We start from the raw sequence: 58,293 nt of genomic DNA on the forward strand, positions 1-58,293 counted from the left end.
TCCAGCAGCCTTGATGAGGTCCATGATCTCCTTGCAATCCAAGGCATCTCTTCCCAGTTCTCTTTCTAAGGCAAGTCTGCGTTGATATACAAATTTCCACCTTTCAACATTGCCAATGGAGTGGAATGAGATGTTGTCCAATGGTGCATCAGGGACATTTCCAGGCACCTTTTTCCCTGATTTCTTGGCCCTCTTGATGTCGGGAACATCTAGTTCGACATCATCATCAGAATCAGATGAGGAAATTTCTTTCCTCTTCTTGGAAGAGATTGCAACTTTGCTCCATCTGGATGTGGTCGGTGTGATTGGAGTGCTCTTCTTCTGTGCCATAGTTTTAATTCGTCCAGACCTAGTAATGGGGGTTTTTCCCTTTCTGCTTTGTAATCTTTCTGCAATGCCAGGTGCCAACTTGTTGGCAATGGGTTCCTCATCAGATTCTACTTCTTCTAGGTCAATGAGGTCACCTGGAGCAGGTTCTGGTGCCCTTGGTGCAGGGGTCTCCTCTGTGGCTTGATCCTCTTCCTCTGTTGAGTCCTCTTTACTGGATGAAGAGAGGACTTCAGCATTTGGGGTGGAAGATGTTGGAACATCTTTATCAGCATCAGGGACAGAAGCATTTTTCAAAATGCTACTCACAATACTGCGGATCTTCTTATCCATCTCCGGGTCTACTTCCCTAGGACTTGTTGCAAGGCTAGGGTTTTCGGAAATCTTCACTCCCTGTTGTCTTTTGGGGACCAGTTTCTCAGGAACAGGGGCTTGACCAGGAATCATTTGTATGGGTTGGATATGGAATTCAGGTTGTTCCTGGTTTGATGGTGCTTTGGTGGATGATGGAGATGATGGTACAGAGGGTGAACCAGGAGCTGAAGTTTCTTTTGGTGAGGTAGCCATGGAGAAGCAGAGCTTTTGGAGTGGTTTCGTGAATATCTGAGAGGTGTTGAGGAATGCTGATGAAAACGAGATTGCTACTAAAATATGAGTTTGAATGAGGAATGTAGAGGGACGTGTGAAGCAACGGTCGAATTTGTTTTGGCCCAGTAGAGAACGCGCTATTAACGTTTGAGCACGTTCAGATAACAGTAATTGCTATAAATCCTCTAGCAGACAAATGCCCAGCTTGCCCCTCAGTTTTTCAAACTGATTTGCATCCAATGCCTTTGTGAAAATATCTGCTATTTGTTCCTCAGTGTCAACATGCTCCAGTGTGATAACTTTATCATCAACAAGATCTCTAATATAGTGATGTCTAATGTCAATGTGCTTGGTTCTGCTGTGTTGAACAAGATTTTTAGAAATATTAATAGCACTCAAGTTGTCACAGTACAATGTCATGACATCTTGTTCGACATTGTACTCCTTGAGCATCTGCTTCATCCAAACTAGTTGTGAACAGCTGCTTCCTGCTGCAATATACTCTGCTTCTGCAGTAGATAGGGACACACAGTTCTGCTTCTTGCTGAACCATGAAATAAGATTGGTTCCCAAATAGAAACATCCACCAGAAGTGCTTTTTCTGTCATCTGCACTTCCAGCCCAATCAGCATCACAATACCCAACCAGCATTGAATCTGAACAATGACAGTACATAATCCCATAGTCACTGGTGCCATTTACATATTTCAGAATTCTCTTTACTTGATTCAAGTGACTTATCTTAGGATTGGCTTGATATCTTGCACAAACACCTACTGCATAGGTGATGTCAGGTCTGCTAGCTGTTAAATATAGTAAGCTCCCAATCATGCTTCTGTACAGACTTTGATCAACACTGGTGCCAGCTTCATCTTTTGACAGCTTCAAGTGAGTAGGTGCAGGTGTTCTTTTATGGCTGGCATTTTCCATCCCAAACTTCTTGACAATGTTCTTTGCATACTTGCTTTGTGAGAGGAATATGGAGTCTTCCATCTGCTTCACTTGGAGTCCCAGAAAATAAGTCAGCTCTCCAACAAGACTCATCTCAAATTCAGATTGCATCTGTTGGACAAAATGTCGAAGCATCTCATTCGACATCCCTCCAAACACAATGTCATCAACATATATCTGTGCTATCATCAAGTTTTCAGCATCTTGTTTGACAAAGAGAGTCTCGTCAATTCCTCCCTTCCTATACCCTTGCTGGGTAAGGAAATCTGTTATCATCAGACCGACATACAGAAAGTCCTTTCCTCTGCTTCTTGAGATAAGTGGGACATTCGGCTTTGATGTGTCCATAGCCTTCACACCCATGGCATTGAATTCCTTTGCTGTGACTGGGCTTTTCATCTGACCTTTTCTGGTATTCACTACCTTTCCTGATGTCGAAAGGGATGTTCCGGACATGTGGTTTCTGCCTCCTGTCCATTCTGTTCAGCACTTTGTTGAACTGTTTTCCAAGGAGCACAACTGCGTTAGTCAGTCCTTCATCAGTATCCAGGTCATACTCATCTTCTTCTCCTTCATCATTGGACACGAACGCCAGATTCTTGCTCTTCTTTTCAGTCCTATCCGAGAGTCCTAGCTCAAAGGTTTGAAGGGAACCAATGAGTTCATCTACTCTCATGTTGCAAATGTCTTGGGCCTCCTCTATTGCAGTGACTTTCATGTCAAATCTCTTAGGCAAGGATCTGAGGATCTTTCTCACCAGCTTTTCATCTGTCATCCTTTCTCCCAAGGCAGTGCAAGCATTGGCAATTTCAAGAATGTTCATGTGGAAGTCATGAATACATTCTTCCTCCTTCATCTTCAGATTTTCGAATTTTGTAGCCAATAGTTGCAATCTGGACATCTTCACTTTGGAGGTTCCTTCATGAGTGGTTTTCAGGATCTCCCATGCATCCTTGGCCACTGTGCATGTGTTGATCAGTCTGAAGATATTCTTGTCAACTCCATTGAATAGGGCATTCAAGGCTTTGGAGTTTCCAAGTGCCAATTCGTCTTCTTCTTTTGTCCAGTCTTCTTCTGGCTTCAATCCATCAGTGGGCTTTCCTTCTGTGTCTAGCATCTTGGGATGTTCCCAGCCTTTGATGACAGCTTTCCAGGTTCTGCTATCCAGTGATTTGAGGAAGGCCACCATCCTTGCTTTCCAGTATTCATAGTTGGTTCCATCCAGAATTGGTGGTCTGTTCACTGGTCCTCCTTCTTTCTCCATGTTCATCAGAATTTATCTCCCTAGATCTCACTCAGTGATTTCGAGTGCCTGCTCTGATACCAATTGAAATTCTGATACCGATGACAGATGTCGTACCGGATGTCACGACATCACGCTTCAGAACATGCAGATTATATTTGAGAGTATGAACAGATTAAACAAGTAAATAACACAAGAGAATTGTTAACCCAGTTCGGTACAACGTCACCTACATTTGGGGGCTACCAAGCCAGGGAGGAAATCCACTAAAATAGTGTTAGTTCGAAGATCTAACAGCCACTGTTTACAACCTTCTCACCTAACCACTACCCGTGCAACCTCTACCTAAGAGCCACTCTTAGATATGAGAACCCCTCTCACTCCCTCTCAACCACTCTCTCGTGTTTACAATTAAATCAAATACACACCAGAGATTGCTCTCTGAACAATAGAGATCAACTCTACACACTCAGGTCCAACACTTGATGTTAGGGTAACACCAAGGTGGCTCACAAAACACTCAAGTCCCAAAACTCACAAAATAACTCTTCAATCTCGGACTTGGTCAAGAAAACTCGTGCAGCCTTCATGTTTATATAGCAGTGTGCGTATCTGGGCTGTAACAACTTGTGCTGGATGAGATCTATCATTCTCCTGAAAAATCTGCACTTAAAGATCTAAAAGATAAAGTTTGATCTTTTAGTTTTTATCTTTAATCTCTAATCCCTGAACGAACTATTCAAGTTTGTAATTCGAACTTTAATTATCTTTTAATTCGTTCCCAAAGATAGATCGTCTAATCTGTTGCTAACTGCACAATAATCTGTTAAAGATATAACAGATTTATGTGTCCAGTATTTTCGGGCAGGATGTCCTGGACATTGTATCCGACATCGTGGATCCTGCAGCTTCAATTCTTCATTTGACCTTTTATCTTGCCTTGTGCCTTGTGGAGCCCAATCTGATTCCTTGACATAACGTTGGACATCATGTGCAGCAACTCCAGCTTTCCTTCATTGTCTAAGTGCTTATGTTTTAACAAAATCTTAGCCAATCTTTTAAAACTCAGTAGAGCTAAGCACTAACAGGGACTTTTAACATTTTGCGAATATTTTGTGAGAGCTTCTCTCTGGGTTCCTTGTTGAATCAATCTCAGACTTATCAAAGTAATTCTTGTGGCATCTACCCTGACTTATCTTCCCTCTCTAGAAGTGGCATCATCCAAAGCCTGTGACCTGTATCAAGCAATCCGCTCCTAGTAAGGATCACATCATTACTTCATCTTCACTTCCACTAGTGGAAGGGGAAAAGTAGTCTCCTCTTGACTACAATAAATGTCTTGACCCCTCATAATCATGGTTTTCTTTGTAGGGCATTAAGAGGGAATGTGACCTTTCCCAGGACATTTGAAGCATTTAATATTGCTAGTCTTTGCTTGGAAACTAGTCTTAGGGGTGGATTTCTCTATGGTCTTACTTCCTGGGTTTTGAAGGTGCAGCCCCCAAAATTCATTGGGCTTGGTCTTTCCTTGGATAAAAGTGAAAGCCATAAGATTTTGTGGAAGGCTTTCTTTTAAGTTGTTGCTCCACTCTTAGACAAAGTTGGACTAGCTCATTTAGGTCCCTATATGGAAGGAGTTCAACATTGTCCCTCACTTTCATATTAAGCCCACTAAGGAACCTAGATATGCTTGTTCTTTCCTCCTCCCTTAGTCCAGCTATTAAATAGAGTAGTTCTATTTGTTGTCTATATTCTTCAACACTCATACTCCCTTGTCTAAGCCTTTGGAGCTTGTCCATAAGCTCCCTTTTATAGTAAGAGGGAATGTGCCTCTTCTTAAGGGCACTCTTAAGATCATTCCAATACTCTACTGGAGGATCCCCATGAATCCTTCATTCCCTAACAAGGGAAGTCCACCTATAGAAGGCATAACCTTGAAATCTAAGGGTAGCCAATGGAACTTTTCTCTCTTCGCTAATATGATGGCAAGCAAAGAGTTGTTCAACCTTCGTTTCCCAATCTAAGTATGTCTCAACATTATCTTTTCCATGGAAATATGGGAGGCTAATGTTAACCTCTTGAGGCCTTCTATCCTTTTCTCTTATTTGGGAATGATGTTTAGTATGTGACCTATGGCACCCTCTATAATAGTCACTAAGTTCTTCACTTAAACTCTTACAAGAGTCATGACTACAATACGAGGCATGTTTTTCTCTTTTCATTTCTTTCATTATTTTTCTTCTTTCTTCCTCTCTCATTTTCTCTCTTTCATCTTGACTTATTTCTTCCACTCTTTTTTATATTTTTTCTTTTCTCTCTTGTTTTTCTTTCCTCAATTTAAGGGATCACAACTCATCTAATATCTTATACAAGGGTTCCTTAAAAGTAAAACCTTCACCATTAACACTAGATGAAGAATGAAGACTCATGTTGGTTCCTAAGTTGTGGTTCTTTCTTATTGGGGGTTTGAAAACAAAAGGTAAAAGAAACTATGGTTGAAACTAGCCAAAATAAAAACTAAAATAGGTGTGAAAGATAAGGTAAAAACTAATTGGTAAAAAGCAAGCTATCTAGGCAGTTTGACAATGGAAGGTAAAGGAAATTTAAAGCAAGCTAGACAATTTCCTATCTGAAGGCTTGGATGACCTTTTGGAGGTCCCAACTAGCTCTTCACTTAGTCTACACGGTTTACACTAAGCTATTACACACAAATAGAGGTTTGGGTGGTCTCTTGGAGACTCCCAATACACCCCTAGAGAATGTCCAAATACAAGGAATTGCAATAGAAAAAAAAAATCAGCACTCAATAGTTCTATTACAACAAATTTAACAAAGCAATTCAGGTCTTCAAATTTTTCTTCAATGCTTGTTTTTTTTCTCAAGTGTTTCACTCAAAATTTGGTGAGGCTTTGGTTGCTTCAAATCCAATGGTGCTCATAGGATGGTTAACCTCCAAGACTAAAAAATATTCCTTCAAGCAACACACCAATTTCCTCTTCCAATCCTTATTGTAGGCAACATTTAAACAAAAAAAAAGACAAGCAAGAAACCAAAAGATGAAATGAAAGCTAAACCAAAAGGAAATTTAAAGTGACATTAATTCAATGTGATTCAAGAAAAAACAAAGCAAAAGGACAGCACCACAAGCCAAGGTGGAACACAAACGAAGTCCTAGAATGACACTAGATTAGATTGACAAATTAAAAACAAGACTCAAAGCAAAATTCTAGTTATGTCAATTTAGCAACACATCTAAAATATTAAAAAAACTCCAAGGAGTCAAATAGGCTTGTAATACAACTCAAAATAATGAACAATTTTCAAGCTAATCAAGTATACACATTTTTCGTTGTGATTCTGGACGTGTATTTTGATGTTAATCTTTATCACCTTTTCTTGCTCATTTCTTTTTCTTTTTTGTTCATTCTTTTTCCATTGTTTTCTCCCAGATGTCAATTTTATCCATTTAAAATTTCATCTAAAAAATCAAAGTATTCAAGCCATGGTGGAGTTAAGAATACAGTGTGCCAAAACTGACACCAACCAGAATTTCAACCTAGAAATGTGAAGAGTAGTGTTTATGTTGCTTAAAGCTTGGATAGTTACAATTTGTATTTGCTTATGCTCAATTGTCATGAATAACACAATTCAAGAGAGCTTAAGACTTATTTTGATTCAAAAATCCAGCCACAACTCAGCACCACAACTTAATTTCTTCATAGGCATCATATAGGAAACTTAGAAAACAAAAAAAAGTTCAACAAGACTACTTCTAGGAATTGATTTAGAACATGCTATGAACTAAATAACATGCATGAATTAGACTCAAAATTCAAATGATAGGTGAAGAATTTGAAGAATACATGAACAAATGTATCTAGAATTCAATCAACAAAATCAAAATTGAACACAAACTTAGAACATAATGTGACAATTATTATGACTAAACATGACTCCAAGACAACATGAATGAAGTTATTTACACTTAGATTTTTGTGTTTTCTTTTCTAATCAATATTTTGCAATAAAATTGAGATCTAAAGGTTCAGCACAAGATTATGAATGAAAAATGATAGAATCTAGAATCAACACAAAAACATGATTCATGAGTAGATTAATAAAATTTGAACCATAGAAATGCAAGAACAAGTGTAGATCTAAAATTTAATCGGTTTATTTTTTTGAATCTACTCTAACCAGCACCAAACCACAAGACAATGGAAGAGATACATGCAGAAGAAGATGAAGAACAAGGAATTAAAGTGAATTGACCAAACAAAAAGATAGAGGAAGTAAAAGGACATCACCAAGATGAAGATGCTCTGATACCACATGATGTAGCTCCATGTGGAGCTTGTAGGCCTCAGATCTTCTTTATCAATAGAGCTCTTTGCTTCTTGAAGATCAACATCAGCGGAATGGAGAAGAAGGAAAAGTGATTGGAGATTCCACTTCTAGGAGAAAATGAGTCAAGAACAAGCTCACCACCATAGGAAGCCATGGATAAGAGCTTAAAGGTAGGAGAAGATGAGTGAAGGGAGAGGGAGAGAAGGGGCACAAAATTTATGCCTCAAATGAGGTCTGAACATTGAAGTGTAATTTCTTAAATGATCAAAGTTGAAAAAATGCACACTCAAGGCCTCTATTTATAGTCTAAGTGTTACACAAAATTGGAGGGAAATTTGAATTTCTATTCAAATTTCACTAGAATTTAAATTTGAATTTGTGGAGCCAAATTTGGAGTCAAAATTTCACTAATTAATTAGTGAATTTCAGCTATGGTTCAGCCCACTAATCCAAGATCAAGTCCAAGATTCTCCACTAAGTGTGCTTCGGTGTCACGAGGCATGTAAAACATGAAAGACATACACAAAGTGTGACTATATGATGTGACAATGGGGTATAGCAAGCAAATGCTCACCTCCCCCTTAGGCTGGACCAAAATTTAATTGGATTGGGCTTCTCCCAATTCAATTAAATTTCTCTCCCAACACACACATCAAATAATGCACTTAACGCATGTGAAATTACAAAACTACCCCTAATACAAAAACTAGTCTAGGTGCCCTAAAATACAAGGGCTAAAAAATCGTACAATACTTGGGTACCCTCCCTACACTATGGAGCCCTAAATACAAGGCCCTAAAATAATGAAATCCTAATCTAATATGTACAAAGATAAGTGGGCTCATATTTAGCCCATGGGCCCAAAATCTACCCTAAGGCTCATGAGAACCCTAGGGCCTTCTCCTACATCTCTGGTCCAATCTTCTTGGAGTCTTCTATTCAATACCCTTGGGGGGTAGGATTGCATCACCAGTGGATTCACGGTTCTTCCTCAACTGCAACCTCTTTATTCATTAATAGGACTTTTGTAACTCTTCAGATGGGGAGAAGAGAAACTATATGTGACGGCTCAGTGACCATAGTCTTCTTATAGTGTGTTAACCTAATAGGGTTCCCATTATCCCCTACTGGGCCAAAACTAACATATGCTCATTTAAGTCCATATCATCTGATTTAGTTGCCTAACGGGCTCACTTAATTTTATCACATAAAATAAAATCCACTAATGATAAATAACTAATATAATTGTCTTACAATATTAACCCACATTAATTATTAGAATAGAAAATTCCAACAATCTGCCACTTAAGTTTTATAGCTCAATTTGAATTGCCCAAAGCATGCAGGAAGTGAGATCAAAACTAAATGCACGAGCAGGTCTTCACCAAGCTTTAGCTTTAGTGCTTTCAGGTTTGATGCCAAGTTAGACATTTTCATTATGTACTCCTTTATATAATTTCCCTTCCCTTTTTTTAACCAAAAATAAATAAATAAATAAACAAAAATTGCATGTGCAAAAACTTCCTTATATATATTATGAACAGTAGCCATGAAGAGAAGTTGTTCACAAAACCAAATAATGATGCCAAAAAACAAAATACACTCGGATTTAAATCAAATATCCAATATTACAATATCTGAAATTACCGACAATTAATATGTGTTGTTACAAAAAAAAATTGGGTTCATATAACCAAAGCAATCCAGGTAAAATTAGAATCAAATAACTTTAAATCCCAATAATCTAACAGTAATGGTGGCTCTGATACTACTTGTTGAAATTTTAAGGGATCCTTTAAAATACCAATAACCACCAGAAACACATTACGTTAGATTATCAAGACGAGATTTAGGAATACCTGGATAACATAATTATTGATCAAACAAATGTAGTGGAATATGAATCCGTAGGTGATTTATGATCTATGCGCTCTTTTTAGGATCTGTTACGGAATGTTGTAGAGACAACGGATAACCGGCTAACAGCATAACCAGTGGTTTCATGGTTCTTCCTCAACCACAACGTCTTTATTCCTTAATAGGACCTTCGTAACTCTTCAGATGGGGAGAAGAGAAACTACATGTGGTGGCTCAGTATATTGGGAGACCATAGTCTTCTTATAGTGTGTAAACCTAATAGGGTTCCCATTATCCCCTACTGGGCCATCATTGACATCTACTCATTTAAGTTTATATCATCTGATTTAGTTGTCTAAGAGGCTCACTTAATTTGATCACATAAAATAAAACCCACTAATGATAAATAACTAATATAATTATCTTATAATATTAGCCCACATTAATAATTAGTGGAATAGAAAATTCCAATAGCTCACCCAACAAGTTATGAATTTCATTTATTACTAGATTTTATACACTTTATGTGGTCAATGAATTTTTGGCGATAAAAATTTGAGAGTGAATAGTGCCAAAGGTACAAAAAATTAAATATTATTTTATGATAATATTTGAAATGTCTATTATAACAGAAAGAGAAACTTGCTTCTTTTTCGAAACCTTTTGGAACCACCGTTGCAAGAAAGAGAAATAAGGTAAGGTTACAAATGTTTTTTCATGTATATATATATATATATATATATATATATATATATATATAGAGAGAGAGAGAGAGAGAGAGAGAGAGAAGGATCCACTTACCCTAAGTTAGACTTACAGCTTATTCTCACTATTTATTTTTTTGAAATCTAATGATTAGTAACTCCTTTAAAGTTACTCTATGACTTTGGCTTCCAAGGCATTTTTTGGAAGGTTACCTCTAGTAAGGTAATGATGTAAGCTCCATTGGAGCTTGTAGGCCTAGGATCTTCTTCATCAATGGATTCCTTTTCTTCTTGGAAGATGAATGGCAGTGGAATGGAGAAAGGAAGAGAGAGAGGAGACACCACTTCAAGGAAAAGATGAGTCTAGAAGAAGCTCACAACCATAGGAGGCCATGGATAAGAGCTTGGAGGAAGAAGGAGATGAATGAGGAGAGAGGGAGAGAAGAGCACGAAATTTTGTGCTCTAAATGAGCTTTGAAATCTGAAGTTTAATATTCAAATTATCAAAGTTGAAAAAAATGCACACACATGACCTCTATTTATAGCCTAAGAGTCACACAAAATTGGAGGGCAATTTGAATTTCAATTCAAATTTCACTTGAATTTGAAATTGAAGTTGTGGAGCCAAAATTTCACTAATTATGATTAGTGAATTTTAGTTATGGTTCAGCCCACTAATCCAAGATCAATTCCAAGATTCTCCACTAAGTATGCTTAGGTGTCATGAGGCATGTAAAGCATGAAGGACATGCACAAAGTGTGACTATATGATGTGACAATGGGGTGTAGTAAGCAAATGCTCACCTCCCCCTCTAAAATTTAATTGGATTGGGCTTCTACCAATTCAATTAAATTTATTTCCAACCACACACATCAAATATTCACTTAGTGCATGTGAAATTACAAAACTACCCCTAATACAAAAACTAGTCTCGGTGCCCAAAAATACAAGGGATGAAAAATCCTATATTTCTAGGGTACCCTACCTACAATATGGAGCCCTAAATACAAGGACCAAATATAATGACATCCTAGTCTAATATGTACAAAGATAAGTGGGCTCATACTTAGCCCATGGGCCCGAAATCTACCCTAAGGCTCATGAGAACCCTAGGACCTTCTCTTACATCTTTGGCCCAATCTTCATGGAGTCTTCTATCCAATGCCCTTGGAGGGTAGGATTGCATCATTCCCTCCCCCTTGAAAAGGATTTGACCTCAAATCCCGAGGTTCGTGAAACTCATTAATTCTTTCCTTAACACCTGTAAAAAGAATAATAACATATGTATTAGTGATGTTGGGTATGTTAGAGTACGGTAAGGACTGAAAACCCCTTTCCTGGCCATCTTCTCATAAGAGAATATAGTTCCTCACCAACTCAATGAGTGGTGCTACAAGTATAGAAAAATATGGGAAAAACCTTTTGTAAAAGTTTGTTAAGATATTGAAGCCCCAAATTTCCCTTATACTTGGTGGAGTAGGCCACTCAGGAATGACCTTTATTCTCTTAGGGTCCATGGGAAGCCCTTGATCACTATTTAAAAAGTTAAGGAAAGTAATGGAATAAAACATACATTTTTTTGTGTTTTCATATTGACTATTCCTACCAAAAAGTATGACAAACCTAAGGTGTCCCATATGAGTACCTAAGTTTGTATTGAAACTAAAAATAAGAACAAACCTACCTAATGGATCCCTATGTACACACACCATGAAGATGTTGGGTGCACGAGTGATTTTACAAAAGAAGGTTGCACCATTCAAAACATTCATCGTACCACCTATTTTATGGACTTGGTTCCTAATAATACCTATTTTGGGCACCAACAAAGCACAAGGATTCAAGCTCTTGCAAACCAAACCCTCATCCAACAACTTCTTTACTTGAGGAATAAACTCAAGCCCAAGAGGTGTGGCAATGCTAGCAAGTGTCTTTTTACAAAAGAGAAAATGTGGAGGTTGTCTAAGAGGGAAAGTTTCTTTAATGTTTGTCTTTATTGTAAAATAAGTTTCCTTCTTAGCTAAACTCTTGGAGGAGACACTTACCGCCTTAGACTTCTCTTTAACCACTAATGGTTGTCCTTCTTCTTGGGGGTAGATTTCGTCACTAGATTTTTCCCCTTTTGCTTCTTCACTTTCACTAGAGGAAGGTGAAGTAGTAGCCTCATCTTGGCTACTAAAAATGTCTTGGCCCCTTATAATCATGGTTTTTGTGGTGGGGCATTGAGAAGTAATGTGTCCTATTCCAAGACTTTTAAAGCACTTTATAGAGCTAGTTTTCTCTTGCATACTAGCCTTAGGGGCTTGCTTTTCTATTGTCTTCCCCTTATCATCTTTGGGCTTAAAAGGTGTCACCCCTAAGATGCTTTGACCTTGGTCTTTCTTTGGGCAAGAGTGAGAGCCATAAGATTTTGAAGTAGACTTCTTTTTAAGTTGTTGCTTTACCCTTATTTCCCAATCGAAGTTAGCCTCTACATTGTCCTTCCCATGGAAGTATGGGAGGTTAATGTTAGCCTCTTGAGGCTTTCTTTCCTTTTCTCTTCTATGGGAGTGAGGTCTAAGATGTGACCTATGCCTTTCTTCATAATAGTCACGAAGTTCTTCACTTAGGCTCTTGCAAGTGTTATGACTACTATAGGAGGCATGTTTTTCTCTTTTCATTTCTTTCATTATTTTTCTTCTTTCTTCCTCTCTTATTTTCTTTCTTTCATCTTGACTTATTTCTTCCACTCTTTTTTTTTCCTTTTTCTTTTCTCTCTTATTTTTCTTTCCACAACTTAAGGGATCTCAACTCATCTAATATCTTATACAAGGGGTCCTTAGGAGTAGAACCCTCACCATTAACACTAGATGAAGAATGAAGACTCATGTTGGTTCCTTAGTTATGGTTCTTTCTTGTTGGGGGTTTGAAAACAAAAGGTAAAAGAAACTATGGTTGAAACTAGCCAAAAATAAACACTAAAAGAGGTGTGATAGATAAGGTAAAAATTAATCGGTAAAAGGCTATCTATCTAGGCGGTTTGACAATGGAGGGTAAAGGAAATAAGCTATGAAAGTAAACAAGAAATTAAAGTGCAAGAAATGCAAACTAGGCGGATCCTAAGAGTGTTTGGATGACCTCATTTAAGGTTCCCAACAAAGCACTCACTATCCTAAGGGAAAATTGCCTAAAATTATTACACACAAATGGAAGTAGGGTGACCTAGCGAAGGCTCCCAACTTACTTCCAATGAAAGGCCTTTTTGTTACAAAATTTGAAAGCAAAGCAAATTGCCAATTACAAAATTACAAAGAAAAAAAGTCCTCAATTGTGGTGGCTATTATCTCTTTAGTGTTTCACTCAATTTGGAGTGCTTCTTATTCCAATAGCTCTTAAGGTGGTTGGCCCCTTGCTTCTTGACTCAAATTCTTCAAGATATGGCACCCATCATCCTTCCCAATTCCCTATATGGCAACTCACAAGCAAAGAAATAAAGAGACAAGCAATAACCAAAGAAAAAAATGAAATGAAAGCTAAACCAAGTAGAAACGGATTTTAGCGACCACCCATGCTGAATTATTTGAGATTTTTTGTTTTAGTAGATAGAGTTGTTATTTTTGGCTGAATTTTTTTGTGGAAACTTCTTTTAATCTATATTTTGTGGGAAAAATAGCTAGAGCCTTTAGTTTTTTCAGATTTGAAAGTTCCAAAAAAGTAGCAAATTTTGTGTTTGTCGAAACTTCAAACGACCATAACTTTTGCTCCGGTTATCAGAATCGCAATTATTATATATGTATTTGGGGTAGAAAAAAATTTCCTATGCCGTGACATCCTACAGTAGGCCGGCTGAGGTCTCCATCGTCCAAAAATAGTGATTCTGTCAAAAGTTTTTTATTTTTCAAGTTTTATTCACTTATTTTTCTTAACCTACCATTTTTAGCTTCCATAGTTAGACTTTGAATTTTTTCCTGAAATTTTTTGTGCTATCTTCTCATCATTTTATAAGGTTGCTCACAAAATTTCAAGTCATTTGGATATCATTTGAGGGTAGCTGTAGTTCAAACCTGCACCTTTATTTACATGACAAAGCAACTAGTTGTGCATGCTGAATGTAGTGTATGACTAGAGGAAATCCATCTGACTTACAACCCTTTGATCCTGAGATAGATAGGACATTTCATAGATTAGTTAGGCATCATTTTATACCTTTTGATCATTATGAGCATTCCATTACTGGTGAATCTGTGCATTCTGTTATTGGTGATTTTGAACATCCTGATTTTGAGCATTATAATTTTGAGCATTCTGATTCTGAGCATTATGATTTTGAACATTCTGAGAACATGGCACAACCTCCACCCCGTGAGAGGACTCTAAGGGAAATGGCTGCACTTGATTTCACCTACGAAAGCTTGTGCATCCAATACCCTGATGAGGATGTCCCATATGTTCTTAAAACTGGACTAATCCATTTGCTTCCAAAGTTTCATGGCCTTGCAGGTGAAGACCCGCACAAACATTTGAAGGAATTTCATATTGTCTGCTCCACCATGAAACCCCCAGATGTCCAAGAGGATCACATATTTCTGAAGGCTTTTCCTCATTCATTAGAGGGAGTGGCAAAGGACTGGCTGTATTACCTTGCTCCAAGGTCCATCACGAGCTGGGATGACCTGAAGAGAGTATTCTTAGAAAAAATTTTCCCTGCTTCCAGGACCACAGCCATCAGGAAGGATATCTCAGGTATTAGACAACTCAGTGGAGAGAGCCTGTATGAATACTGGGAGAGATTTAAAAAACTATGTGCCAGTTGCCCTCACCATCAGATTTCAGAGCAGCTGCTTCTCCAATATTTTTATGAAGGACTCAGTAATATGAAGAGAAGTATGATAGATGCTGCCAGTGGTGGAGCCCTTGGAGACATGACTCCTGCTGAAGCCAGAAATTTAATTGAGAAGATGGCTTCCAACTCCCAGCAGTTTAGTGCCAGAAATGATACGATAGTCATTAGAGGAGTGCATGAGGTAGCTACAAACTCAGCTGCATCATCTGAAACTAAGAAGCTTGAAGGCAAATTGGATGCATTGGTTAACTTGGTAACCCAGATGGCCTTGAACCAAAAATCTGTACCTGTTGCAAAGGTCTGTGGTTTGTGCTCCTCTGCTGACCACCATATAGACCTTTGCCCTTCCATGCAGCAACCTGGAGCAATTGAGCAGCCTGAACCTTATGCTGCGAATATTTACAATAGACCTCCTCAACCTCAGCAGCAAAATCAACCACAGCAGAACAATTATGACCTCTCCAGTAACAGATACAACCCTGGATGGAGGAATCACCCTAATCTCAGATGGTCTAGCCCTCAGCAACAACAACAGCAGCATGCTCCTTCCTTCTAAAATGCTGCTGGCCCAAGCAGACCATACATTCCTCCACCAATCCAACAACAGCAACAGCCCTAGAAACAGCCAACAGTTGAGACCCCTCCACAACCTTCCCTCAAAGAACTTGTGAGGCAAATGACTATGCAGAACATGCAGTTTCAACAAGAGACCAGAGCCTTCATTCAAAGCTTAACCAATCAGATGGGACAATTGGCTACACAATTGAATCAACAACAGTCCCAAAATTCTGACAAGCTGCCTTCTCAAGCTGTCCAAAATCCTAAAAATGTCAGTGACATTTCATTGAGGTCGGGAAAGCAGTGTCAAGGACCTCAACCCGTAGCACCTTCCTCATCTGCAAATGAACCTGCCCAACTTCACTCTAACCCAGAAAAAGGTAATGACAAAAATTTACCTAACAATTTCTGTGCAGGTGAATCTTCCACTGGTAATTCTGATTTGCAGAAGCAGCACATCCTTCCTCTTCCATTCCCTCCAAGAGCAGTTTCCAACAAAAAAATGGAAGAGGCAGAGAAAGAGATCTTGGAAACATTCAGAAAAGTAGAGGTAAACATACCTCTGCTGGATGCAATAAAGCAAATTCCAAGATATGCCAAATTCTTAAAGGAGCTGCGAACTAATAAGAGGAAGCTTAAAGGAAGTGAACGAATTAGCATGGGCAGAAATGTCTCCGCATTGATTGGTAAATCTGTTCCTCAAATTCCTGAAAAATGAAAAGATCCAGGTACATTTAGCATACCTTGTATTATAGGGAATAGTAAGTTTGACAATGCCATGCTAGATTTAGGAGCTTCTGTTAGTGTTATGCCTCTGTCTATTTTTAATTCTTTATCTCTAGGTCCCTTGCAGTCAACTGATGTGGTAATTCATTTAGCTAATAGAAGTGTTGCCTATCCTGTTGGTTTCATAGAAGATGTCTTAGTTAGAGTTGGTGAACTGATTTTCCCTGTTGATTTTTATATTTTGAATATGGAGGATGGATTTTCTCAAGGATCAGTTCCCATCATTCTAGGCAGACCCTTTATGAAAACTGCTAGAACTAAGATAGATGTTTATGCAGGCACACTATCCATGGAGTTTGGTGATATAACTGTTCATTTTAATATTCTGGATGCTATGAAATACCCATCTGAAGATCTTTCTATATTTCGTGCTGAAATTATTGACCATGTTGTTGATGAATACATGACTGATCTTTACTCTAATCTGCATGCCTCTCACTCTTCATGCATTGAGTCTGAAATTGTACTTGATCATATGTCTGAATTTGATGCTGAGAGTGAATCTGAGAGTGATATTGATTGCATGTCTGGTGGTGGTGTTTTACCTCTCGAGATTGATTTTATAGAGTCAGATAGGACTAACCATGTTTCAGGAAGTACACATACCTCTAACTTTCTTTATGAGGTAAAGGCTGAGAAACCAACTCCTTCTACCACTATCCAACCGACCACACCAGAATTGAAGCCTCTGCCATCAAATTTAAAATACGCTTACTTGGATGATAGCAAGAGTTTTCTAGTGATTATATCTGCCTCCCTTGCTGATGAGCAAGAGGAGAAGTTGTTGTCTGTTCTCAAGAAGCATAAGAAGGCTATAGGCTGGACCCTGGCGGACATTCCTGGTATTAGCCCATCCACATGTATGCATCGAATAAATTTAGAGGATGGAGCTAAACCAGTAAGACAACCACAGAGAAGACTCAACCCGGTGATTCTTGATGGAGTGAAGAAGGAGATAACCAAGCTTTTGCAAGCTGGAATCATTTATCCTATCTCCGACAGCCAATGGGTGAGTCCTGTCCAAGTAGTCCCGAAGAAGATCGGCCTCACAGTGATCAAAAATGAGAAGGAGGAGCTGATTCCTACTCGGGTGCAGAACAGTTGGAGAGTCTGCATTGACTATAGGAGGCTGAACCAAGTTACCAAAAAGGACCATTTTCCCCTGCCATTCATTGACCAGATGCTTGAGCGCCTGGCAGGTAAATCTCACTACTATTTCCTTGATGGTTTTTCTGGTTATATGCAAATTACTATTGCTCTTGAGGATCAGGAAAAGACCACATTCACCTGCCCCTTCGGCACTTTTGCCTATAAGAGGATGCCTTTCGGCCTGTGCAATGCCCCTGGTACCTTCCAGCGGTGCATGATTAGTATTTTCAGTGACTTCTTAGAAAATTGCATAGAGGTGTTCATGGATGATTTCACTGTGTATGGATCCTCTTTTGATGGTTGTCTGGATAGTTTGGAAAAAGTTTTGAATAGATGCATTGAAACTAACCTTGTTCTAAATTTTGAAAAATGTCATTTTATGGTTGAGCAAGGTATAGTTTTAGGCCACATTATTTCCAATAAGGGTATTGAAGTAGATCCTGCAAAAATTTCTGTTATTTCACAATTGCCTTACCCCTCTTGTGTGCGAGAGGTGCGATCTTTTCTTGGTCATGCAGGATTCTACAGGCGCTTTATAAGGGATTTTAGCAAAGTAGCCCTTCCACTGTCCAACTTGTTGCAAAAGGAGGTGGAGTTTAACTTTAATGACAGATGCAAAGAGACTTTTGATTGCCTCAAAAGAGCGCTGACTACCACCCCCATCATCCAGGCACCCGATTGGACAGCCCCTTTTGAGCTTATGTGTGATGCATCAAATTATGCATTGGGGGTTGTCCTTGCTCAGAAAATTGATAAATTGCCCAGGGTGATATATTATGCTTCTAGGACTTTAGATGCTGCCCAAGCGAATTGTACTACTACTGAGAAAGAGCTTCTAGCCATAGTTTTTGCTCTTGAAAAATTTCGATCTTATTTGCTTGGTACCCGCATTATTGTTTATACTGACCATGCAGCTCTAAAGTACTTGTTGAAGAAGGCTGATTCTAAGCCTAGGTTGATCCGATGGATGCTCTGGCTCCAAGAGTTTGACTTGGAGATCCGTGATAGGAGCGGAGTATAAAATCTAGTTGCTGATCATTTGAGTCGGATCGAACGTGTATCAAATGCGGATTCACCCATTCGGGATGATTTCCCGGATGATCATTTGTATATACTGTATAGTATTTCTGACTCTCTTTCTACTCCCTGGTTTGCTAACATTGTCAATTATTTAGTTGCCTCTGTTTTTCCTCCCTTAGCATCTAAGGCCCTAGAAGATAAAATTAAAAGTGATGCTAAGCATTTTATTTGGGATGACCCCTACTTGTGGAAATTGTGCAGTGATCAGGTAATTAGACGATGCATTCCAGATCATGAGACTGACTCAGTCCTGCAGTTCTGTCATTCTTCCGCACCGGGAGGTCATCTGGGTGTTCAAAGGATAGCTCGCAAAGTGCTTGATTGTGGTTTTTATTGGCCCACCATCTTTAAAGATGCGTGGAAGATCTGCAGCACTTGTGAGCAGTGTCAGAGAGCAAGAAATACACTTACATGGCAACAACAAATGCCTCAGCAACCTATGCTATTCTGTGAGGTGTTTGATGTCTGGGGTATAGATTTCATGGGCCCTTTTCCTGTCTCTTTTGGTTATGTTTACATTCTCCTTGCAGTTGACTATGTTTCAAAATGGGTGGAAGCCAAGCCCACTAGAACTAATGATGCTAAAGTTGTTGCAGACTTTGTCAGGTCTAATCTGTTTTGCAGGTTTGGAGTACCTAAAGCAATTGTTAGTGATCAAGGAACCCATTTTTGCAACAGAACAATGCATGCCCTACTTAAAAAGTACGGGGTGGTACACAGGGTATCCACACCATACCACCCCCAGACCAATGGACAGGCAGAAATTTCTAACCGAGAAATCAAGAGAATTTTAGAGAAGATTGTGCAGCCAAGCAGGAAAGATTGGAGTACCAGGCTTGATGATGCTCTCTGGGCACATCGGACTGCCTACAAAGCACCCATAGGAATGTCTCCTTATCGGGTTGTCTTTGGAAAGGCATGTCATCTTCCAGTGGAAATTGAGCACAAAGCATACTGGGCAGTGAAGACTTGCAACTTCTCTATGGATCAAGCTGGTGAGGAAAGAAAGTTGCAATTGAGTGAGTTAGATGAAATCCGCCTAGAAGCCTACGAGAATGCCAAGTTCTACAAAGAAAAGACCAAGAAGTTCCATGATAGCATGATAGTTAAGAAGGACTTCATGGTTGGGCAAAAAGTGCTATTGTATAATTCTAGGCTTAGACTCATGAGTGGTAAGTTGAGGTCTAAGTGGATTGGTCCTTTTGTTGTTACTAATGTTTTTCCTTATGGTACAGTTGAGATCAAAAGCGACTCCACAAACAATAGCTTCAAGGTCAACGGACATCGACTTAAGCCATTCCTCACGAACCCTTCTTTAGTGGACGTAGTGGTGGAAGAGACTTCCTTACTCCACCCTACTCTTCCTCCACCATGACTTAGGGAGTTCTTCTTATCCTATCTCCTTCTTTGCTTTTATTACACTTGTCCAATTCTATTGATGGTTTAATTGTTTTAATCTTTTAATTGTGCTACCTCCCCCGCCAATGTGTTGTTTAAGTATGGGGGGGGGGGGGGGGAAGTGTTCATTGGTTTTGCTAGTTTTGTTGGTTTTGTTAATATTTTAGTTGTGTTAATTTGTTAATGTTGTTAGTTTCGTCGGATTTTTAGTTTAATATTTTGGGTCAATTTTGTGTGCATGTACGACTTTGCATGTTTTTCTTTGAATTATAGGATATGTTCAAGAAATGGGTAATTGTTTTGAAAATAAAAGTTCTTGACATTTTGTGACTTGAAATCCTTGATTCTCCTCTACATGCCATGATAGTTTTGAAAGCTCAATTTGAAAGTGATGAGTTTACCTTTGTGAGAATTTGAGCCATCCATCATCATAATCATTTGGTGTGTTTTGCCCCATTGATTGCTTGCACAATAGCCTTGGCTTGATTCTTGTTGATGCTTCCTAATTCACATGCATATTTGGAAATGATTGAGGCAATTTTGTTCTTATAAGCTTCTAGCCAAATGGACTTACCTTGAATTAATTCCTTTGATAGCCCTTTTGAGCCTTGTTTCCCTTTCCTTTTTTTGAAGCTCACTACAAGCCTTAAATGAAAAACCATGATATCACCATATCCTTAAGGAATTTTGGAGCTTTGGAATTGTTTTGGGAATGAGTGTGGGGGGGTTTTGTTTCATTGGATAACTTGTTTTGTTGGCTATGCTTCATGATGTATTTTGGGCCATACTTGATGTACATTGCATATTGGTTAAATGTTGGACATGGTGAATATGATGCTGTTTCTCAAAGGCTACAGAGTAAAAAAAAAAATTATTAAAAAAAAATCGAAAAAGAAAAAGAAAAGCAGTAAAGTTGTGTGAATAAGATAATAAATGACAAAAGAATGATGAGACTCTTGGTTCTACTCTTGGTTCTGCTCCCCGGCAACGGCGCCAAATTTGATCGAGGCCGTACCCGAAACAAATAAACATGAAAATGCAGTAACTAGGAAGTGATCCTAGGTCATTTCCCAGCGAGCAATGACAAACCAAATGTTCATAATATACTTGTGCAGTAACAGTAACGATTGGGGGGGGGGGTTGTTTGTTTTGTGATTAAAGAGCAGAACAAGTAAACTGGAATATGAAACTACTAATATTAAAAATGGGTTGTTTCCTCTGATTCAGAAGCCATTCTCTTATCCTGGGTTATGGAGAATTCATCCCTAACAGTCAACCACTTAATCCAACCTTATTTCAATTTACTAAGCGAAAATCAACTTAGGGTTGTCAATACGTGATTAGGCACCACATACACCAGTTAGCCCTTCGTCCATTAAGCATGAACGCCAGTTAGGCTCAGAGGCAATTAATCGAACACGAAGCGTGCACTGATTAATGTTCACGAATTTGGGATAACTGGTGAAGGGAAAACTGCCAGGAAACCACATTACAAACGAAACCTCAAAGAGAGTTGGGCTTCGTCCCCAAAAGGAAACAACACCAAAAAAACTAGCCTTCCATAGATTCAAACAGAAAAGCAAATGAAACATGAAGCAGAAACGCAAATGAACAGAAACGTAAATGAACAGAAATGTAAAATGAAACAGAAACGTAAATGAAAGTAGAAGAAGAAGCAAGAACGAAATTGTAATTAGAAGCAGAAAACGGAAAATTGCATTAAGAACGAAAACAGTAGCCTTAGAATAGAAAAACATAGAAACCTAAAACAAAAGCTCTGAATAATAAAATAGCATAACAGAATAGCCTTGCACGAATCCCAAGGCTGCTATTTAAAAAGAGTCACTCAAAGTCACTGGGCCCTATTACAATACTCTGGCCCAAAACAAAATAAACACTGAACAACATAAAATAAAATTGTGAAATTTCCTAATTAGAAATTAACTAAGGTAAGCGCTGCTTTATTTGCCCTCTTCAAGTCCATAACCAAAATCCGGATTAAGCCCAATGTTTCATTAATTCCTGAAATTATATTAAAAACATCAAATTAGCTAAATGAGCACAAATAATAAAACTGCCTGATTAATTGACAATTAAGACCAATCAGTAATTAAAATGGTGCAAAAAGGGTTTAGAAAATAGAAGAAAATGATGGCACATCAGGGATGTTGTAGTAAATGGTCCTTACATTCCTAAAGTTGTTGTTGTTGATGGAAAAGAGGTAGAAAAAGACTTTAATTCTTGGACATGAGAAGAAAATAGGCATGTTCAATATAATGATAGAGCTAAAAATATTCTTGCCACCACTTTAACACTTCATAAGTTTTATCCTGGCTCTCAATGTGCAAAAGCCAAAGAAATTAGGGAAATCTTAGAAGTCACTCATGAAGGTACTATGGAGTCAAAAGGGCAAGTAATAACACTCTCATTCAAAAATACAAAATGTTTAGAATGTTGCTGGAAAAAAAATGTTTTCGATGTGCAAAAGCATTTTACACATGTGGTGAATCATTTGTTGGCTCTTGGAAAAAAAAAACATTTGAAAGAGAGGAGCTGAATGTAAAAGTTCTAAAAAGTCTCAATAGAACTTGGCAATCCAAAATTACAACGATATTGGAATCTAAAGATTTAAGTACAATGAAGGTAGCTACACTTTTGCTAAGATAAGAGAGTTTGAGTTAGAGCTTGGAAGACTCAAGGATGAAGAAGAAGGGATTAACCTTAAAGACGAGCACTAAGACAAGCACTTCACATTATGAAGCTAGTGATGAAGACCCTTCAAAAAATTCAGATAATGAAAATCTAAATTTTCTTGTCAAGAAGTTCTCCAAGTTCACGAAGAAGAAAGGAAAGAACAAAGGGAACTTCAAAAGAAGTGCACAAAGAAAAGTGACTCCACTCCCATAATTTACACATGGTCACATAAAAGAGGATTGTCCAACCTACCACAAGAAACAACAATGAGGTGATAAGAAGCAAAAGAATTCATTTAAGAAGAGAATAGCATAAAAAGCATGGGATGATGATGATGCTAGTTCTTCAAGTGACTCAAGTGAGGAAGAAGTAAACTCGTGTCTCATGGCCGACATTGATTAGGATGAGACCAAAAGTAATGTAAGTGACTTTTCTTCCAAATCTAACATAAACTGTGACAATCTAGTTGATGCATTCAAAGAGTAACATCAAGAAGCACAAAGAATCACCTTTGTGAACAAGAATTTAAAAGGTCAAGTTAGATGGCATAATGAGGGCTCCATTTGTAAATGTAAATCTAGCAATATTGCTTCTAGCTCAAATTGTGAAAAATGCAAGCATCTTCAATGAAAAATTGATTATCTTGCAAAGACACTTGCAAAGCTCACAAGTGGAAGAACAAACTTATATGTCATATTGAGTTCTCAAAAGTGTGTCATGAGTAGGGTTGGACTTAGGTATGGTTTAGGGAGAAAACAAAAGACTTATAAGAGTTTCTTTAACTTATCTACACCTTCCACCTCATCTTTCATTTCGTGTCACTATTGCATGTATAAAGGTCATATCTCTTCATCATGTTTCATTAAAAGATATGGTGTTCCAAGCATAAAGCATTAGTGGATTCCCAAAGGAAACAAAAAAGAATACTAACCCAAAAGGACCCAGCATTAATTGGGTACCTCAATCTTCTCCCTGAAATTGTTTTATAGGGATGCCTTAAAGTCAAACACTCAATGAATGTGGTATTTGGATAGCTGATGTTGAAGGCATATGACCAAAGACAAATCCAATTTGTCTCTCTAACAAAAAAAAAACAAGAAGGATTTGTTACCTATGGTAACAACAACAAAAGGAATATTCTAGGTTATGGTAATGAAAGTTTAAAAGTTCTAGCAACCTTGAGGAGACTAGACCATTGATGTTGGAGAAGCAAATTGTTGATACAAGTCAACAATCTACAAAGGAGCTGCCCAAAGAATGGAGAACCTTTAGGTACTTTATCACTTGACAACATAATAGGTGATATAAATAAAAGGAAAGCACTTTATGGACTTCAGCAAGCCCTAGATCTTGGTATGATAGATTGAGTAATTCCTTACTTGAACATAAATTTGAAAGAGGTAAGGTTGACACTACCTTGTTCATTAAGAAAACTAAAAAGAACATCTTACTAGTTCAAATTTATGTTGATGGTATTATTTTTGGAGCCACAAATGATGCCTTGTGCAAAGAGTTTGCTAAGACAATGAAGGGAGAGTTTGAAATGTCCAGGATGGGAGAGTTATCCTACTCCTTAGGACTCCAAATAAAGCAGTTAGAAAGTGATATCTTCATCAACCAATCTAAGTATTGTATTGACTTGCTTAAGAAGTTTGGTATAGAGAAGTCCAAAAAGTCATCAACACCTATGGCTACCATGTTGTACCTTGACCACATTCCTTTGAGATGTGACAACACAAGTGCAATAAACTTGACCAAAAATCTAGTCATGCATTCTAGAACTAAGCATATATAAATAAGATATTGTTTCATTAGAGATCTTGTGCTTAAAGGAGATTGTCGTATAGAGTTTGTAGATACAACCAACCAACTAGCTGACATCATTACAAAACCTTTGCCTAGGGATAGATTCTACACCATTGGAAATGAACTAGGCATTCTACATGAAGAATATCTAGTATAACATGCATATGCATTCATGTGTATGTTTTTTAATCTTATGTCTTGTTTCTTTTCTTCTTGTATAATGTTTATGTATGTCTAGCCTAGCCTAGTTTGTGTTTGTTGGTGTATGACTTGTATGTCTTGAGTGTAAATAATATTAGTTTTGTGTCATAAGTGCTTTCTATTCGCACTTAGTTAATTTTATCAACAAATAATCGACTATTTCTTGTTGTGCTTGAAGTTGAAAAACTTCAAAAGCACAAAATGGTCGACTATTTCAAGTGAATAATCGACTATCTTGCATATAGAAAATTTCTAGCTTCAAAGATAGTTGACTATTTCAAGTGACTAATCAACCAAATGGTTTTGGGAACATATGTTGTCTTAGATAGAATTGATTATTTCCCCAAAACAATCGACTATTTATACTAGACAACTTTCTGTGTGGTTTTTCTACACAAAATAGTCAATTAGGCTCTTGTTTTAGTCGATTATTTTGTCCGTTTTGTGTTCTGAAAATTGTGTCTTTTTGTTTTGCGTGCAAAACTTAACCCCCTAATCACACCCCTTTCCCATGACCATAAACACTCATAACCTCTCAGAAGCACTCAAAACCCCTATAAAAACTCTATCCACTCATTCCCAACCTTCACACTTCAATATCTATCTTTCTCTCAAATATCTTATCTCTAAAACCCTCTTCCTCACCAAACTCAATCCTTCTCATCATGTCTTCATCCAACCCTAACAAGAGGTCAAAGAGATCTACTGTTAAGGCATCAAAGAAGAAAGAGAAGAAGCTCAGCCTTGTTGCTAATGTTGAAGGGTAGCTGTCAGATGAAAAGGACAATGTTGATTATTGGATGATAGACGATAGAGATAGGGTGGACAACAGTGATCGTCTGGTCCAGTTCTCTTGTCTTCTGAATAGTTCATCCAATCACGAAGAAGGAGCATCTAGTTGGTAGTTCATAAACATAGGTTGTATTGTAACAGTAATTGCTTTCTGTTGTAACCATTTTTTGTTAGATAGTTAGTTGTTGTCTCCTTTATAAGTAGCTATATTTTCTGGATTTAGAGAGCTTAAGAGTGCTTTGAACCCTTTAATTGTAAATTTTTTTATTCACAATAAACTTAACAATTTTGCACAATATCTCTCCTCTCCTTCTATCATTTGTGCATCCCTATATGAATAGAATTTCTTGAATCTTCCCAAAAAATTGGTATTTAGAGCTTTCGTTCAAGTTCAATTCTACATCTGCTTGTGGTAGATCAAGTCATCAGTGATCAACCATGTTGTTTGTTATTTTTTTGTGTTGTGTCTTCAAAATTCTATCAAGAAAATGGTCAACACAATCAAGATTAAGAAATTCACAGGGAAGAATAGCTTCAATCTTTGGCTTATCAAGATGCGAGCCTTGTCAAAAGAATAGGGCAGTTAGGCTCCTCTCCCCAGTCAATCATCAAAGATTTATAAGTCAGTACTTTAGTTACAAGAGGAAAAGGTGCATTCTTTAATTCTCTTATCTCTGTCTACTGAGGTTCTTTATGAAGTTTCTGAAGAACTTACTATTGTCAGGCTTTGGATCAAATTGGAGAAACTCTTCATAACAGAAACAATCTGTAACAAGTTGCTTCTTAAATGATGTATGTTTGGCCTTCAAATGAGGGAAGGTATGCCACTAAAGGAACATCTTGATGAACTAAACTTTGTTTTGATGGTGCTACGCGACATTGATGTAAAGATGGAAAATGAAGATCTAGCAACGATTCTTCTAGTCTCTCTTTCCCCCTTCTATGAGAATTTTGTAATTTCTCTTAGTGTAGGCAACAACTCCATTACAATTGAAGAATTAAAATCCAGTCTCTATTCTAGAGAGCTTCGACTAATGGTGTTTGGAATGTTGATGAAGTCTTTGCATTTAGATTATCGGTGACTAATTATGCTAAAGGGAAGAAGAAGAAGAAGAAAGGCAAAGGTGGTAAGAAATGCAAAGTCGATCCTAAGGACATATGCAACTACTACAAAGAATCGAGCCATTGAAAGCAAGGATGTCCAAAGAAAGAAAAGAAAGGTTTTTTATTTTTCCTATTTAGAATGACTCCTCATCGGAAAATGATTTGGTTCTGGATGTTGGTAAACAACTACATCAACATTCTAAACAACAGGTGCTGGAATCAAGTTGTTCTTATCATATGTGTCTATATAGACATTGGTTTGTGACATATGAGAAGAAGTCTGGTTGTAACGTCCTCATAGGTAGCAATGCTTCTTATAAGTATGTCAATATGGGTTTTGTACAAATCAGAATGTTTGATGGTATTGTTAGAATCTTGACTAAAGTTCTTCATGTTCTAGAGCTTAAGAAAAATCTTGTATCTATGGGTGCCATGGATTCAAAATATTTTTCTTGTTGGGTTGAAGGTGGAGTTATGAAAATCAAAAGGAAAAGGGAAGTTTGTGGTAATTCAAGGAACCAAGCAAGGAAATTTGTGCATCCTTCAAGGGTCCACTATGAAAGGCTTTGTCTTTGCTATTTCACAATTTAGAAGTCATGAGTCCAATGGCTCATTTGATAATTCTTTGTGGCATCTGTGTTTGGGCCAATGAGTGAAAAAATCTGTATATTCTAAGCAAGAGCGAGGCTTACTTGGAAATCAAAAGGTGTGTGCACAATATCCATGGGTAACAACATCGAACAAAGTTTCTAAAGATTGTGCGCACAATAAAGGCCATGTGGGACTACATCCATTTTAACTATTGTGGGGCTTTGAGAGTTCCATCACTAGGAAGGGCAAGGTATTTCCTTTTCATCATCGATGATTACTCCAGGGTGACATAGGTACTCCTAATGAAGTAGAAATCTGAAGCTTTCAAGTTTTTCAAGCATTGGATGATTCTTATGAAGAACTAGATGGAAAATTGTCTTAGGACTAACAATGGCTTAACATTCTATTCTACTGAATTCAATGAATTTTGTAGAGATGAAGACATAGCAAGATAGCTTATTGTATGCTATACTCCATAGTAAAACAGAGTAGCTGAAATAATGGACAAGATTGAATAAGAGTTTCTAGGCTAAGGTAGTCAACACGCCATGTTATCTTGTGAACTCACCATCCACTGCCATATACTTCAAGACCCTTATTGAGGTATGGTCTAACAAACCAGTTGAATACTCAATGTTGAAGGTGTTTGGATGTTCGATATACTATTACATAAGTGAGGGTAAGTTGAAGCCCAAAGCCAAAAAGGAATTCATTATGGGCTATGGAGATGGAGTCAAAGGATTTCGAGTTTGGTCTCCATCTAAAAGAAAGGCCATTCTAAGTAGAGATGTCGTCTTTGATGAAATCATTATACTACATTCTAAATCCAATGAAGATTTGTGCTAGGTTAAGGATGTCACAAAGCAGACGGAGTTTGAGAGCTCCACAATTAGAAACATTATTGATCAAAAGCAGCTTAAAGCACCTAATGAAACTAATTAGGATCTTCAAATACAACTTCAACATCAGAATTCAACACCAGTTGAGGGGACTGAATGAATGAGTCAAAACCATCCGCAACAGCTCAAAACCACAACACCCAAAAAGTCACAAAGGAAAATCAAAGTTTCTAAAAGATATGGCTTTGATATAGTGTCTTATGCACTACGGGTAATAGAAGAAATCAATTCATTCGAACAAGTCACTTATTAGGAAGCAATTTCTGGTTCTGAAGTTGAGGAGTGGATGATGGCTATGAATGAAGTGATGGAATCCCTTCAAAAGAACCATACTTTGGAATTAGTTGAGCTACCTAAAGGCAGACGAGTAGTGGGGTGCAAGTGGATCTTCAAGAAGAAATCTAGATCATCCATTGAAGAATTCATTCATTATTAAGAACGTCTAGTAGCTAAGGGCTATAATTAGAAGGAAGGAGTAGAGTACAATGAGATATTCTCTCCAATAGTTCGTAACACCTCCATATATGTTTTGCTAGCCCTAGTGGAAACTCTAGCATGGAGTTAGAGCAACTCGATGTCAAAACTATCTTTCTCCATGGAAGATTGGAGGAAGACATTCTGATGCAATAATCTGAAGGTTTTGAGGTATAAGTAAAGGAGAATTTTGTCTGTAGAATGAAAAGGTCTCTTTATGGGTTAAAGCAATCACCAAGATAGTGGTATAAGAGATTCATTGAGTTCATTGTCTCTCATAGGTACATCAAAGGTCTCTATGACTCATGTGTTTATCATAGTAGCATGGAGGGTTCCCACATCTATCTACTATTCTATGTGGACGACATGTATATAGCATCTCAAAATTTGTTGGCAATTCAGAAGCTGAAATCACTACTCAGTAGTGAATTTAAGGTAAAGGACACAAGAGCTACTAAAAAATGTAGAAGAATCTTTTTATGTGTCAGAAGGAATACATTTAGGAAGTGTTGAATCATTTTGGGATTCATCCGCAAAAGTAGTATGTACTCCTTTAAAAGTGTCCATTCATCTATTTGAACTCAATACTACTCAGTCAGAATCAAAGAAGGAATACATGTCTCATGTTCCTTATGCAAGTGTTATGAGTAGGTATACGACTAATCCTAGGAAGGAATATTGGCAAGTTATGAAACATATATTTAGATACCTTAACTTTGTGTTTGGATCAATACTTTAAATAGGGTAATTCATTTTAAATGGGACATTGAATATTTGACATTTTAAATTTAGTGTTTGGATAATAATTTAAAGGGAAATTGAATATCTGTCATTTTAACAAGGAATTTTAATCAACAAAAAAGGAATAATTTGAAATTCTCTTAAAAACTAAAGAATTTCAATTTCTCTACACACTCACTCCTCTCTTTCTCTCTCTCGTTCTTTGCTTTGTACAAACACTATTCACTCCTCTTGAGCCACACTTCTCAACCCACACGTTCTCGCTCCCTTGCAATTTTGAGACCCTTGCTCTCTCATGGTGGTTCATACAAGGTTGGTTTCATTTTTCACAAAACTCTCACAAGGGGTCTTTTTACCAAAGGTTTCATTTTTTATTTCATTAGTTTGTGATTTGTTTTTTATTTAGTTGTTTGATTTCATATTTTGTTTTTTACTTGATTGGGTTTCGTTGATTTCTTGCTCATTGTGCTTTGTTGTTGTTGGATTTTTCACTGCTTAAAGACCTAGAAGGTAAAAGCTTGATTTAATTTGTGCTTTTGTTCCTATCCTGCTTTGAATGGTTTCCTTACCTTTTACATTTTAGATATGTGCTTCATTTATCTATAGGTTATAGTTCTGTTAAAAAAGCATTGTATTGAAAGTTTGTGTCAAGTATGCTTATGCTTACCTTGTCAAGTGTGATGGTGTAGCACAGTAATCACAACACAGGGCTCCTTAAAATCATCCTACAATTAATACTACAAAATACATGTTTAAGTGCTTCACAGAAACCAAAATAGGTAATACAATCTTCGTATCAACCTTTAGAAAGGAAAATGCATCACTCTCACTCAATGAAGGTCTCCGTAGTGGATACAACAAATGGAGAAATTTATTGTCAATGACTATTTTGTTCCACACAAAAAAAAAATATATATGGAGAAAGATAACTACAAAATCTGAATCCTTGTCTAAAATATTTTGGCTTCAATCTTAGAACATTTCTGGTTTGCTTGTTGATTTTATTTTCAGGCTTTCAGCTTGGTGAAATTGTGCCTATTCTCTCAATGGGTTTAGATTCTATGTGCCAGGTTTTTGTTATTTAGGCTCACCTTGTTGCCAACCATTTCCCTAGTTTACTTTGTGGAACTTTGATTTTACTAGCTCAACAAAATAATTATACAGTTAAGTATATATTACGAAATGATCAATGATCATTTGCTTACCTGAAGTGTCAACTTAAAAATGTTGTCACGGTTTTTATTTTCCACATCATTGAGCTTCAATTTGACATCCTTATAGTTCACTAAAACTGATGCGTACTCCTACAACAGAATCTTTTCTCTGTCATCTAATCCATTTATAAACATCTTCCTCCAGTTAGGTTGATCATCCTCACTAATGTCCAGATCATGTGATTCAGTGTCAAGATTGCTCACTATATAAGATAAATCATCTTTATCCTGTTGTACCAGCTTCTAAATCCTTATTCATAAAATTCCTATCATTCAAATTGGACTTGTTAGTATCGACATTTTCACCATCGTCTTATTTTATTGTCTTGACATCTGTGTTATCAACAAACAAGTTATCATCATGCTCTTTAGATTTCCCCCTGATTTATCATCAGAAGTAGTTCTCTTCTTTTTGTAAAGTACCAAGTTCTCCTCCTCCTCATCTGGCTTCATGTTATTCAATTTTCCAAAAAAGTGCTCAAGGTTACAGCTAGCTTCAGTAAAGTGTGTTTGGAGGGTGTCGTCTTGAGTTCTAACACTTTGGTTGAACATTTTAACTCTCTGCAACTCTTCCTCCAATTCCATTAGCTTCTTGTTGGTAACTTCTGAGCCTTCTATGAGCATTTCCCTGTCTTCTTCCAACTTCTTTAAATTTGTTTGAAGTCCATCTATTTCTGATTTTAGTCTCTTTACCATTCTATTCCGAGATGAAACCGCACTTTCCAAGGTACAAACCTTATTTACAAGCTCATGAATGCACTCAACCATTTCATTCACAGTGAGGGAATTACTTGAATATTCCTCCAAATTTTGTTTGATCTTCTCTCTCAACATCCCCATGTTATGCTCCTCTTGCTCCACCTCTTCATCTATACATTTTTTTATTTGTTCCTACATTCGCAGACTTGTCCACATCATCTTGCTTTTGTTGATTTATATATTTAGAAATGAATTGGTCTCTAAGGGTCTCAAACTTCTCGTGAGCTTTCTTAACCCTTTGATACTCCTCTTTAGCATCATTAGATGATTGTGTCTGTATCTCTTTCAACTTGTCCAGGGTCTGTTGGCATGATTTTAGAGTTGGGGCCGCCATCAAAGCACTAGCATCATTGTCTTCATATTGTGGCCGCTAACACCAAACTCATCTTGCAAGCTGCAAACTCTTTTTCTATGATACTTTGATCTGGTCTTCAATTTCCCAATACTTTTCATAGGAGTGTTCATACAAACTCCTCTCAAACTCTTTCTTGGTTTGGAGTGACAATATTTCCTTCTGAAGCTTGTCAATATCAACCAAGGCTTCAACCTTGGTCAGAACTGAGCTTGAAATTGTTGGAACATAATTTGTTGAGCTATAAATCCTCTTAAGTGGACCCTTTCTAGAGAGCAACATGGATAGACATCTAAAGTCCATCTTTGGGGTCTTAGGAACTCTAGGAATGGATGGTTTATTATGTGGTTGATTGTTGGAGTCTGCAACACCCCATTTTTCGTAAAATAAATTAAAAAGGATTTTATTTAAAAATAAATAGAGTTTTAGAAAAATAATGAAGTTTTTATAATTAAATAAATAAGGAGAAATAATTTTATTAATTAAAATAATAGTTTTAAGGTAAATAAAACAAATATATGTGCAAAAAAATGATTTATTTATTCATTTGATAGGAAGTAAAATAGAGTTTTTTTTATAAAATGATAGAATAAAGAAAAATAGCTAGAGTAAATAGTAGGCCCTAAGTACCCTAGTTATAAATAGAGACATTTTGGGTCAGTTTTCACATTAACAATACGTCTTTACGCTTCCTCTTTGTTAGTCGTCTTATACAACTAACTTTTGTATAGAAAACTTTTTCTAAAACTTGTATAGTTCCCCAATTTATAGTTATTTTATAGGAATTTGTATATAAATCTTGTTTTGTTTGAGTAGCTGCCTTTAGAGTACCTCCCATGTGATTTAATGATAAAATTTTGCATAATTTCAGGTCAAAATCTTGAAGTGCTTAGAAGAGCAATCGCGCTAAGCGCACCCTGTGGGCTCAACGCGCATCCACCGCTAAGCGCGGCTTCAACGTGCTTAGCGTGACAAGGGAATTTGGAAGAGCACAAGAATCTAGGCCGCGCACTAAGCGCGAGATCAGCTCACTAAGCGAGATGTTTGTCTCTAGCCAGGCTCAGCACACGACTGCCGCCAAGCCCAAATCCACTTACTCACGCTAAGCGCAAGGGTGGCGCTAAGCGCGACGTCGCAATTTCAGAGCCTATTTAAGCCTGAATTGTCAAAGTTAGGGTAGACAACAAAATTTCCAGAGTACAGTACTTGGCTTAGACTTCAAGAGAGACTCTGGAGGCAGCAAAAAGGAGCAGCTGTCTAGAGAATCCAAGGTTTCTACATTTTTGGAGAGATTAGTGAGTGTTAGAGTGATTGTGAGGTGCCAAGAAGAGGAGGAGGGATCCCTCTTCTTGTGTAAGCAACAATTATTATGTACTCTCTATCTCATTTGTGTTGGGGTTTCTGTGTATGGCTGGCTAAACACCCTAGTTGGGGATTTCTAAGGAACAGTTGATGTAATTATCTTTAATATCTAATTAATTGTGTTTTGTGTGTTCAATGCTTCTTTCAATGCTTAATTATTGCATGCTCTTGGTCTGATCAACCATTTGTGTGTATAGTTAGGTGACTTTAGCATTGGGAAATGTATTGTTGCCTTAGAACTTGATAGAAGCAAGACTAAATAACTACATTACTAGGGATGGATTGTGGGGTTTTGATTTTCTGAATATGCTGTGATGATAATGTTGTTTAAGTTAAGCCTAGTCTTACAAAAGGGATTTGCGGATGAAGCTTAGGTTAAATTAGTCTAAACTTATGAGGGATCGAGGTTGATCACTTTAGGCTATAGCATTGAACACAAGAACATGATTAATTAGATAAATATCCTTATATGCATCAACTTGTTTGTTAGAAAGACCCAACACTTTTTTCCTATTGTTGTCAACTTTTACTTACTTGCATTTACTATTTTTACCATAGAATTAGTATATTTCTGTTTTTAACCATCAATTATCAATGTTTGTTCCAACAATGCCTTACTTTTGTATAAAACTTTTTCTAATAAGCAAGTTCCCTGAGTTCGATACTCGGATCAAGTGGTTGAGAAATTTCTGAAGAAGTATTTCCCGAAGTCTATGACTGCAAAAGGAAAAGCAGCCATCTCTTCTTTTCACCAATTTCCAGATGAATCCCTAAGTGAGGCCTTAGAAAGATTTTGTGGTCTATTGAGAAAGACACCCATTCACAGATTCTCATAACTGATTCGGCTCAACATTTTTATTGATGGGTTAAGGCCACAGTCCAAGCAACTATTAGACACTTCTGCTGGAGGAAAAATAAAGTTGAAGACCCTCGAATAAGCCATGGATCTTATTGAAAATATGGTTGCAAGTGACATTGCTATTCTCAGAGATAGAGCCCACGTACCAACAAAGAAAAGTCTTCTGGAATTTACATCGCAAGATGCATTGTTGGCATATAACAAGTTGTTGTTCAAGCAACTGGAAGCATTGACCGAAACACTAAGTAAGTTGCCAACTCAAATACATTCTGTGCAATCTTTACCATCTACTGTTTTGCAGGTTGCAGGGTGTGCCATCTGTGGTGGAGCACACAATTATGGCTGTTGTATCCCCAATGAAGAACCAACTCATGAAGTCAATTATATGGGGAACCAGCCAAGGCAAAATTTCAATGTAGGTGGATATTCCGGGTTTCAGCATGGCCAACCATATAATTCATAGCAAGGACAATGGAGGAATCACCCTGGAAACCAGTTCAACAAAGACCAGGGTGGTCAATCTAACTGGCCACAACAACAAGGGCCTAGTCTCTATGATCAAACAACGAAGTAGGAAGAAACTCTGACTCAATTTATGCAGGTATGTATGTCAAACCATAAGAGCACAGAGTCAGCCATTAAGAATCTGGAAGTCCAAGTGGGACAGCTGGCAAAAAGGTTGGTGGATAGGCCGTCAAGCAGCTTTAGAGCTAACACTGAGAAGAATCCGAAGGAAGAATGTAAAGCTATAATGACAATGAGCAGAATGGCAATTCTGGTTGATGAAGGTAGAGCTAAAGAAAAGGTGGAGGGATATAAACAACAGTCGACAGCTGAGCTGGCACTGGAACTAGTTTTTGATTTTGTTGAACTTGAGGAAGTTTTGGAAGATGAAGATGACCAATAGGAGAGAGAGACACCAATAAAAGAGAGTGAAATAGGAATAAAGATGAAGGAAGAACAAAAAGAAAAAGTAGAAAAAGAAAAAAATCAGAAAAATGAAAAAGAAAAAGAGAAGGTTGATGAGGAGAAAAAGAAGAGCAAGAGTGAGTTTCAAGAGAGAAAAAGAGAGAGATTACTTCAGCTGAAGGTAAGGAAGTACCATATCCATTGGTACCTTCCAAGAAGGATAAAGAGCGACACTTAGCCAGATTTCTTGACATCTTCAAGAAGCTAGAGATCACTTTGCCTTTTGGAGAAGCTCTCCAACAGATGCCACTCCATGCCAAATTCTTAAAAGACATGCTGACAAAGAAGAACCGGTATATCCATAGTGACACAATAGTTGTGGAAGGAAATTGTAGTGCTGTCATTCAACGCATCCTTCCCCCGAAGCACAAAGATCCTAGAAGTGTCACTATACCATGTTCTATTGGCGAGGTTGTTGTGAGTAAAGCTCTCATAGACTTGGGAACTAGTATCAATTTAATGCCTCTCTCCATGTGCCGGCGACATGGAGAGATAGAGATAATACCCACACACATGACCTTACAGTTGGCTGATCGCTCTATCACAAGACCTTATGGAGTGATCGAAGACGTTTTGGTTAGGGTCAAACATTTGATCTTTCCAGCAGATTTTGTAGTGATAGACATTGAAGAAGATGTTGACATTCCCCTAATTCTTGGAAGACCTTTTATTTCCACCGCAAGCTGTGTGGTAGACATGGGGAAGAGGAAACTACAAATGGCCATAGAAGACCAGCAAATCAGTTTCGATATGTATCATGAAGAGAAAGCTTTTCCTGACCAAAATGTTTGTTTGAAGGTGAATGTGATGGAGGAAAAGAGACTAGAGAAGAAGGTTCTGGAAGTTGGAACCTTGTTGGACCCAGGATAACAGGAAGATGCATCAAGCTAATGACGTTAAAAGAGCGCTTACTGGGAGGCAACCCAGCTTTTCTTTCCTTCTTCTCTTTTTCATTTTGTATCTCTTGCATGTAGTTAGGATAGTTGCTTCTGATGGTGATTAATTTTTCAGTTGTCCATCCGCTAAGCGCAACCCTTGAGCTAAGCGCCATGTCTTCACGCGCTAAGCCTAAGCTTGCTCGCGCTAAGCGCTTATACCCCTGGCTAGTTGGTTGAATAGTTCAGCTAAGCGCACATCCTTGCGCTAAGCCCAACATGTTCACTAAAAGTGAACTTTGAGCAATGGGCTTAGCGGAGATGATGCGCTAAGCGCCACTCCTTCTCTGGAAAAATTTATTGTAGCAGCGTTAAGCATGTTGTCTTGAGCTAAGCCTCATATCCATTCTGGAATTGAACTTTCACGACTTGGGCTTAGCGACAGGATGCGCTAAGCATCAATCCCTGACTATTTTTTGAAATGCTTGGAAGTGCGCTTAGCGCGCTTGTTGCGCTAAGCCTGAACTACTCTCTGTAAGTTGAAGCTTGATTGCGCGCTAAGCCTTTCATCTCAGGCTAAACGCATATTACAAAAAAAATTTGTGTTGCAGAAAGCGTTATGCGCAGCCTACGGCGCTAAGCCCCAGATCTTCTCTGGAATTTGAAACTTCAAGTTGGGCTTAGAGCGAGGTTAGGCTAAGCGCATGGGTTTTAAACTCAAACGGCATGTTGGCACACTAAGCGCAGCTATGCGCTAAGTGCGCCAAATGAAAATGCTAAAATAAAATAGAACTACCATAGGCATTTACCTTTACACTTCAAACCTTTTACTCCCTTGTGCTTTTATTCATTTTGTTGCCTCTGCTTCAAGTTATTCATGCTTCCTTGCTTCTTCTTACATTCCAACATAATCCAAGTAAGTAGTGCTTCATTTTCATTTTCATTTTCATGTTTTGAACCTTAGGATAGATGATTTCTTGCTTTGTTAGCTTGCATTGATGTCTAGGTTAGGGTTCTAGCTTTAAAATTTTCCATTTTAAGGATTTAGGTTAGGTTTTAGAGCCTGTCATACCCTAATTTCGTCCGGGGACCTTTGCTCGATGACGTGCGACCATTCTTTGGTCCTCGTGAGGTGCTTGGCACCCATCATTAGGCAATTTATGAAATTCCAGGACATGCCGAAAAACCAAAAAAATATTGATGCACAATCCGTAAGTTTCCGTGACACATCGGAAATCAAATGGAAGCATCGTTGCATAAATAAGTGAGGTTCCGTAACATTCCGTAAGTCAAAAAGGGGATGATTATGTAATCCGCAAGGTTCCGTAACATTACGGAAAGAAAACAAGTATCGTTACGAAATTCGTAAGTTTCCGTAACTTTACGAAAAAAGAATCACCAAAAAACAGCAGAGGGGGGTGTACTTAGTAAAAATGGGGGTGCAAATAGCACCCAGGCCCACTTGGGCCCTCCAGAAGATTCCTCCAGAAGGCGGTTGCTTCTGGAGGAAGCAACCCTGCTCGCCTGGGCGAGCTGAGCTCGCCTGGGCGAGCTGGGCGGCAACCACCTCCCCTATTTTGCTATAAATAGGGGAGGAAATGAAGAAGGAAGGGGTCCAGCCCCTTAGGCACTTCTCTCTCTTTCGAATTTGCTTGGAAAAATTGTTTCCGTGAAGAAAATCTAAGCCGAGGCGCTTCCGAAACGTTTCCGTAACGTTTTCCGTGAGGAATCTCGCAAAGGTTTGAACCGTTCTTCGACGTTCTTCATTCGTTCTTCATCGTTCTTCGATCTTCAACGGGTAAGTACCTCGAACCAAGCTTTTCGATTCATTCTATGTGCCCGTAGTGGTCCACATTGTGTTTCGTGCATTTTGATTCTCGTTTTGTTTACTTTTTATACCCCCTGTTGACGTGCTTAAGCCATTTTGCTTAAGTCATTTCTCGCTTAACTTAAAAATAAAATAAATTTCCACCGAACGTTTGAATTATATTATCCGTTGACTTCGGTTGAAATCAATTCCGACCGTTCGGTCATGCCGTAACCACGTTGGAAATCAAAAAAAGGGTAAAAAATAATATAATAATCACTAAAAAATATCTTTTTAGTGAAATAAAGCGGAAAATCAATCGGACGTTTTCTCTTTGGGATTTCTCATTCTTAATCGAATTGATTAATAACTAAAGTGAAACTAAGGCTAAAATCAACTTGCCTAGTCAAGCTCGTCCACAAAAATAGGCTTTTGAAGTTTGTCATTTCAATTTCTCACTAAGTAAAATGGATCATTTTTAAGGTCCAACGCCTTAAAATGATCACCACTTAAGTAAAAAAGAATCATTTGTTCCGAAAGAACTACGTAGGTCTGAGTTCCTCATTGAGGATACGTAGGAGCAAAAGCCCCGCTTTTGTCGACCACCCCAAGAGATCGTTAATGGTCCAATGCCTTAACGTTTGTCTCCTTTCAAAAACAAGAGATCGTTAATGGTCCAATGCCTTAACGTTTCTCTCCTTTCAAAAAACAAGAGATCGTTAATGGTCCAATGCCTTAACGTTTCTCTCCTTTCAAAAACAAGAGATCGTTAATGGTCCAACGCCTTAACGTTTCTCCCCTTTCAAAATCAAAAGACCGTTTAATGGTTCAACACCTTAAATGACCTTTTGCTCAATAAAAACATATTTTTGCAAAAAAGACAAAAACAACTTAACCAAACACTTTGTTCCGAAAGAACTACGTAGGTCTGATTTTCTCATCCCAATTGAGGAATACGTAGGAGCAAAGGGAAACACCCTTGTCGACCACAAAAAAGAAAAAAATATAAAAAGGGTATAAAGGATATAAGAACATAAAAGGGAACATAAAAATCAAAGTCATGTTTGCACATTCGATTAAAGGCTGCCGTCCCTTGGGACGGACGTGTGGGGTGCTAATACCTTCCCCGTGTGTAAATACAACTCCCGAACCTTTCACTTAAAAGTTCGTAGATCGCGTCTTTTCCGGTTTTTCCGACGTTTTCCTCAAATAAACGTTGGTGGCGACTCCGCGCGTATTCTTTTCGTGGAACACGCATCCCGCGAGTCACGCGTCGCCCTCCCGCCGAAGGGTAGGTTGCGACAGTTGGCGACTCCACTGGGGACTGTTTTTTAGAGAGTTAGGCCATTTAATCTTGTGCAATGTTTTATCATGACTTTCTCCTTTGTTGGTTTCCCTTTATTTGTTTTATGTTCTTGTATATAAACTATTTGTTGCTTTTAGTGTGTTTTAGAATGTATGCACGAGGTAAATATTTATTCATTTGATGCACACAAACACTAACACTATTTGCACACACTGTGAGTGAAAAAGGGCCCTATACCCGGGTTCATGGGAACATAAGGAGTGGAGGTGAATCTGTGATCATGCTAGGTCTCCGACTTGCTTGATTACAGTGAACCCTCATCTAGAGCTTTTCTCTTTGAAAACTTATTGTTGCTAGTAGTCCCTACTGCTGCAATATGTTCTTCGAAGGGGATGATACCTCTAGAAACCATCAAGAGAGATATGACTACCTTGGGGATTATTGCTAAAAGCCTAGTTAGTTCTCTCCCTTATAGGTCCCTTAAATAGGGGCACGGAGCAAACACGCTGCGTGCCATTTTTCACACTGCCATGCATAAGTATCATATACCCGTTTGCTTATGTTCAGTGAATATTATCATACTATGTACATCCCCGTATTGTACCTTTCGCATGTGCATCATGTGTGGGTTCCATCTTAATCCCCTATCTTGGGCAAACCAACAGAGGGTCCGTGTCACCTTCTTGAATACATACGTTGGGCACTTTGCTACCCCAAGACGTTGTATCTAAGAAGGAGACAATTTCCCGAGCTCCCGTATTCATAAATTGCATCTGTGTCATATGCATTCCTTCATGCATTCATCCATTCCACCCATGATAGATGTCGGAGTTTTGATTCGCACTAGATTTTATTTCACTTTAGTAATACATGGGATCAAGTCAAAAGCCTTTGCTTAAAAAGAGGTTCTATCAAGTCAAAATCAAGAGCTTAGAGGTCACTAGTTTAGGAGAGTTGGGGCAATTAATGGGTCAACTTCAACGGCAAGCCTTCCGCAAAGCCTATGGTAAGATTTGGGACCTAGCTAGGGTAGAAGTCTCCATGGAACCGATTGCATCCCTTTCCCAGTATTATGACCAGCCCCTAAGGTGCTTCACATTTGAGGACTTCCAGCTAGTGCCGACTGTGAAAGAGTTTGAAGAAATCCTGGGATGCCCACTGGGAGGAAGGAAGCCATATCTTTTCTCTGGGTTCTATCCCTCCACGACAAGAGTTGCCAAGGTGGTGAAAATCTCAGCACAAGAGTTGGACCGTGTAAAGCAAAACAGGAATGGGGTAGTCGGAGTACCAAGGAAGTGTTTGGAGGAAAGGGCAAAGGCCTTGGCAAATCAAGGCGAATGGGCTTTCTTTTATTGACATCTTGGCGCTTTTGATCTTTGGAGTTGTCCTCTTTCCGAATATGGAAGGGTTAGTGGACCTAGCAGCGATTGACGCTTTCCTCGCCTTTCATCATGGCAAGGAAAGCCCGGTCGTCGCCATTTTGGCCATGTATGACACGTTCGACTGGGGATGTGAAAAGAGCGGCGCAAGAATTGTTTGTTGTGCACCAACTCTTGGCTAGCATGGAGGGGCGTCTGTTAAATGGTTCCCTCGCTAGAAGGAAGGAAGAATCAGGATTCTATCTTCATGCGAAGGATGTCCCATGAGAGGAGTGCCATCAGACGAAAGCATCACGCCTTTCATCGCACGAGGTTTCAGTGACCACAACGCGAGGGTACTCCAAGGAGTTCGCAAGGCATGGGATGCGGCATGAAGAAAGGACAGAGAGCTTAGGGGAAGCAGTAATGGGATCATCGGCGGCTATCATAAGTGGCTGAGAGTCCGAACACAAGGACTGGATTGGCTCCCAAATCTAAAGACTGTGAGAGACGATGAGGTTAAAGCTTCGAAAGAAAGTGATGAGGTACAAGCCCTAAAGGCAGAGCTTGAAAGAGCCTGGGTAGTCGAAGAGAAGTTCAAGTCCATAGCCATCAAAGTCTGAAAAGAGTATGATGAACTAAGGGATGTCAATATGGCCACCGATGAAGCCTTGGAATGAGAAACCAAGAAGGCCCGAAAGGAAGAACACGACCAAAGCAAAGTTTTGAGGGGCTTTATAGGGCAGCAATAGTGAGCTCAAGCTCCGAAGAGGTGAAAGGAATCAACACGGGTCAAAGGCATGATCTTGAAGGACGAGCTAAAGGTTTGCCTTAGGTCGAAAAGAAATTTGTCCCAACAGTTAAGCGAGACTGAAGGGAATATGTGGGCCATCATCGATAAGTGCAAAGAGAAGCTAAGTCTAGCGGCGACTCACGAGCAAAGGCTAGAGGATGAGTACGCCAAGATATCAGCAGAAAGGGAAGCAAGGGAAAGGGTAATTGATTCATTGCACCAAGAGGCAACAATGTGGACGGACCGATTTGCTCTTACTTTGAACAGGAGTCAAGAACTTCCCCCATTGCTAGCCAAGGCCAAAGCAGTGGCGGACACCTACTCCGCCCCCGAGGAGATCCACGGACTTCTCAGCTATTGTCAGCATATGATAGACTTAATGGACCGTATGATTAGAAACCGCTAGGAAGTTTGTATTGTCGCGTAGATCTTGACTAGTTATAACTTTTTGAAAAAAATGAGTTTATCCCATGTTTCTACTCCAAAAAGCTTGTGCAAATCAAATCACTCCTACATTTTATCTCTAGCATGCATTGTATGTTGGTCTCGTCCTTTGTCACGGGAAGCCGGAAGGTCCATATCACCTTCTTAATTGTACACATGGGGCACTGCGCCCCCAAATGCGCAAGTAAGAAGAGATAATTTTCCGGGCTCTCGTGTCCGTAAAATGCATTCATATCATGCATCGCATCATAACATCATAATGGACATATCCTGCATTTGTCCGTTATCATATTCCAGCCTCACATTTTGCATGAGTCATGGCATCATCATGCATATGCGTTCAACAAACTTTTTGGTCTGCAAAATTGCATACCATTTGTTTTCATGTTTGCTCATCCTTGCGTTTTCCTCTACAAAACAAAAACAAAAAAGGGGGAAGCGTGAAACTTCACACTACATTCTTAGTTTCATGTGTTAGGCAACACAAGTCAACCATGTTGGGATCATAAACCCGTTTCACTTAAAAACAAAATAATTGAACATGGTACCTAATGCATGGTTAACTAGGAAATGGTGTTTCTTCGAGCATCTCAATTTCATAATTACATTTTCCGTGCATAAGCTTAAAGTATGCCCGAGTCATTCATCCCTATGAGATGTTGTTAAAGTATTGGCGATCAGAATTGCCATTCCTTGGATTATAGGGTTGAACCAAGCTCAAGCTTTTACAAAAAGGTTCATCAAGTCAAGTTGAAATATGGAAGTAACCATCCTGCAAAATTGGGGCAAAAGATGAATCGAGTCACATCACTGCTTCGTCTACTGCCAAACATATTTAGGATTATTGATGTCCTTGTTACTTCCAGTTTCACCTTGACAAAGATGTCATGGACCATGTTGAAAATCTAAATTGATTCAACCCCATATCCTGCGTAAAAATTCGCAATACTTCGACTGTACATCATTCGCATGCATCCATGCTTTTCATTGGTTGCATTGCTCATTGCATTCTTTCCTTGAAAAATAAAATAAAATAAAATGAACTTATCAAAAAGAAAAGGAAACGCTTTACGACGCCCTTACCGAACTCGTGCTAGAGCTAGAGTAATGGGTGAAGCAGAGAAGGTGCAAGAGAAGATGAAGGCCAAAAATGGAGGCCATAAAAGAGCAAATGGCCACAATGATAAAGGCCATGATGAGCATGAAGAAGATAATGGAAGCCAATGCGGTTATAGTCGCCGCTATTAGCGCTGTCGCTAAGGTGAACCCGATGTCCCCATCCGGCCTCAAGCAAATGAATCATCCAACCTCAAATATGGTAGGCAAAGATTTAGGAAGTACGGGCGGCCCCCATGATGTGCAAATTCAAAACAAGCATGCCTTCCCGTCATATGGCTTGCCTCTCAACTATACACCACCCAACGTGGCGTACACTCTCAATGAAAATCTCAATAACTCCACTCCGATACTCATTGAGAACCAATAACCTCAATCTGATCAGGCACATATCTCTCAAACCATGGGGGAGACACATGAAATTCCCCACCACAATCTAGCTGACTTCGAGCCTTGGCTCGGATATGCCACTGAAGGGGAAGCAGTTGGTGGTATACCCTTTGAAAACACTTTGGAGGGCCCTCAGTTTCGCCCACAACTACAACCATTGCATTTTGCGGTGGGAAGAGCCCCTCCTGCTATGGCCGAAAAGGGAAAGTTGGATCATTTAGAGGAAAGGCTCAGGGCCATTGAAGGAGGTGAAGATTATGCCTTTGCTAACCCAAAAGAGTTGTTCCTAGAACCCAATATCATCACCCCTCCCAAGTTCAAGGTGCTGGACTTTGACAAGTACAAGGGGACTACTTGCCCCAAGAACCATCTAAAGATGTATTATCGGAAGATGGGGGCATGCGCAAAAGATAAGGAATTACTGATACATTCATTCCAAGAAAGTCTTACTGGGTAGCTGTTACCTGGTACACTAACTTGGAACCTTCCCGAGTCCATTCTTGGAAGGACCTAGTGGTGGCCTTCGTTAGGCAGTGTCAGTATAATGTCTTCGGATAGGATGCAACTACAGAACATGTGCAAAAGGGGGGACAGATCTTTCAAAGAACACGCCCAAAGATGGAGAGGCTTGGCAACTCATGTAGCACCCCCAAAAACAGAGAAAGAGATTATCACAATGATAGTAGACACGTGACCGGTGTTCTACTATGAAAAAAATGGTGGGTTACACACCTTCAAAGCTTTGAGGATTTGGTCTTTGCCAGTGAAAGGATCAATGTGGGTCTGAAAAAAAAGGCAAATTTGATCATCCTACTAGGACGACTGAGAAAACTGGGGCAAATAAAGAGGGTGAGGATAAGGGAGAAACCCATGCTGTGACTGCCATTCCTGTACGACCAAGTTTCCCACCAACCCAACAATATCTTTACTCAACCAATAACAAACCTTCTCCTTACCCACCACCCAGGTATCCACAAAGGCCATCCCTAAATCTACCACAAAGTCTGTCTACCGCACTTCCAATGACGAACACCACCTTTAGCACAAACCAAAAACACCAACCAAGAAGTGAATTTTGCAGCGAGAAAGCCTGTAGAATTCACCCCAATTCCAGTGTCCTATGCTGACTTGCTCCCACATCTACTTGATAATTCAATGGTAGCCATAACCCTAGCCAAGGTTCATCAACCTCCACTTTTCTGAGGATACGACTCGAATGCAACGTGTGCTTATCGTGGAGGAGCCCTGGGGCATTCCATTGAGCATTGTATGACCCCGAAGCATAAAGTGTGAAGTCTAATTGATACGGGCTGGCTGAAATTTGAGGAGAATTGCGTGTAAATCCTGACATTGACAAGAAATGCCACACATGGGGCAATTTTGAAAGCTGTTGTTAGGTGTCCCTAATGACTCATCAGGGTTTCCAAGTTTATATTGTAAACCACAGCTACAATGTTAAATGAAATGGATAAAGTTGATATCTTTGTCCCTCATCCTCTCACGAACGCATGTTTGCTTATTCAACTTTCACCGGAATGTGGGTGTAAGCCATTGGTCTGTTTGCTCAAGCAACCTGCGCTCCTGAGTGTTGACTTCCAAGACCGTTCAATCAGAGATTACTCATCTTGCACGTTGGTGGGGGTGCCGTAAAACAACGAGCAAAGTTCAAAACAAATAAGTTTCAAAATAAAAAATAAGTTTCAAAATAAAAAATAAAAAGGCATTTGATTGACTGTGTTTTCAAGTAAAAATATAGACGTTCATGTGACCTCATTTTGTCTTTTTAGAGAGAAGTGAGTTATCAAGAATAGGATGTTGGACAAATGGCCTCAGTTACCTTGAGAAGAAGAGGGGATTGAATTAAGATGCAAAGACTATTCCCCAATTGAACTATCACTCTTTCTTTTTGGATTAACAATGCACCCTTAACAGGAATTACTCAAAAGACAAATCAAAATAAACTTCTTTAAAGCAAAAGATAAATAGCAATAAAAGAAGTTTAAAGGAAGAGAGGAATGCAAACTTGATTTATACTGGTTCGGCCACTTCCCGCGCCTACGTCCAGTCCTCAAGAAACCCACTTGAGATTTTCCACTCTCTTTGTAAAACTCCTTTTACAAAGTCTGAACCACACAGGGACAACCCTTCCCTTGTGTTCAAGAATCCTCTACAATAAGAGACTCTCAGTCTCTTAATCCCTTTTCAGAAGTAAGAAGAAGAGAAGAAGAAATCTCTCTTAAAAGGGATAGATTGTACAATGAAGACCAATCAAAAATTCCTTATTGAATAAGCAAGTGGTTGACCAAGGAATCTTTTTGAGAGGATAAGACAGTTCAGTTCAGAAAAACTCTTGATCTTTCGAGAGGATAAAACTGTTTGGGCAATGAAAACTCTCTTTAAAACATTTGAATGGCCATTCATAAAACATTTGAATAGATATGTCTCTTGGAAATTATTTTCTGAAAATCCCCTCTGGTAATCAATTACAAGACTTATGTAATCGATTACAGGTTTTAAAAATTTGAATTAAAACATTTTCAAACTGCTAGTAATCGATTACCAGAGAGCAAATCTCAATTTGAAAGGATAGAATTCCTTGGTCAAACCTTTTGCTTCTTCAATTTGGAAACTTCTTCCTAAAGATTCTAAGAGATCAAACTTGATCATATATCTTGACTTTCTTGGATTCTTGTCTTGAATAAAACTTGGAAGCACTTGATCCTTTGGCATCATCAAAACATCAAAACATCTTGCTTCTACATAGGAGTCATTAGACTTAATCCATCAACTGAAAGATCCTTCAACTATTTCTCGTCCTTGGAAAATTCTTTTTGCAAGAATCAACTGCTTCTTTCATTCTTCCTCACTACGAGGTCGTGAAAACAAGACAACACTTGGTACCTCTAAGCCCTACACTGGGGCAACGAAAGGCACCATGCAAAAACCTCAAGCGAACCTAGGGGCAGATTAGAAGTTCTCACCCAATAGGTTCCCTCCTACAAGGCCATGACGAAAGACAACGATTGGTACCTCAAAGCCTTACACTGGGGCAATGAGGGGCACCGTGCATGAGCCTCAAGTGAACCTAGGGGCAGATTAGAAGTTCTCACCCAATAGGTTCCCTCCTACAAGGTCATGACGAAAGACAACGATTGGTACCTCAAAGCCTTACACTGGGGCAATGAGGGGCATCGTGCATGAGCCACAAGTGAACATAGGGGCAGATCAAAAGTTCTCACCTGTCGATGTTTTTAAACAAGAAAAAGAAAAGGGGGGACAAACCCTAGGGTTTCAATGGATTGATCAAACATCAAACGACTCCATTGCCGTCACTCCAAAATGGTCAAGTGACTAAATCAAACAGAACACACACTCTGAGGGAGTTCCCGGAGAGATTTGCAAAAAAAGGATAGGATGAGGTTGCATGAATTATCACCTCTTTCAAAAGGACAATCAATCTGTGTTTTCCAAAAAAAATTAAATCAAAATCAAAATCACAAAATAGGGAAAGAATGTCATGAACATTGTACAACTTTCCATTACATTGCATTGTTTCATATGAAGTCCGCATTTACCAAATTTCACGACAAAGGTTGCATGCATCTGCATCCCTAAAAATCATGTTAACTGCATAGATTTCCTACATCTAATGTCCAAATCTTGTGGATTTGGGATGACCGGTCCTCTCGATGAGTCGATCTCTTGCTTTCTCATAAGGGTGGACCCTTGGGTACTAGTTACCCTCACCGTTGAGAGGACTACACGTCCTCACCATCAGAGGGCTGCACGCCCTCACCTCCAGAGGACTACATGTCCTCGCCTTGAGAGGGCTACACGCCCTCACCTTGGGTACTAGTTACCCTCACCGTTGAGAGGACTACACGTCCTCGCCTTGAGAGGACTACACGTCCTCACCATTAGAGGGCTGCACGCCCTCACCTCCAGAGGACTACATGTCCTCGCCTTGAGAGGGCTGCACGCCCTCACCTTGGGTACTAGTTACCCTCACCGTCAGAGGACTACACGTCCTCGCCTTGAGAGGACTACACGTCCTCACCATCAGAGGGCTGCACGCCCTTACCTCCAGAGGACTACATGTCCTCGCCTTGAGAGGGCTACACGCCCTCACCTTGGGTACTACTTACCCTCACCGTCAGAGGACTACACGTCCTCGCCTTGAGAGGACTACACGTCCTCACCACTAGAGGGCTGCACGCCCTCACCTCCAGAGGACTATAAGTCCTCGCCTTGAGAGGGCTACACGCCCTCACCTTGGGTACTAGTTACCTTCACCTTCAGAGGACTACACGTCCTCGCCTTCAAAGGGTCATGTACCTTCAACTTCAGAGGACTACACGTCCTCGCCGTCAAAGGGTCATGTGCCTTCACCTTTGTAGGGCTGCATGTCCTCACCTTCATAGGGCTACACGCCCTCACCTTTAGAGGATCACACGTCCTCACCTTCAGAGGGCTACACACCCTGGCCATTAGAGGACTGCATGTCCTCACCTTCAAAGGGCTACACGCCCTCGCCATCAGAGGACTGCATGTGCCTTCACCTTTGTAGGGCTACATGCCCTCACCTTCAGAGGACTACACGTCCTCACCTTTAGAGGACTACACGTCCTCGCCATCAGAGGACTACATGTTCCCCATTTTGAAAGGGGGGCATGCCCTCACCTTCATAGGATTGCACGTCCTTGCCATCATAGGACTACACTCCCTCGCCTTCGAAAGGCGACACGTCCTGAACTTCAGAGGGCTACACGCCCTCGCCTTTAGAGGACTACGCGTCCTCACTTTCAGTGGGCTCCATATCCACACCTTAAGATAATTTAAGGTCCTCTGTCCTTAAATGCTTAACCGAGACTTGCACTCCCGGTTAAGGGACCAGTAGTTTCCTTTTAACGGTTCCTGGGCCACCCCCTGATATTGGAGGAGGGCCAACTGTGCAAGCACAACCAGAGAGGGAGGCTATCACACAGCTACTATGCATACCGGGGCAAGATTTCACCCGTGCCGCTGCAAAGAGACGAGTGCGGATCATGCGCACCAACATGACCACTCTTACACAGATATAGATGACATTGCTACTTAGCAGCATTCTGCCCAGCGACCGCAATGCCAATCTCCCCCTGCAAAAGTATCAGTTGGTCTGTGTCGTCCCGACATGGGTAAGTATGCATATAGTTCAACTGATTTCTGATACCATCTATTGTTTGCAGGGATCGCACCCAAGAGACACCCAGTGGACCCGGAAAAGTCCAACAGGGCCCTGGGGTTTCCAGCTCTGGTTACGGGCCTCTGTCAGTCCTACAGGGTGCTCGTACCCCCCCAACAAGGTCACATCATCATAGGTAAGTATGCACATCGCTCAACTGATTTCTGATTTCATCTATTGTTTGCAGGGATCGCGACTGCAAGACACCTAGTGGACCCGAAGAAGTCCAACAGGGTCTTGGAATTGTCAAGCTCTAATTACGGGTCTCTGTCAATTCTACGGAGTACCTGTCACCTCCAGCAAGGGCATCAGGCCCCCTACTAATCGAGCTTTCATCAAGAAGTACTGCGTCTCCAGGCAGGCGCAGGGCGAAACACCACAGCAGCCTGGGGATGGTCGGTAGCGGGCAATAGACGCACCGCCACCACCTTTAGAGTTCACCTCTGCTCATCCACAAAAAAGTTAGAGCATTGCCTACGACACATGGCCGACCAATAGGCAACCAAGTCCAAAGCCAAAGGTAAGCAAAGTACTAGGTCAGTGACTGACAAGTCATAAGGCGTCCAGCTAAAGACGTTAAAGAAGCGCTACTAGGAGGCAACCTAGTACCTTTTGAATCTGTGCTTGTTATTTGATCACTTTTCATAGTAAGACACACCTAGTTGCTCATGATCCTAGGAATTTAAATAAAACGAGCACAAGCTCGGAAGGTAGTCATACCTCACAAAATATATATATGTATGTTTAGGTAGAAAGATACCTTAGATATGCATGTATGTAAACAAAAACACACTTCACAAAATATATATATGTATGTTTAGGTAGCAAGATACCTTAGATATGCATGTATGTAGCAAAAAGATACCTCACAAAATATATATATGTATGTTTAGGTAGCAAGATACCTTGGATATGCATGTATACAGCAAAAATACCTTACAAAACATATATATGTATGTTTAGGTAGCAAGATACCTTGGATATGCATGTATATAGCAAAAATACCTCGCAAAAATATACACATGTTTAGGTAGCAAAATACCTCATGAAAAAAAAAAGGGGGAAAAAAAAAACAAACAAGAAAAATAAATAAACAAATGATAATGATAAAAAAAAAAGAAGGAGAAAAAAGAAAAAATAAGTTGTCAAGCTGAAAAACCAACATGCTTTTGAAAAGAGATGATTTCCAACTCTTCTTCGAAAAAAAATTCATTGATCATAACCGATTTTTGAAGAGAAAAAAAACGTGTCTACACCTGAAGGGTGAATGCTGTGAAATTTCCCCGGACGCCCGAAATGGACTCGGATGAATGCCCAAATTGATAAAAGAACATATTTTGGAAACATTGGGTTGATTAAAATAGAGGAAATGAATCCTGAGCCCTAGCATCACATGACCATAAAAATTTGACATTTGAGTGTCCGCATAGATGCATGCATGACCAGTTTTGCATAAAGTTTCCAAATCATCATTTTTGCATTTGTGTCATGGAAATAATGTGGGGCATCCCTTTTACCCTTGAACCAAACCAAGCCCTGACATGTATCATGTCTAGCCATTCTACCAGCTTTGAGCCAAAATCCTGACTCACCATAAACCCTGACCCAGGGTGAGAATGTCAATCCTTACCCTCGGAAGCAAAAAAGAATAGAAGGGAAATTTCCAATCAAAGAAAAGAGAAGGAAAATTTCCAATGAAAGAGAAAAAAAGAAAAGAAAGGAAATTCCCAATCAAAGAGTGGGAGAAAGCAAAAAGAAAAGAAAGGAAATTCCCAATCAAAGGATGGGAGAAAGAGAAAAAAAAAGAAAAGAAGGAAAGAAAGCTCCTGATCAAGGATCGAAAGAAAACAGAAGAAATGTGCAGAGAGGTCTTTGGACCGGACAATATCTGAACAGTACAGAATTGTCACCAAATGAACAAGAAGAAGGAAAGGAAACCACGACCTAAAATGGTCTTCTCCCTTTGATTACCAACCAAAATCCCGTGCGCTAGCGACCCTTTTTTTCTCGCCCCGCACTAAACAAAAAAAAAAACAGAAAAAGAAAAAGCCAGAAAAATCAAAAGCCAAAAACACACAAAAGCCGAAAAAAAAAAAACCACCAAAAGAACCCATTCCCAAGGGAAGCCCTATTGATCCATGATCACGCATGTAATTTTTGATTTGATAGGAAATAATTTGCAAAGTCAAGTCATGACATATCTATGGTTCGGAATTAGGATGAAACACTTACCTGTGCGAGATTGATACACTTTGAGTAGATTTCTTCTATTTTTGTCGAACCCAGTGTTTCCTCTAAATGGTCATTTAGAAACGAAATGCTAACATCCAAAATCTCATTTATGGTTATGGGAGATTTCATCAGCAGACTCTCCTTCCCCGGTAGACGCATTGTTTTTCACTCAAAAAAGCATATGCTGCTCTAAATCAGTTGGAATATTTGTCTCTTTGCTAAAGCATGTTTGCATTTTAGTGGAGAAAACACCGAGACTTTTCCCAGTCTCACAAGTTATCCAGAACTACGTAGGTCTGAGTTCCTCATTGGAGGATACGTAGGAGCAAGAGCCTCGCTTTTGTCGACCACACCGCCTTTTGTTGCCATAACTCAAGAGCTGGTAGCCCGCGGAGACACCTTACGGTTATCCGCACCTCGTCATTCAGTGACCCCAAGTGTGATTGACGAGCAGAGGCCAATATGGTCATCTGCGCCCTTTCCGGAGATGTCAGCATTTTCCGATGGAGACTTTTCAAGTCTCACAAGTTATCCAGAACTACGTAGGTCTGAGTTCCTCATTGGAGGATACGTAGGAGCAAGAGCTTTGCTTTTGTCGGCCGCCCCATAATCATACTGACCCTGAGGTCATGTGACGCGCACCTTTTTGTCATCCAGAGGCGGCGGGCCCGATGACAAGCAGAGACCAAGTTTGGTCATTCATTCTGCACCCATGATACGCGGAGATACCTTATGGTTATTCGCACCCTTTTGTCATCCAGAGGCGGCGGGCCCGATGACAAGCAGAGACCAAGTTTGGTCATTCTGCACCCATGATACGCGGAGATACCTTATGGTTATTCGCACCCTTTTGTCATCCAGAGGCGGCGGGCCCGATGACAAGCAGAGACCAAGTTTGGTCATTCTGCACCCATGATACGCGGAGATACCTTATGGTTATTCGCACCCTGTTGTCATCCAGAGGCGGCGGGCCCGATGACAAGCAGAGACCAAGTTTGGTCATTATGCACCCATGATACGCGGAGATACCTTATGGTTATTCGCACCCTTTTGTCATCCAGAGGCGGCGGGCCCGATGACAAGCAGAGACCAAGTTTGGTCATTCTGCACCCATGATACGCGGAGATACCTTATGGTTATCCGCACCCCTTTGCCATTCAGACACAGTCGTGTCCGATGGCACGCAGAGACCAAGTTTGGTCATTCTGCACCCATGATACGCGGAGATACCTTACGGTTATCCGCACCCTTTTGTCATCCAGAGGCGGCGGGCCCGATGACAAGCAGAGACCAAGTTTGATCATTCTGCACCCATGATACGCGGAGATACCTTATGGTTATTCGCACCCTTTTGTCATCCAGAGGCGGCGGGCCCGATGACAAGCAGAGACCAAGTTTGGTCATTCTGCACCCATGATACGCGGAGATACCTTATGGTTATTCGCACCCATTCTTTTGCTATCTGTAAGACAGAACGCTTGATAGCATGCAGAGGCTGACACAGTCTTCTGCACCTTTTGTTCCTCCGGGAACAACAAAGTCATTTACATGTGGAAATTTCATGGTCACCCGCGACTCTCGTCAGCCGAGAGGAGCGAAATTAGTGTCATACACTGATTTTCGTCCGGGGACCTTTGCTTGATGACATGAGACCATTCTTTGGTCCTTGTGAGATGCTTGGTATCCATCATTAGGCAATCTGTGAAATCCTAGGAACGACAAGTCACGGTCACCCGCGACTCTCGTCAACCGAGAAGGGCGAAATTAGTGTCATGCACTGATTTTCGGGGACCTTTGCTTGATGACATGCGACCATTCTTTGGTCCTTGTGAGGTGCTTGGCACCCATCATTAGGCAATTTGTGAAATTATGGGAACAACAAGTCATTTGCATGTGGAGATTTTATGGTCACCTGCGACTCTCGCCAAATCGAGAGGAACGAAATTAGTGTCTTATCTTTACTTTCCTTTTATCTCCAATAAAAGACAAGTAAAGAGGGGCAACTGTCATACCCTAATTTCGTCCGGGGACCTTTGCTCGATGACGTGCGACCATTCTTTGGTCCTCGTGAGGTGCTTGGCACCCATCATTAGGCAATTTATGAAATTCCAGGACATGCCGAAAAACCAAAAAAATATTGATGCACAATCCGTAAGTTTCCGTGACACATCGGAAATCAAATGGAAGCATCGTTGCATAAATAAGTGAGGTTCCGTAACATTCCGTAAGTCAAAAAGGGGATGATTATGTAATCCGCAAGGTTCCGTAACATTACGGAAAGAAAACAAGTATCGTTACGAAATTCGTAAGTTTCCGTAACTTTACGAAAAAAGAATCACCAAAAAACAGCAGAGGGGGGTGTACTTAGTAAAAATGGGGGTGCAAATAGCACCCAGGCCCACTTGGGCCCTCCAGAAGATTCCTCCAGAAGGCGGTTGCTTCTGGAGGAAGCAACCCTGCTCGCCTGGGCGAGCTGAGCTCGCCTGGGCGAGCTGGGCGGCAACCACCTCCCCTATTTTGCTATAAATAGGGGAGGAAATGAAGAAGGAAGGGGTCCAGCCCCTTAGGCACTTCTCTCTCTTTCGAATTTGCTTGGAAAAATTGTTTCCGTGAAGAAAATCTAAGCCGAGGCGCTTCCGAAACGTTTCCGTAACGTTTTCCGTGAGGAATCTCGCAAAGGTTTGAACCGTTCTTCGACGTTCTTCATTCGTTCTTCATCGTTCTTCGATCTTCAACGGGTAAGTACCTCGAACCAAGCTTTTCGATTCATTCTATGTGCCCGTAGTGGTCCACATTGTGTTTCGTGCATTTTGATTCTCGTTTTGTTTACTTTTTATACCCCCTGTTGACGTGCTTAAGCCATTTTGCTTAAGTCATTTCTCGCTTAACTTAAAAATAAAATAAATTTCCACCGAACGTTTGAATTATATTATCCGTTGACTTCGGTTGAAATCAATTCCGACCGTTCGGTCATGCCGTAACCACGTTGGAAATCAAAAAAAGGGTAAAAAATAATATAATAATCACTAAAAAATATCTTTTTAGTGAAATAAAGCGGAAAATCAATCGGACGTTTTCTCTTTGAGATTTCTCATTCTTAATCGAATTGATTAATAACTAAAGTGAAACTAAGGCTAAAATCAACTCGCCTAGTCAAGCTCGTCCACAAAAATAGGCTTTTGAAGTTTGTCATTTCAATTTCTCACTAAGTAAAATGGATCATTTTTAAGGTCCAACGCCTTAAAATGATCACCACTTAAGTAAAAAAGAATCATTTGATAAGAAAGAACTACGTAGGTCTGAGTTCCTCATTGAGGATACGTAGGAGCAAAAGCCCCGCTTTTGTCGACCACCCCAAGAGATCGTTAATGGTCCAATGCCTTAACGTTTCTCTCCTTTCAAAAACAAGAGATCGTTAATGGTCCAATGCCTTAACGTTTCTCTCCTTTCAAAAAACAAGAGATCGTTAATGGTCCAATGCCTTAACGTTTCTCTCCTTTCAAAAACAAGAGATCGTTAATGGTCCAACGCCTTAACGTTTCTCCCCTTTCAAAATCAAAAGACCGTTTAATGGTTCAACACCTTAAATGACCTTTTGCTCAATAAAAACATATTTTTGCAAAAAAGACAAAAACAACTTAACCAAACACTTTGTTCCGAAAGAACTACGTAGGTCTGATTTTCTCATCCCAATTGAGGAATACGTAGGAGCAAAGGGAAACACCCTTGTCGACCACAAAAAAGAAAAAAATATAAAAAGGGTATAAAGGATATAAGAACATAAAAGGGAACATAAAAATCAAAGTCATGTTTGCACATTCGATTAAAGGCTGCCGTCCCTTGGGACGGACGTGTGGGGTGCTAATACCTTCCCCGTGTGTAAATACAACTCCCGAACCTTTCACTTAAAAGTTCGTAGATCGCGTCTTTTCCGGTTTTTCCGACGTTTTCCTCAAATAAACGTTGGTGGCGACTCCGCGCGTATTCCTTTCGTGGAACACGCATCCCGCGAGTCACGCGTCGCCCTCCCGCCGAAGGGTAGGTTGCGACAGAGCCCTTTAGGAGCAATGCCTGAAAAAGGGGTGAGGACCCCTATGTTTCTGCTGGAAATCGCAATTAATGCACTAAGTGTTTGGCTTCCGACAAGTGCACCGGATCGCACAAGTAGTATAAAACGGTAAGAATCGGGTATCTAACACTCGGGGAACTTGTGTTATTTGGTAGGCTATTTCAGCAAATAGGTGTCTGGTGTGCAAAGGTAAGTGTGAATATGAACAGGTGTATAAACTATCTGTGCAAAAAGAAAGAAAATCACGCGAGAGAAATGATGTGTAAAAACAAGTAGAGAACACGTTGGCCTTCCTAATAGGTGCCTGATGCTAAAAAGATATTCTCTATCTAACAATGTTCATGTGCTCTTATGGTGTCTCCAGAGATACTAAACCCGGATTCCTCATGATAGTTTAGCCAAATCCTGATCAAGCATTGTCCGCAGATTCCTCTTGTAAGACTAAACTCAACCAGGACCGCATTAAGATACATATACACAACTAAATTATCACACCCCGATTCCTCGTGATAGTACGACAACTTAGCCCTGTACTATCAAGGACTTTAAAGTCAGCCCAGTTTCCACTGTTGAATGACCCTAACAAAGCATGCATCTACGTGATCAAGGTAAAGGCATACTAGAGTGAGAAGCAGATAGCACAAAGAACACACAAAACATCATCAAATAGATAAAAATATATTTACATCAGGTACCTATAGGGAAGATCCAACAGAGGATTTAGCTTTCCATAATCAGGAAGCCTTCTTTACAACAAAGAGAAGAACAAGATGAAAGATTGCAAAAATAAAAGTGGTGACGATGTCTCCTTCACCTCAAGGATCTCACAATCACTCACAAACTCATCTCAAGCTTTCAAACCGGCTCCTGCTTTAAGCTCTGGTCTCTGCAGATCTTCACACAACAAAATCTCTCAAAACTCTCTAGAACTTGGACCTTCTCTCTCTAGAAACCCTAGACAAGCAAAGCTTTGAATCTCAGTCCAAACTCTCTTCTAAAATCTTATTTCAGGCTTAAATAGGTGGCTTTGTTCGTGCTCGTGCGCTTAGCGCACTTATGGACCACTTAGCGCACATTAGTGAATTTTGGCTTAGCGCGTGCCTTTCTTGCTTAGTGGATGAATTGAAGTGGTGCGCTTAGCAAACCTGTACAGCTCATCTTCTTCTAGAGTCTTCCTCGCGCTTAGCCCATGAGTGTTGCGCTTAGCGGATGCTCGCTAAGCCAGCAGATTGGCTTAGCGAGAAGGTGAAAAACAACACTTTTCAAAGCTTGCCTAATTAACCTGAAATTGATAGAAAATGATTATTAAACACACAAAATGAAAGTACTAAGTATTTATTACCTATACTTAACTGAAAATACTTATAACACTACAAAATAACCATAAATTGGAAGAGTTTGATACAATTTACACAAGTTTTATACATATAAGTTAGTCGTATTCACCGACTAACAACTTCCCCAAGTTTACGGTTTTGCTTTTCCTCAAGCAAAAAGAGAACAACTCACTTGTCCTCAAGTGACAATGACATGCAGTGACTATGTACAAAGGTGCATGCTACAAAAGTTACTGATTGCATGATAAGAGAATGGGGTAAAATGCCCTCATCACTTGTCTTTCAAAAGGTATGCAGTTATCGAAAGAAAAGAATAAAATGTAACCTGAACAATTAGATGGAGCTAATCATAAGACAGATATCAAGGAAAGTAGCTTAAACCACAGTCTCATGGCTACTATTTCACTTAAGCACAAGTGTTTAAGCTATTCATTAATAACAACTAGCAAGAGGTCCAATCTTTGAATTTCATCTCATGCCATAAAGTCAGAAATGTATAAATAGAATCAGAAGAACTTTCTCAGGCTTGTAGTGAGGCTTGGCTACAAAAATTCATTGGTCTTTCTAGGATTCAAAGGTTTAGATTCTAAGAGAGCACAAATCCTAGACTTATCCCAATGGTCTTTTTAATACAATTAGCTTGCTCACTAGCTTTTCACTTTTATTTGGTTTTGACCTTGTTACATCAGCACACTTTTCTTCTTTATTCTTCTCTCTCTCTCTCTCTCTCTTTTTTTACAGACAACTTGTGTGTTGTGTGTGTTGATGCTTTATCTCTTTCTTTGCATCCCAATTAGTTCCACTCCCCCAAATTTGGGTTAAATTTGCCTTGAACTCTATGCTCTCCTAGAATCTAAACAAGGTATCTGGAGAGAATCATTTAGGTTCAGGGTTCAATTTATCGACAAACTCATTCAGCGCACAAAGGGTGCAAATGATAGAGTTATAATTCAAGGTAAGCGTTTTGGTCAAAAGGCTTGTGTCGCAACCTACCTGTCATACCCTAATTTCGTCCGGGGACCTTTGCTTGATGACATGCGACTTTTCTTTGGTCCTTGCAAGGTGCTTGGCACCCATCATTAGGCAATTTGTGAAATTCCAGGACATGCCGGAAAACCAAAAAATATTGATGCACAATCCGTAAGTTTCCGTGACACACCGGAAATCAAATGGAAGCATCGTTGCTTAATTAAGTGAGGTTCCGTAACATTCCGTAAGTCAAAAAGGGGATGATTATGTAATCCGCAAGGTTCCGTAACATTACGGAAAGAAAACAAGTATCGTTACGAAATTCGTAAGTTTCCGTAACTTTACGAAAAAAGAATCGCAAAAAAAAAAGCTGAGGGGGGTGTAATTAGTAAAAATGGAGGTGCAAATAGCACCCAGGCCCACTTGGGCCCTCCAGAATATTCCTCCAGAAGGCTGTTGCTTCTGGAGGAAGCAACCTCGCTCGCCTGGGCGAGCTGGGCGGCAAGCACCTCCCCTATTTTGCTATAAATAGGGGAGGAAGTGAAGATGAAAAGGGTTCAGCCCCTTAGGCACTTCTCTCTCTTTCGAATTTGCTTGGAAAAATTGTTTCCGTGAAGAAAATCTAAGCCGAGGCGCTTCCGAAACGTTTCCGTAACGTTTCCGTAAAGAATTTCGCAAAGGTTTCAACCGTTCTTCGATGTTCTTCATTCGTTCTTCATCGTTCTTCGATCTTCAACGGGTAAGTACCTCGAACCAAGCTTTTCGATTCATTCTATGTACCCATGGTGGTCCACATTGTGTTTCGTGTATTTTTATTCTCATTTCATTTACTTTTTATACCCCCTATTGACGTGCTTAAGCCATTTTACTTAAGTCATTTCTCGCTTAACTTAAAAATAAAATAAATTTCCACCTAACGTTTGAATTGTATTATCCGTTAACTTCGGTTAAAATGAATTCCGACCGTTCGGTCGTGCCGTAACCACGTTGGAAATCAAAAAGATGTAAAATAATAATATAATAATAAAAAATGTTTCTTAGTAAAATAAAGCGGAAAATCAATTGAACGTTTTCTCTTTGGGATTTCTCATTCTTAAATTGAATTGACTAATAACTAAGGTGAAACTAAGGCTAAAATCAACTCGCCTGGTCAAGCTCGTCCACAAAAATAGGTTTTTGAAGTTTGTCATTTCAATTTCTTACTAAGTAAAATGGGTCATTTTTAAGGTCCAACGCCTTAAAATGATCACCTCTTAAGTAAAAAGAGAATCACTTGTTCCGAAAGAACTACGTAGGTCTGAGTTCCTCATCGCAATTGAGGATACGTATGAGCAAAAGCCCCGCTTTTGTCGACCACCCCAAGAGATCGTTAATGCTCCAATGCCTTAACGTTTCTCTCCTTTCAAAAACAAGAGATCGTTAATGGTCCAACGCCTTAACGTTTCTCTCCTTTCAAAATCAAAAGACCGTTTAATGGTCCAACACCTTAAATGACCTTTTGTTCAATAAAAACATATTTTGCAAAAAAAGACAAAAACAACTTAACCAAACACTTTGTTCCGAAAGAACTACGTAGGTCTGATTTCCTCATCACAATTGAGGAATACGTAGGGGCAAAGGGAAACACCCTTGTCGACCACAAAAAGAGAAAAATATAAAAAGGGTATAAAGGATATAAGGACATAAAAGGGAACATAAAAAGTCAAAGTCATGTTTGCACATTCGATTAAAGGCTGTCGTCCCTGGAC

At 39.6% G+C, this 58,293-nt stretch overlaps 1 non-coding gene across 1 annotated transcript; it reads right to left on the reverse strand.

Annotated features, from left to right (window-relative positions):
- Positions 1–14,718: 14,718 nt before the first annotated feature.
- On the reverse strand, positions 14,719–14,825 carry LOC113001584 (small nucleolar RNA R71). The gene has a single exon (XR_003266978.1). It is a non-coding gene; the product is annotated as a small nucleolar RNA R71 (small nucleolar RNA).
- Between the last annotated feature and the right edge of the window lie 43,468 nt (positions 14,826–58,293).

Source organism: Glycine max, chromosome 4 (genome assembly GCF_000004515.6).
Source record: "Glycine max cultivar Williams 82 chromosome 4, Glycine_max_v4.0, whole genome shotgun sequence".
NCBI classification, from domain to species: domain Eukaryota; kingdom Viridiplantae; phylum Streptophyta; class Magnoliopsida; order Fabales; family Fabaceae; genus Glycine; species Glycine max.